Source organism: Nelumbo nucifera, chromosome 1 (assembly GCF_055504915.1).
Source record: "Nelumbo nucifera cultivar China Antique chromosome 1, China Antique-T2T, whole genome shotgun sequence".
In the NCBI taxonomy this organism is placed as follows: Eukaryota; Viridiplantae; Streptophyta; class Magnoliopsida; order Proteales; family Nelumbonaceae; genus Nelumbo; species Nelumbo nucifera.
The window spans coordinates 37661523-37722470 of NC_142649.1; the positions used below are offsets into that span (position 1 = coordinate 37661523).

General features: G+C 41.3%; 1 protein-coding gene across 1 annotated transcript; it reads right to left on the reverse strand.

The window, feature by feature from the left end:
• Nucleotides 1-9707: 9707 nt before the first annotated feature.
• LOC104608310 (putative magnesium transporter NIPA4) lies at nt 9708-44446 on the reverse strand. The gene is made up of 9 exons (XM_010274260.3): nt 43549-44446; nt 34276-34332; nt 19860-19950; nt 19623-19783; nt 19368-19495; nt 19135-19272; nt 10797-10889; nt 10242-10347; nt 9708-10137 (listed from the first exon to the last, which is right to left on the reverse strand). Exons 1-9 carry the CDS (start codon nt 43712-43714, stop codon nt 10031-10033), a joined length of 1047 nt encoding a protein of 348 aa, XP_010272562.1. The 5' UTR covers nt 43715-44446; the 3' UTR covers nt 9708-10030.
• Between the last annotated feature and the right edge of the window lie 16502 nt (nt 44447-60948).

The following is a 60948-nucleotide window of genomic DNA, read 5'->3' on the forward strand; positions in this document are numbered from 1 at the left end:
ACAACTTCCTATCAGTCCCTTCATAAGGAACTGATGTCAAGATCGAATCTTGATTTCTCCCACTGAACTGGAGATCGAACTGGCAGGTGAGGCGGCAACAGGAAGAAGGCGGCAAGAAAGAATTTCGCAGGGTTGCTTAATTCTTCCTTCTGTGATTTCAGCTCTGAAGAGGATGTGAATATGTGTCTTCTAAAGGCTACCGCCCCCTCCTTCTTTTGTAACCTTAAAGGGATCAGCTCCTAATCCCATTAGGAGTTGTTGATCCAAATCATATTTGGATCAGACATCCCTTTAGGTGATAAGGGTAAACCCTTATCTTATCTGCAGATTAGATCAGCCTTCTCCTAATCTCATTAGGAGGTTTCCAGATCTGAATGTTCAGATCTGGACTCTCTGAGTGGATAGGGTTAAGACCCTATCCTATCTGCTAATCCATTCCTAGAATTCACCCCTTATTTAACTGATTAAATTAGCCCAGTTCGAAATGGGCTTTAGGCCCACTAAGGTTATGTGCTTGCTTAGCCTTCCTCACTGTTGCCTAGTGGGGCTTCCTTGTATGGCATGGGACCCAAACATTGATCTACACATCAGCCACATGGGTTCGGCCCAGCCTTTGTTACAAGGCCTGGCCGAATACACTGTTATGGACAGTGCACCCCCTGAAACCTATCGCATGGACTCTATGGGCCAAACACTTACCATAAGTGGTCCCTGGGCCAAACCACCTTGTAACACCCAGGGACTGTGGGCAGATGCAAGATTAGCCCATCAGGTATTTCCCTCAATGGTCTTACACTTAACCTCTCAGCCCATAATGATCAAACACTGCCCGACAAGAGAGGACCTCTCCCTCGGCTGCAAGGAATAGTGTTGCACTCTCTTCTTATATGGATCCCGGGAATTAAAACCTTTTGCAAACATTTTAGAAACCATAATATATATACTTTTATATCTCATATAAAATATATTTTGCAAACCAAATCTCAATGATTGAAATCGGTTGCTGGCAATCTTGGTTTCCATCAAAGAGAGTGCATCCCCGATCATTACCTCTGTCCGACAAAGGGGCTGATCCTGTCACTATGATCACCCACTCAGATGAATTCTCAAACTGTCCCAACATACCTAGGTTTTGACCCCCGCTAAGGATCTCACTGATTGGTACATCAAAGACAACCCAATCCGACACCTAGTACAGTATCATAATCGAGTCTAGGGGTCGGGTGTAACTTTCCAGTTTTGCCCATTAATCTCCAAGGTACAGGGCAATACTGGAAATCTGGTCCGGTTCAAATATTCAATTAATCCTACACTGCATGTGCCTTGGGTCTCACCCTGGCGGCTGAGACAGGCCACCCCAACCAACTTGGTGGCACATCAGTGTCAGCCTTATCAGGATAGGTCTCCCCAGACCGACCCACAGGCTGTGAGCATTCTAAACGGACACGAGTCTCATTAAGTGTCCAGTTTAAGGGTATTACACAGAAACACACCACAGGAACATGAATCAAATATGTACTTTATTCATTTACAATAAACTCATAATGTACATCATTATGATTGAAGCTAAGGGCATACAAAAACTATCTAACAAGAAGTTCATGCCCAAATCACTCCTAAAACTAGCCTCCACTGAAGATGGCCCAGTGTACTCCTAAAGCCGGTTCAGAACGCAGTTTTCAACAAACTGCAATCCAACTGCATGGATCGAACTGGGGAGGTGAGCATGAAATTCCTCTAATTTTTTCTTGCAAAAATCAGAAGAAAATTTATCTATATCAATCCCAAAATATCTATAGTCGAACTTAGGTTTCTTGTAAGACAAAAGAAGAAGAGAGAGAGTAGAATTGAGAGGTGTTTTAGTCCAATTCACCCTCTTCTTTTATCTCTTTATGGAGCACTTCTAATCAAATTAGGGGATTATCCAAATGTAATTTGAACCTAGACTCTTTTAAGAGATAAGCCTTATCCTCTTAAGAGGATAGGTGCTCTATACCCATTTCCAACCTAGATTCGCCCCATGTCACATGACAACTTAAGCTGTCATGTGACAGCTTAATTAATCATATTAATTATGGGCCTTAAGCCCATCAGATATAAGGCTCATGACCCAAAGGTGTTGCATGGCCAAATTAGGCCTGATTTATATGGCATGAGACCCCACAATGACCTCACATAAGTCCACATGGGTTCGGCCTACCCTTTATGAAAAGGCCTGGCCGAATTCACTGCTAAACACAATATACTCCTGAGCATATCAACATGGGCTCAAAATGGGCCCAACATTTACACTTAAATGACCCTTGAATTCAGCCATCCTATGAAGACCCAAGGATAATGAACTTAAGTAAGATAAAGCCCATCAGGTAATCAGCCCTGTAATGGTCTCTTACACTTAACCTCTTGGCCCATAATGATCAAATGCTGCCCGATAGGGAAGAACCTCTCCCCTGGCTGCAAGGTGTAGTGTCACACTCTTTGCTCGGTTGCATCCTGGGAATTAAAACATTTTCTAAACATTTTTGATAATATAATATATATATATATATATATATATATATATATATATATATATATATATATATTATATCTCAAACATAGTTGAAATCCACAACCAACAATTTAGGTTTCCATCAAAGAGAGTGTAAGCCCTATCATTAACTTTGTCCGACAAAGGGTCCGATCCAATCACTATAGTCACCCACTTAAGTGAATTTGCAGACTGCCCCAACATACTCAGGTTTTGACCCTCAATGGATTTCATTGATTAGTATATCAAAGACATCCCAATCCGACACCTAGTGCAGTACCATAATGAAGTCTTGGGGTTATGTGTAACTTTCCAATTTTGCCCATCAATCTCCAAAGTCCAAGACTTAATTAGAAAATGGTCCAGGTTCAATGTTTCAACCAAACCCACACTGCATGTTCTATGGGTCTAACCCTAGCAGCTAAGACAAGCTACCCCAGCTTCTTTGGCAGTACATCAGTGTCAGCCTTGGCAAGATAAACTCCCCAAGTCTATCCAATGGCTGATAACATTCTAAACTAACATGAGTCTCATAAGTGTTCAATTTAAGGGGTAATTTCACAGAAACATACCAATATCAAGATGAAACAATAATGTACTTTTGTTCATTTACAATAAATGTATCTTTACATCAATCTGATCGGAGCTTAAGGGCATACACTGTCTAACAACTCCCAAATAGAGGTTGTGTTAAGAATAGTGTCACCCAAATAAAGGCTATGTTAAGAACAGTGTCGCCCAAACAGAGAAGGCATTTAGCTTGGTGTTGTCGGTGATTGGAGACAAGAATCAAATTCCATCGATCTTCTTCAACCGTCCGTTCTCTTTGTTCTCTCCTGTGTATCCTATGTTCTCTAAATCTTTAACAATAAACATAATCCCTAGATCTAAAATAGAGAAAGTGAAACAAAAATGTCAACAAGAGAAGAAAAATTGAGACCGATCAAGCTAATATTGGGAGTTAGGACTTTTGGAGAATTTTCATATTTTTAAACCTAAAAAATGGGACCAAAAAACATAGATTAACAGTCGAATCGTTGTACGCTTAATGGATCACTGGTTCGATGGTTCAACCGTTCGAGTCATCCAGTTCGCTGACTTGTCAACGATTTTCTAGCAATTCCTAGGTTTCATAAGAACTGGACCCAAAAAGTCGATTGGATGACGATACGACCGTCCGAGCCAATGACGAGTTGAAAATCTTGTTTGAAACCTTTTTCTTTTTTTTTTTTTTAAGCTTGTTCCCACCAACCCAAAATTCTACATTGTTTTTCTTTTTTTTTTGCATTAAGAATGATCTTATACGGATTTACATCAATTTCTATGTTTCTCATGACTCTTCTCACTTGAAATGTGTTCCTTCTCTACTCTAGATATCAATCAACTAGCAACAATAGAAAGGAAAGGAAAAAAATTAAAGAACAATGAAAGGTAAAATTGACTGCAAATGGATAGTTTTGGTATTAATAAAAATTATATAAGTCATGTGATATCACATGCGAAGGGATTGTAAAGGCGCACTAACGATAGGAGAGGATTTTGTCTATTGTTAGAAAACTTAAGGGTTCTTAAGTCATTTTTTAAATAGTAGGGTAAGTTTTTGTCCATTTGCTAAACCATAGGAGTACTTTAAGTATTTAACCCAAAAATATATTTAACATGGTAATGAGTTCAAACAACTACTACCAAAAGGGAAACATAAAACTTGTAACTAAAAACAAAACTGAAGTTAAAATGTAGGGAAAATTTCACTTTCAAACTTGTCAGCCCAAACTTTCAAAAAGTATTAAGTTGGTCAAAAACCAGACATTAAGCATTATATAAAAGGACAAAAATTCCCATTCACCTATCATCTAATTTTCTACAGATTCGTGTCAGATTTCTGACCACCCTCTCCATTTCTGCGATTTTGTAGTTGCAATTATTGGGTCCCTCATCATTGTCGCTGGTGGCACCTTCAAATTTAAGGATGAGGGAGAGAATCTTCCATCTCTTTTATTCTTTTACGCTTCTTTTTTATTACTCTCAACTTTCCAACCCCAGAAATTTCTTTTTCCTTTGTATTTTTCCACAGCAAAAATAAATAAATAAAGATTAGGCTATTAGACAGTGTATGCCCTTAGCTCCAATCAGAATGATATACATTATGACATTTAATGTAAATGAATAAAGTACATATTTGATTCATATTATTATGGTGTGTTTCTGTGTAATACCCTTAAAATGGACACATATGAGACTCGTGTTAGTTTAGAATCTTCACAACCGTTGGATAGATCTGGGGAGATTTTTCCTGCCAAGGCTGACACTGATGTGCTGCCAAGTTGGTTGGGGTGGCTTGTCTCAGCTGCCAGGGTAAAACCTAAGGTACATGCAGTGTGGGTTTTCTTGAAACCCTGAACCGGACCAGAATTCCAGTATTGCCTTGGACCTTGGATATAGATGGGCAAAACCGGAATGTTCCACCTGACCCCTAGACTCGATTATGATACTGCACTAGGTGTCGGATTGGGCTGTCTTTGATTTGCCAATCAGTGAGATCCTTAGAGTGGGTCAAAACCTGGGTATGTTGGGACAGTCCGAGAATTCATCTGAGTGGGTGATCATAGTGACAGGATCCGCCCCTTTGTCAGACAAAGTGAATGATCAGGGATGCACTCTCTCTGATGGAAACCAAAGCTACCGTCATCCGATTTCAACCGTTGAAATTTGTTTTGCAAAATATATTTATAGAGATATACATATATATATATATATATATATATATATATATATATATTATGGTTTCAAAATATTTGCAAAAGGTTTTAATTCCCGGGATCCATGTGAGTAGAGAGTGCAGTAGTGTGAGGAAACGCACCATAAAATTGGGCTCTCCATTTGCTGCTGGATCTGTTGGAATGTTTCATAAGATGATAGGGGTGTCATAGACCGATGTGGGAGGGGCCTATCATAAAATGGAAGATACTCTCACGATACCTTGGCGTTCACGAATATGATGGGTGAGCACTCACTAGACAGAAAGGATTATCCTAAAATGACAATGAACCTTGTCTGACAGAGGCCAAAGGGAAAGCTCATAAGATGAGTGGATATGATCCTTTACAGAAAGGTGGTGGGGTAATGCAGCTGAAACAGTTGGCTCCATGCACCCTATGTGATTTTCCACATTTTCAGAGATATAATTCGCAGTCTCCGTCACTGAGATAGGAGGGAAATCTCAAAGATGAACAAATGGGAATGGAACATAGATTAAAAGCATATCTATGTAGATAACATGAATCAAATAAGGTTGTGGACTAATATTTGCTTTTTATTAGAAATGGCAAACGGACAATTCGCAAAATTGTTGGATGACAACAAACTTAAGGGCCTTAACTACGCTGACTGGTACCGAAACCTTATGTTGGTCCTGACATCAGAAAAACTGGAAAAAGTAGCTAAAAGTCCTACCCCGGAACGTCCGGGTGATAGGGCTTTTGAGGCCCGTAGGAGGGACTACAAGGAATGGGAAGAGAAAATTTCCCTAGCCCGCTGCTACATCATAGCATCCTTAGACAATCCGATACAGCGACAGTTCGATCAGATCGAATTGTCCAAGGATATCGTAGACAGTCTAAGGACGATGTACGAAGAGCATAATCGTTCTAATCGGCAGAAGGTCTTGAAGCATTTAATGACCGCACAAATGTCCAAGAACCAATAGGTTCATGACCATTGTCTTAAGATAATGGGTTATATCAATGAACTCGAGGCTCTTGGATCCGGACTTGACCATGTCACGAAAGTGGATGCCATCCTAAATTCTTTGCCTCCTTTCAATCAGTTCATAATGAACTATAACATGAACAAGCTAAATGTTAGCATCCAGGAACTCAGCAATATGTTGTAGAGGGCCGAGGAACTGATTAAGAAGGATGAGCCCATTGCCATGCTTGTTGAAGCCGGCAAATCGGGCAAGAAGAAGATGAAGGCTAAGAAAAAGCCTCAAAAGAAAGCTACTAAGTCCAAGAGGTAGAGGAAAGACAAAGCATCGGATGCTTGTCACTTTTGCAAGCAGGCTAGCCATTGGAAGAGGAACTGTCCTCAGTACCTAGAATCCAAGAAACAAGGTAATTTTGAATCCTTTGTCATAGAAACCAATTTGTTGGTAACTTCTTCTTCCTGGGGTATTGACTCCGGGGCTTCGACTCATGTGTGTAACTCACTGCAAGGGTTCAGGATAAGCATAAGACTGAGTAACGGAGAAGTAACTCTTTACTTGGGGATTTCTGCAAGTTTTGCAGCTACAACTATAGGAACTGTAGAGTTAATTTTCAGAGAATGAATTATTGTACTAAAAGATTGTCTTTATGTACAGAGTTTGAGAAGAAATCTAATTTCTGTTTCAAAACTGTGTGCGGATGGATATTATATTTTCTTTAGTAATATGTTTACTATTAAAAGAAACAACAGATTCATCACATACGGGGAACTAGAGACAGTCTCTATGTTCTCCATCCTTCTCTGGAAACTAACATAACCGAAATTACGTCGGATGATATCCCCAAGAAAAGAGCCCATGATACAATTAATCCCACGTGCATGTGGCATTACCGACTTGGCCACATTAACATAGATCATATCACGAGGTTGGTAAAGGATGGTCCTTTGGATTTTCTAACTGTAGAAGATCTTCCAACCTATGAACCTTGCCTTCAGGGTAAGATGACGAAATGGCCATTTAACGGTAAGCCTGAAAGATGTACAGGCACGCTTGACCATACTGATGTATGTGGTCCCATGAGTGTTAGGACACGTAACTAGCACGTTTATTTTATAACATTTACCGATGACTACTCACGGTATGGTTACGTGTACCTAATGAGACACAAGTCTGAATCCTTTGAAAAGTTCAAAGAGTTTAGACAAGAGATCGAGAAACAGTTAGGGAGAGAAATTAAGACCCTTCGATCAGATCGAGGTGGCGAGTATCTCTCTGATGAATTCAAGGACTACTTGAAGGTCAATGGGATAGTATCACAGTTAGCTCCTCCTGCTACACCACAACTAAACGGTGTGTCAGAGAGGAGGAATCGGACTTTATTGGATATGGTCCAATCACTTCTCGTACACTCAGAGTTACCCATATCTTTTTGGGGTTACGCATTGGAATATATATTTTCTGGAAATATATATCACATATTTCAGAATATATATTTTTTAGATATAGATTTTTTCAAATATTTCAGTTTTTATGTAAAACTGAAATATCTTTATTTAACAGTTTTAAATATAAAATATATTTAAATTAAAACCGAAATATATATTTAAATAGATTAGGTTTTTCATACAAAATTAAAGTTTTTTGTGCAAATATATCATCATTAACCGAATTTTTTTTCAAAGCTTAAACTTAAACAAAACACAAATAAAATATATCAACTTGTAACATGCATTAAATTAAAAAAATTAAATAAAAAATACTAACCTTTGAATGACTGAAGTTGAGACTTTGAGAATGAGACTTGAGCTTGAGTTGAGAGGATGAGAACTTTGAGAAGATGGGAATTGGGAGAACCAAGTTCAAATGGTGTCTTGAAGTTGAGACTTGAGAACTTGAAATTTTAAATTTTTTATTCGAGTTGAGAGTCAAATTGTATTAGAGAATAGAGATTGTGCTTGAGTTGAGGGGCTAAGGGGGGCGGACCAAGTTAGAATTAGAATAGAAGACAAAAGTTATCAAGAAAGAAGGCTAAAATTTGTATGTTTCAAGAAACTTTCTAAGTTCTAATCTAAGTAAAAAATGACACCTAATTCTAATTGTAATTGCCTTATTAGTTGCCTATTTGGTGTAAAAGACTATAGAAACTAGGATAGAGACAACTTATTTAAGTAAGAACTAGAAGATTAGGTTAGGTTGTAATTAGGAATTAGGATAGAAGCAACTTAGTTAAGTAGGAATTAAGTCGGTTCGGGTCGGGTCGGTTTCGATTTTCACACAAGAAAACCGAAAATGACCTAAACCATCAGTTTATGAATTTGTACAACCCGAAACCGACCGGTGCTTATGAAAACCCGGCCAACTCGGGTTGGGTCGGTCCGGGTTGGGCCTTCTTATGAACAGCCCTAGCAGATTGTAAAAAAGATGGACACAAAGACCATGAATGCATGTCATTAATAGTTAGGGCATGTTTTTCCAACATGAGTGGCCACATTACCAGAACGAGCAACCCAATTTACTGAGCAGTGGGAGAAATTTCTAATAAAAAGTCTACAATCTGCGATCAACATGTGAATCCGCCAAGGAGCGTGAGAACCAAACTCCAACAGACTTGTAGTCACAATTCTAGAATCTCCCTCGAGAATGATGGAAGAGAGCTCCAAATCTAAAACAAACAAAAGGGCTGCATGAACACCTGAGTGATCACAGATCACAACACTTAAACCCCCATCTGAAGACGATAAAACACCATCAAAGTTGATTTTGTACATAAGAGTGGGAGGAGTCATCCAACCTTGAGATGGTAGTATTAAAAATATCCCCATTAATCAACAAAGAACTTCGAATCTCCTCCACTTGGGATTGGGCCTTGAAGATAACTGTCATAGGTTCAAATGCCCGATTTTCCATGATTAAATTACATCTAGATTTTCATATCTGCCACATGAAAATGCTTACAATAGTAAAATATGATAATTGGCTTTCATTAAAAGGAGTCAAATTTAAACCAATCAAATAGCCATCTGGTCAGCGAACAACCAGAAAATAGATGGTGAATGGTTTTGTCACCATATAGGACGCATATGTACAGAACACTGAAATATTCACTCGTGAAGTCGTGATAGCCTAGCCCGGATTGCATGATTTTGCCACAAGTTGGATAGCATGCACTCAAAAGAGGCAATAACAACACTACAACAGCCACAGGGCTGCCAGAGGCCCAGAATGTGCCTGCTGATAACTATGGATTTACATTTACTCAAATTCAATAAAACACCACTATATCGTCGCGTCAAATTGATTCAGAATACTCATCATTTCTTCATTATTGTTGGGGGCTTGGGGCTCAAGCTTAGACCAACAAATCCAACCTTTTGTACATCTCTTTCCTCCATACGTATTCATTTATATTTTGAACTGTTCCTCCAAAAGAATATAAATCATTGTAATATTGTTTACACAAACGACAAGTAATTCATGAATTATGTGAGGAAGTCTATATTTCTTAGCAAATTGAATTTAAAATACACTATCATATAACCAATGTGTTCAAAATTATATTTGCAAATGTCTATAGATGGGGAAGGGGGGAAGAAGCAAAGGACGAGAATACGGCATAATGGTGAAATAGCATCATTTCATTTTGATCCAGAAAAGAAAAGCCCTGCTTGGTTTACTATTTATAGTCAAAAAGAACATGATGGGGTTGATCAAGCAAAGCTACGATGAAATATAGGTTGATGGCAGAGTGGTCCCTCCCTGAAATTGCAATGTAGAGAGATGACTTAAAGAATACATCACGGTGCTCGCAAGGGTTCCTGGCGTCTAAGATGAATGCCTTCAGAATCAAAGCCATCCTCTTCGGTGTACTTACCAAGGCGGAAGGACAAGGATGTCGACAGACCTGTGAAAGGATGAACTTGTTATACCAATCCACTAAAGAAGGGACAAAAAAAAAAAAAAAAGTTAGTACTATAGAATTTATGAACCAGTCACATGAGAATGTACCTTCAGCCATATCCTTCGTCTTGTGAAGAAGAAAAGTGCCAGAAAGTATTGTTACAAATCCACACATTTCTGTCACAATTTGTGTTGGATTTTGCCTATCCCAGTCCTGAATCAAGGTAAATCATATATGATAACCAATGTTCAAAAATGTAAATTATAAGCCTAGATCATTCAAATTAAATTTAAATAACTGGATACAGTCCAAACTGAGTCCTTGCACCTCATAAGTTCTTTTCCATTTCTTTTTCTTTCTTCTGGCTTAGGTAGAATTTCTTTTTGTTGAAATTTTGTTTCCAATTATGTAATGGGATGTAAGCTCAAAGAATCATGTTGGGTGGCCTTTGCTTCTATGGGGTATTTGAACAGACAATTTCGTGGCTGTGGCAACTATTGCTCACCAGAAGAAACTTTAGATGCTTTGCAATGTTCTATGTAAACTCAGTTAATCCATTTGAGCATTTAAAGCATTAGGTCTTTAGAAAATCACAGTAATAATATAACAGCAAATCAAGTAGTAAGAAGTGCCGATGCACATGAACCAGTAGAAAGAATTACCTTAAACATGATCACACTAGCCAAAATGGTTAATGATGTAAACATCACATAGTAAATAGGTGATACAACTGCTGTGTTGAATGTATCAAGAGCCTGCCATTAAATACAAAAGTTGAACATTTTCTCAGTACAGAGTACTCAGAACAAAGGATAAGTTTAGTTGTTTTAAGAATACTCAACAATCAAGGACCATTAGAAAACTCAACAAACAACATGAACTTAATTTTGCATTTAATCCTTCATTAGTTCATCAATAAAAACAACGTCATCAACAAACAACATGCACATGGGACAACCTCCTGAATATGCTTAATCAATTTATCTATGGTCAATGCAAATAAATAAAGGCTAATTGCTGAACCTTGGTAAAGACCCATCATAATTGTAAAATCTGATCTCTCTTACAAGTGTTTCAACCATGGTTCATAATATTGATATTGGTGAACATTTCACCATGTAGAGTTGGTGAAATTTTGGAGATATTTCGCTAATTTTGCTAAAGATAGTTGGAAAATCTAAAAATTAAGATAATTTTCTAAAAACCTTAAATTAGTTAATAAACCTTCAAGATCATTGGAAGAAATACAACTGCACATTTAAGGCTCAAAAAAACATAACAAAGAATTGTATAAATCAAATAGGAAGAAATTAAGCGGTTGCAATAGATATGTTTCTCTTTGTCTCCCTTTTGGTCTTTAGCCATCTCTTCTTTATTTATGTCAATTGCTTTCGATTTTAACTTTTGTAATTTATGTGTTTTTCTGTTGAATTATAATGACTTAGTAAGTGAATCATAAATAGTAAGCCAATCCAACTACTAATTCCTTGTCGGTTCTTTTAGGAAAATATTGTTTAAAAAAATTGGTGATTTTAATTAAATATTGAAAAAATTTTAATAATATTCTAAAATTGTTAAATTTAAATATAGAGTCTATCATTGAAATCTGAAATATCACTGACATAGTGGCAGAATATTGGGGATATTTGGAAGAAAAGAGATTCTCGGAAGATTTCGTATCACCACCTAGAAAATGGGGATATATCGGGGATATTTCACCAAATATTGTCAATATTGCAAACCATGGTTCTAAGATTCAAGAGGATTTTATCATCAACAATCTCCCAAAACCAGGGAGCCTTTGTGGAAGGGAGACAAATAATTGACCAGATTCTTGTGGCAAATGATGTTTGGCAGAAAAGAAGAAACAAGGAGGGAAAGGCTTAATTTGTAAATTAGACCTGGAAAAAACCTATGATATGGTGGATTGGTCCTTTTTTCTGGGTTTACTGCAAAATGTTGGGTTGGGTGGAAGGTGGAGAAAGTGGATTAAAGGTTGTATCAGTTTGGCTCACTTCTCAATACTGATCAATGGTGTGGCTAAAGATTTTTCCACAACAAAGAGGGTTAAGACAAAGAGATCCCATCTTCCCTTACCCTTGTTGTTGAGGTTTTGAGCAGGTTGATTTTAAAGGCAGATCTAAAAATACCATATTAAAGGTTGGTTGGAGGGTAGGAAGAAATCAGGTTGTGGTAACCCATTTGCAGTTTGTAGATGACATAATTATTTTTTGGAAGGACTGCTTGGAATCCAAACTAAGAAATTTGAAGGCTCTAATTGATAATTTTCAGAGAGTCTCAAGCTTAAAAGTCAACTGGGAAAGAGTTGTATGGCAGGAGTAAACTTGGGAGCAGAAGAGATTGGTTTGTTGGCCAGAGTATTAGGATGTGAGGTAAAGAGTTGGCCTCTAGATTACCTTGGCATGCCTTTGGGGGAAACCCAAGAGCGGAGAGTTTTTGGAAACCCATAATAGAAAGATTTTCTAGGAAGCCTTGTGGAAGAGAAGCTACATCTCTAAGGGGGGGAAGAATCACCTTGATTAGATCCACTTTAGCCAATCTACCCACCTATACCTGTCCACCTTTAAATTTCTAGTAAAAATTGCAAGGCAATTGGAAAAAATAATGAGACTTCTTATGGGAACCGGGAGATGAAAAGAAAGATTATTTGGTAAAGTGGAAACAAGTGTGTAAAGGCAAGGACCAAGGAGGACTAGGATTAGGGAATTTGGTAAAGAGGAATAAAGCTCTCCTAGGGAAATGGCTATGGAGATATCATATCCCCTAGAAGGAGAAAGGGTGTGGCACAAGGTCATTGAAAGCATCCATGGTGTAGCAAACAATGGCTGGGATGCAAAACTAGCACCACAGGCAGCTTCAAATTCCCCTTGGAAAGCAATCTTTGAGTACCTCCTTTTCTCCCTTTTATCCGTTGCAATGTGGATTGTGGAAATAAAATCCTTTTTTGGGAAGACCTATGGCTGGGGGAAACACCCCTCAAACAACAGTTCCCTTTACTCTATGCTTTGTCAGAATACAAGACTGAACCTGTTGCTAGGTTTGGCTTACTCTCAGGGCTTGGTTTAAATTGGGATTTTGGCTTTAGAAGGGGTTTGAGGGACTTCGAATGTAACTCCCTAGTTCTTCTGCTCTCAATTTTGGAAAGGGACTTCTTGGATCAAAATTCCGAGAATAGTGGAGTTTGGTCTCCCTCCCCTGATGGTCTCTTCTCTTGTGCCTCCTTCAGCATCCTTACCCATTCGGACCCTTTGGGAGAAAGTTTCCCGGTGAAAGAAACCTGGTCTAAGCCAATCCCTCCCAAAGTGCAAACCTTTTGTTGGGAAGTGTTCCTTGGAAAGATCCAATACCTTTGATTTGCTACAAAAAAGAAGGCCAACTAAGTGCCTATCTCCTCATGTTTGTATCCTCTGTCTGGCTAGTGGTGAGACCCTTCCTCATTTACTGATTTCTTGCTCTTTTGTGTCTTGCATTTGGGATTACTTTTTCTCACTCTTTGATTGCAGATGGGACCCCCCACAAGATGTAGTTAGCTTATTCAGCAAAAATTTTCTGCAGCAACACAAAAAAAGGGCAAAATGCTTGTAGAAGGCAACAAGGGCAGCTATAATTTGGACCATTTTGGAAGAAAGGAATCAGAGGATTTTCAATGAGAAGAGCAGATCTGGAGAGGAAGTAATTGAAACAATAAAAATCAGATCTGCCCACTGGGTAAAAGCTGGGTAAAAGCTGTTGATATCTTCAAAGACATTTCAACATTATATTTTTTTTTTTTTGAGAAAAGATAATCAATACATTTCAACAAATGATATAGTAAGGAAATGGAAGAAAGTGATCCAAATGGAAACACATAAAGGCTGCCCAGTTGACTATCTTGTATGGCGTGAGACCCAAACATTAATCTACACATCAGCCACATGGGTTCAGCCAAGTCTTTGTTACAAGGCATAGCCGAATTCACTGCAGGAGACAGTGAACCCCTGAGTCCATCACCATGGGTTCTCAACCCATAATGATTCACTTCCCAACAAGAGAGGACCTCTCCCTCGGCTGCAAGGTGCAGTGCTGCACTCTACTCACATGAATCCCGGGAATTAAAACCTTTTGCAAACATTTTGAAACCATAATATATATGTATATCTTTATATAAATATATTTTGCAAAACAAATTTCAACGGTTGAAATCAACTGCCGGCAATTTAGGTTTCCATCAGAGAGAGTGAATCCCCGATCATTCACTTTGTCCGACAAAGGGGCTGATCCTGTCACTATGATCACCCACTCAAATGAATTCCCGAACTGTCCCAACATACCCAGGTTTTGACCCCCTATAAGGATCTCACTGATTGGCATATTAAAGACAGCCCAATCCGACACCTAGTGCAGTATCATAATCGAGTCTAGGGGTCAGGTGTAACATTCCAGTTTTGCCCATCTATATCTAAGGTCCAGAGCAATACTAGAATTTTGGTCTGGTTCAGGGTTTCAAGAAAACCCACACTACATGTACCTCAGGTCTACCCTGGCAGCCGAGACAAGCCACCCCAACCAACTTAGCAGCACATCAGTTTTAGCCTTGGCAGGATAAATCTCCCCAGATCTATCCAACGGCTGTGAAGATTCTAAACTAACACGAGTCTCATAAGTGTCCAGTTTAAGGGTATTACACAGAAACACACCACAATGACATGAATCAATTATGTACTTTAATCATTTACAATAAATGTCAAAAAGGTACATCAATCTGATTGGAGCTAAGGGCATAACTGTCTAACATGATCTCCCTAGCATAAACTCAAATTCATTCTCTACTATTCTTATTTCATGTCATAACCTTTGCTCAATTACTCTCTCCCAAAGTTTCATAGTGTGGCTCATAAGTTTAACCTCTGATGGTTATTACAACTATGTATATTGCCTTTGTTCTTAAATATAGCCACTATATACTCTTTCTTCATTCATCAGGCATCTATTTTTCTTTCATTATCTTATTAAATAGCTTACTTAGCCATAATAAGCCTACTTCTCCCATACCCTTCCACATTTCTATTGGAATATCAATGGTTATTGATGATGCGTGATCTGACAACTCCCTGCTAGAGGACAGCTTGGATGTCGGGCTAGTGAGGTCGCCTAATCGAGCTGCAAGAAAAGGTCAGAGTGCCCAGGCTGCTTTACCCAGGGTGGGCACTCCAATGCTTAAGTCAGCGAACTGGAGATTTTGGAGAGAGCTAAAGAGCGAAAGAGTTAGAGAGCTGCAAGACCTAAATTGCGCATACCTCTTGAAGTTGGAAATGAGGAAGACGTGGCTGACCGGTCCGAAGTCCTCGAAGGTAGTTTCACATGAAAACTAGGCTTTTGTGCCTTCCTCCGGCATATTCAGTATGGAAGCTGACTTCCGGAGGACTTGGGAATGGTGGGACACCCACGGGGGAAGTTGGCGAGCACGTCTCGTAGGTTGCCACCTAGACCTCAGTCAAGTCGGCAAGTCCTCGAGGGAGGTCGCTCATGCCGAGGTCCCTTGGACCGGTAACGACGAGGTACCACAGGTCGGCCCTAGACGAGGTGCTGCTAGCCACCCTTAGGGGTGGCCACGAGCCGAGCTCTTCACGAGCTACTCGAGCTTGACTCATGAAAAGCTCAGTTCGGCTCGATTTCAGCCGAGCTCGAGCCCAATTTACAGGCTCGTTTATTGGTCGAGCAGAGCTCAAGCTTAATAAAGCTTGGCTCGTGAGGCTCATGAGCTGAGCTCAAATAGCTACATACATACATACATATAATAATAATAATAATAATAGTAGTAATAATATAAATTTATAGAAAATAATATATATAATAAAAATATTATATATATAATATTTTTATTTTTTATATATAATAATAACTAATTATTATAATTCTTAATTTTTTAATATCAAATAAAATATATTTTTTTATATAATTTTTTTATTTTTATAAAACATTTTTCTCAAGACGAGCTCGAGCTTATGAGCTTTTGACTCGAGCCGAGATTGAGCTCAAGCCTCTTACTACCTTAGCGAGCCGAGCTCAAATATCTAACTATTTGGCTCGGCTCGGATCGAATCCACCCCTAGCCGCCCTACCAAGATGTCCAAGCTGTGTATGAGGTTCCCTTGACTGATTCTGGGGTGCGTCTCCTTGACTTGGCGAGATATGCGTCTATCCGCGTGGCACTGGGGTGTCAAGCAGCAAATATTGCCTTGTATCACTAGGTCAGCAAAGAGCCAAATCACCCCTCATCAGTTGCCCCCCATACTCGAGCCGAGGCCAGTTCGACGAAGTGTAGCTTGTTTGAAGATGAGGCCCAAGGTGACCTGATTTTTGTACACCGAGCCTGCGAGCTCGGTGAAACTTGAGTTTATTGCGACATGTTCTCTATTTCACTGGTTGTATGAAATCCTCTTGAATGGAAATTTTGAAGTCTTCCCTTCTCCATTTCTCTTTTTTATCAGGCCAGCGGTGAGATACCAACGTTCTTTGAGACCGATTTGAGTGGGGTGTCGACCTGCTTAGATCAGTCTACCTATTGCCGACATGTTTCAAGGTTGGGGCTTGAGGGGGCCTTAAGCTAAAAGTGGTATAGCTTCCCAATGGAGTTCGGCTTGACCAGGTTGTCGAAGCGGATGGTCATTCTGTAGTTGCTTTTCTACTCAATGCACCTTCTATCATTCAATTTCAAATAGACGTGTATAGGTCGGAATTACACTCACCCAGCGAGCTTATCAGTCATGTTGTGGTGCGGGTGCACTTGAAGCATCTGGGAGTTGGGCACGAAGTGCGGCTGCATCTATTTTGTCGCGAGAGAGTGACCCTCTCAGGCTTGCATTTGCGGGTCAATGCCGCACATGTGTTGCACCTACTCCTAGAACTACCGGCCATCTACTCCTACTAGAGCCATGTGGGGCTCACCTTTAGGGGGTGGCTCTACTGTTTGCGAGTCGCCTATCTTCAAGGGAACCATGTAAGGTTCGACCCGTGAGGACAGCTCCACAGTCAGCCAGCTGCCAACTCTCACGGGAGCCATGGAGGGCTCAATCAGCAGTGAGGCTTTGCAGTTAGGGCTGAGAGACTATCTGGGCCAAATCGCTAAAGCTTGCTCGGGCTGGTCATCCAAATTCTTCCCCCCTTGTGATAGTATCATCGATACATCTGTTGTTGTCAGCGTTGGACAATAGGTTGGTGCCACGGCTACACTGTGCCAGCCCTCAGAAACGATGGTCGTCTACACCTACGATAGCCACAAGGAGCCCAACCTATGGGGGTGGCTCTACCAACTGTAGGTCGCCAACTCGCACGGGAGCCTTGAAAGGCTCGACCTGCAAGGGCGACTGCACAATCCATTGGCTGCCAACTCCCACGTTAGTCGCGAAGGGATGGACCTGTAGATGCAACCTCACGAACAGAACTAACGAGGCTCGTCCAAGCTAATTACCGTTATGTGCAAATTTGAAATGAAAGTTGAGAACCTGGCTTTTAAGTAGTGGTTCCCACAAGCGGCGCCAATGGATGATGCGCGATCTGGCAGTTCCCTGCTGGAAGGTGACTCGGATGTCGAGCTGGCAAGTTCTCCAAGTCAACCTAAAAAAGGACAGTATCAGTGTACCCGAGCTGCTTTACCCAGGGTGGGTACTCAGATGCTTAAGTCAGCGAATTGGAGATTTTCGAGAGAGCTAAAGATCGAAATAGTTAGAGAGTTGCGAGAGCTAAATTGCGCATACCTCTTGAACTTGGAAATGAGACCTTTATATAGGTATTGTTTGGCGTGAGCTCCACGCACTGCGTCTGAGATCTCCGGGATGACATGCCTAGCCGATCCGAAGTCCTCAAAGGTAGTTTCACATGCAGACTAGGCTTTTGTGCCTTCCTCCAGAAAATTTGGTATGGGAGCCGCTTCCAGACCCAGGAATGGTGGGACGCCCACAGAGGAAGTCGATGAGAACGTCTCGCAGATCGCTACCTAGACCTCAGTTAGGCCGGCAAGTCCTCGAGGGAGGTCGCTCCTCACGCCAAGGTCCCTTGGACCAATACCGACAGGTACCATAGGTCGACAAGTCCTCGAGGGAGGTCGCTTCTCATGTCGAGGTCCATTGGACCAGTAACGACAAGGTACCGCAGGTTGGCCCTGGATGAGGTGCTGGTAGCCGCCCAGTCGAGGTGCTCGAGCATTGTATGAGGTGCCCTAAACTGATTTCGGGGTGTGTCTCCTTGACTTGGCGAGATACATGTCTATCCGTGTGGCGCTGAGGTGCGGCAAAGACTAATGCTACATGTCGCTAGGTTAGCAAAGGGCCAAATCACCCCTCATCAGTTATAATGCCTTTCCCTTCATCTTGTTTAGTGCCACTTTCAGTTTAGTAGTTCTGATTTTACAAAGGTACATGTTATTTTTAACACTTGTTCATTTAAGAAATTTTCAAAATGGTTTTTCCATCTTATTTTAATTTTCTCTCATCATTTTACCAAGACTTTTTGATCTTCCTCTTTAATGCACCTAACATGGTTGAAATCTCTGTCCATTTCAAAATGATTTTGTTATTTTCTTTGAATAACCAATAAAATTTCTTTCTATTTACTATCTAAAAAAATCAGACCTAGTATGAGCCCAAAAAATTTTGAAAGCACCATACTCTCCAGCCATAAAGGATACTAGCATTCATAATAACATCTGTGTTTGGTCTCTAATAATCAAAATTCATAAAATGAACATGCATGAAACAACCAAAAATAAGCCAACACCACACGCATTCCTTGTAAACACCAATAAAAAGAAATTAATAAAAAAACAAAATGAAATCATAAATCACAAGCAACCATGGCTGCTGAAATAGGAAAACATATATCTCATAATAAGCAATTAAAATCACAACACACATTCTTATCAATGAGAAAGCAAATATACCTTGTTTAAGTAGCAAAAATGAGGGAAAGGCAAAACAAAACAAAACAAAAAACAAATACTACCTTGTTTAAGTAGTTCATCTGAGTAATTACACAAGAAATTACAACTATGGTGAAGGCCCATGTTTGGGGATATATTAACTGATTCATTCCCGAGAATGTTAACTTCAAAGCAATTCCCAGTGCCTTGACACTCATTACCTGTTGGAGAATAACAAATTCTGAGAAAAAAATACTAATTTCAAACCAGAAAGTATAAGAAAACAATAACAAAAGGACCATTTCCAAATGCATACCGATAGAGAGCCTATAAGCGAACAAACCCCAATATAGACCATTATATGTGTCTGACCATACTCTGGTATAAAATGGAATATAAGAATAAAAACTGTTGTCATCACCAAGGCAGCATATAAAAGAAAAGCTGCATAAGACATAAAAAAGAAAAGAATAAGGTCAATATGCCAAACATCTTATTGGAGCAAACGAAAAAACATTAGAAAGACACAAATATGGGGCAAATCACATAAATATCAAATTGTGTCCAATACCTGGCTCAGTAGCAAGATCCCAGACTTCCTTCACAGACTCAATCTCACGTTCTTGAGGAGCATGTAGAACAATTGTTGTTGATCCCACAACACATAATACACAACCAAGAATTCCAAAAATATGCAGTTTCTCCCGTAAAATAATATGTGCAAGTGCAGCACTGAAAATTAGAATAATTATTTAGAACCAAAAATCAGAGAAACAAAGATACTATATGACACAAATTTGCTACATACCTGATAATAACACTGAGTGCACCAAGAGGAGTAACTAGAATAGCTGGCGCAAATGCATAAGCTGCAAAATTAGCAATTTCACCAGCAATCACTGTTGCAATAGCAGGCACCTCATTAGCATTCACATCAGCATGCCTCAAGATTCATAGACTACATGTAATTCATATTGGCAAGGCAATAAGTCCACTCAGAAACAACACCCGCTGATTGGAACAGTTTACAGACAATAACAACATTATTCATGAAGAAGACAAAATGTCCTCATATTCTAACAGTTGACTATTTGTTCAATCACATCTGTAAAGGTAATCATAGTAATTAAGGCACATATAGCCCACTCAATCACCCATCACCTAGGCAGTACACAATGTGAATCAATAAATGCATGCCTATAACCAAGTTGATCACCTAATGAATGAACTGTGCATGTTGAGTTGATAGACTCCAGCTTGGGCCTGTTTTGTCTATATTTTTATTTATTGGGCTATCTATGGTAGCAGACTGGCAGGGCACTTTTTATAATCTGTTACTACTGCCACTGAACTAGGGACAGTATTGTAATTCCACAATCTTTATAAAACTCTCATATAAAAGCTAATGAGGCAGCAGCTAGTAGCCCACATTTCGTCCTCTTTCAAACCATCAATCTCTTTACTCTTGTTAGTCTCCTCTCTTCTCAATTCATATTGCTTTTCTTCTTTTTCTAATCAAATAAATCAACCAACTACAAGTTGATAGGTAACAAACAGAATTTTATTATTTTCATGAACAATTTGATTACAAAGTTAGGTATAGTTCCTCAATACATTTGATTTTTCAAAGCCCCTGTTTTTGCCAACCCGACAGCTAGTTGATTAGCTGATCTTGGAACCCACCAAAATTGAACTCCAATTTTTTTTTATGAATTCCAATTTCAGAAATACCACTTATCATCATCGACTTAAATTAACTCCAATGACAACATCATGATCTCCCTCATCATACACCTGTCTTTCCATGAGCCCGCTTTGTTGTTCTTCGCCCATGCCATGATAACATTTGAGCCACCTTTGGCTTGTATGTCCTTGATGTAGAGAGATTTTTCCAACCTTGAGGAAGATAAGGAATTACAAGAAGGGAACCAGAGGAATGAGAAAGAAGAGCATGAAGGGACAGGATTTGGGAAGAAACCAATGGATGAAGTGGCAAGAGAATTGGGCCTGAAAATTAAAGAGGTAGAAAACGTGAAAGTTTATGGCAAAAAGAATGGGAAAAAGGAGGACTGTCAAAGAAAGGAGAAGTTGACAGAAGTCGAAAGATTAAAATCAGATGTGACTGCAGATTTAGAGTTCAATGCCAGGGGGAGAGACAGAAAGGTGCCAAGTAAGGGATGACAGATTAGGGGTGGTTTTAGAAATGTTACTATGAAGATAATAAGCTGGGATGTTAGAGGGTTGGGTATGGCTAGGAAAAGAAGGGTGATAAAAGATTTGATCAGAAAAGAAAATCCAGACATAGTGTTGCTCCAGGAAACAAAAGTAGCAGATTGGGATAGAAGGTGGGTGAGAAGTGTATGGAGCTCTAGAGGATTAGGCTGGTCTTTTTCACCTCCATGGGGGGCATCAGGGGGTATAGTGACAATGTGGAGACAAGAGGTAGTAGACCACTGGAAGAGCTAATAGGTTGCTTCTCGATTTCATTGAAATTTAAGAGGGTGGGAGAAGAGTCCGTGTTTTAAAAGCACAAGGCACAAAAAATGCGCAAGGGCCAATTTGCGCCTGAGGTGCGAGGCGCGCGCCTTTTTAAAAAAAGGTGCATACAAAAAAGCTAAATAATTCAAAAAAAATGCCAAAAAAATTTTAAAAAAATGCAAAAAATTCAAAAAAATATTAAACATTATGTTAATAAAAAATATAAACATAAATTTTAAAATAAATGTTTTAAAAAACCAATTATCTAAAATTAAAATACATAAAAATAACATGTAAAGCTTATTCAAAAGAAAACTTATAAATAAAAGCAAACATATAAAGCATTTTCAAGCATGTAAAATCTCTTTTTTCCTTAATTGCATTACTTCAAGTAGCTAATGTGATGAAAAACATATTGCATTCTTGATTCTATGAGTTGCCTTTGTACCACACCCCTCGAGGCAAGCCCAAACAAGTCTATGTTAAGGTTTGAAATTCTTATTTCTCACAAGAAAAATAATGATTTTATGACTTTAATTGCCTTTTAAGAAGATATTTTATTACAATGAATGAATGAACAACATTAGCAAATAGGGGGTTCTCGGAGCAAGGCGCAAAAATACGAAAAAAAAAAATCTAAAAAAACAAAAAAGTTCAAAAAAATGCAAAAAGATCAAAAATATTAAACATGATATTAATAAGAAATATAAACTTAATTTTTAAAATTAATGGTTTTAAAAAACCTATTATCTAAAATTAAAATACATAAACATAACATGTAAAGCATATTCAAATGAAAATTTAAAAATAAAATCAAACATATAAAACATTTTCAAGCATGTAAAGCCCACAATCTCTTTTTTTCTTCAATTACATTACTTCAAGTAGCTAATGTGATGTAAAACATATTACATTCCAAATTCTACAAGTCGCCATTGTGCCACGCCCCTCGAGGCAAGCCCAAATAAATCCATGTTAGGGTCCTATATTCTTAGTTCTCACACAAAAAAAAAATAATGATTTTATAATTTTAATTGCTTTTTAAGAAGATATTTTAGTAGGATGAATGAACGAACAACATTACCAAATAAGCGCATGCCTGGGCAAAGGCGCAAGGCAAACTGTTGCGCCTAGAACCTAGGCGAGGTGCCTACCCTAAAATGTGCCTCACCTATGCGCCTAGGCATGCCTCAAGCGTGCCTTTTAAATCACTGCGTAGGGTCGATTCCCAAAGGACCCTATCCCAATAATACAACTCTCGATGGCAGCCTTGTTGAATTACAAAGTAACTTTACAGCTCATCCACTGTTTACCATGACAAGGCAGCTGACTTTTTTGTTTCTCACCTTCTTTTGATTTGAAAAGGGTTAGTATAAAGGGTTCTAAATAATGTGGTGTAATAAGTACCATAGTTGTCAAGGCACCTAGGCGATGGAATTTGAAAATATAAAATAAAGATCCCTACCCTTCTTAGGCTACTGTATTAGTTTTTATACTAACCAACATACAATTATATTGGTTATTAGCAATAAATTCATTCAAATAAAACATAAAATTCCATCATATATACATCATACTTGTTCAGGCCAACAAAAAAGGAGGAATGTAGCAAAAAAAAGCAAGAAAAATAAGAGGGCGAAGCCCCTATTTGTACCCAAAAAAATATTTTTTAAAAAAGAAAAAAAGAAAAAAACATAGGAGTTAGAGGACATGGAACAAAAAAGAGAAATAGGAATAAGAGATGTGGACTGTGTTTAAGGTGTCAGAAGCCCTACTTCAAGCTAACAAAAAGGGAGAATGCTGCGAAAAAGGAGAGAAAAATAAAGGGATAGAGACCCTATTTCGTCCAAAAAAATGCATTATTAAAAAATAGTGCAAAAAATATAGGAAAGTTTTAGAAAGTTGGGGCGCAGCCCCTGTTAAAGAAGAAGGGGGTGGAGCCCCTGTTTCGTTTCCAAAAGTATTTAAAAAAAAAAATAGAAAATAAAATACTGGAGTACCAAGGTGATTTGAGGAAGGAGGGATGAGGAGGAGGTTGAAGAGGCGGAGCCCCTATTTCATCCCCAAAAAATAGGAAAAAAAAAGGACCACAGAACAACTGAAGTTTAAGAAGAAGAAGAAACTTACCGAGAGGTCTTGGATGACTTGGACCGAGTCCTTGGTTTCTCTACTCAATCTCGGTTTAGAATGCAAACCTAAAAAAGCTTTCGTAGCTTTAGTAAAAAAAGATTTTATCTTTATAAAAAAAAGTTGTAACATACAACAAGATGCATTCTGATAAAATAAAATGATACAATATATATAGAGGTGTTCAAAAATATAATGTGTACATGTGTGAGCACCTAATACAAAAAACACTTGGTGTTGAGCAAGGCGACTTCTAAAAATCACCTAGTCGTCTAGGCGTCACCTTGACAACTATGATAATTACCTTGGACCTTTCACATACATACATGAAGAGAAATAGTGTACAGATAGTTCATTAATTAATAGACTGTCATCCATCTAATCATACAGGTAGCCTAGAAACATGCTAAGAAAAGGCAGTTTCTACACAATGCTTGCCAAAATCACCACATGCGATAGACTTTCCAAACTACCCAAAAATATGCAATAAAAGTACAGTACAAATGTGATGAGATGCTTATGACTCCTTCCATCCCTAATGGCCCTTCACTCCTATCAAACCAAAATTTTAACCACTTTGCGAATGGTACTTACCCCCAGCAATAGTGTTCGCTAGTGAGTTCCTAAAAACAATAGTGTCCCTTTTCTTCTTGTCAAAGAGAGGGCTAATCTCTTCCTGCAAACACTCAACGTTTACCGTTTGTGTTGGGGTATAGTCTCCATTTACGCATAGGGCCAATAGAGGATGCATACTCATCAGATATCCCAAATTCCCCACACGCCCTAACAAAGGTGTGGGTTCTGCAACACCAATGAGCCAGCAACGGCTCCATATACTCTATTCCCCCCTCCCTCCTCCCTCCTTTTAGCGATACCACTAATGAACCAGCAACGGCTCCAACACCAATGAGCCAGCAACACCAACGAGCCTGCAAGCATCGCAGGCTAGAATGTTGCACTGGACTCTTTTCTTTCAGTTCAACAGATTTCTTCCAAAAATGCTCAACATCTATTTGTCCCACAAACAATTCAAATGCATGCATTGGGGCTGATGTAGAGACAACCTCACTTTCATCTATACGTTTTTCTTCCTTGTTAATGACCACCAGAGATTAGGAAGAAGAAGAAATGCAGAGAATACAACAAACAGTATGACGAAACAAAATGAAGAGAGTTCGAAGTGAAGGAGTTTTCCAGAAGGTAAACAGGTGGAAAACTGAGTTGAAGGTTGAGACCAAGAGAATCCTGTTCGATCTTGGAAGGGCTGGAGGTAGAAACCTGTTGAAAATCAGAGAAGAAAGGAGGGCGATGGTCCTCCTAAGTGACAAAGCTGTGCTGTGGTTGAAAAGCTTTATTGATGGAGTAACCTACTCTATCAGGAAAGAAGGCTGGAGGAATTCCCTAGAAGTGCACAGGAAGAGATTTAAAGTTGAGCTGAGAAGAAATGAGAGAGTATTTTTCATTGCTATCACAGAATTTTTTGACAATAGGAGACAGATGGTATGTATTCCGGAAGGGAAGGAGGTATAGGGGTGGCTGGCTGTTGCAGACAAGTTACAACAATATCCGTTACATGTTGATAGTGGCTTAAACAAGGTACAAGACGCAAACACAAAGGAGCCTAGTGAGCACAACCATTCGAACCAACTGGTAGTTGACAGAAATGATGTGGAGCAGGAAACTACAAACCAGAGCACTTCCCTTTGCGGAGAAGCTATTGTTAGTTCGATGGGGGTTAAAAGACTTTCGATTGAGGCGGAGAAGAGAATGGTGTTAACAGCTAACAAAGAAGTGAAGGATTGGAGAAAATTGCTGGACACAGTGGTGTGCAACTTAGGAACAAAATCCGATGTAGCATTGAAGCCTTTCTCCGACAGGAAGGCAATCATTGATGTAAGTGATGGAGAATGGGACTTCACCACGTTCGACTCTGAAGAGGGCGCTTTGGAATGAGTTGGAACACACCACCGGAAGCTTCATGCTCAAGTTGATAGGACTTCCATTTCATCTTTGGAACGAGTCGAACCTGGAGAAAATAGTGAGGTTGCTGGGAGGAGCCTTGGAGGAGATTAATCTTCAAGATTTATACGCTGCTGAGGTTAAGATTGCAGGGGTGAAACCAGAGTTGCTGCCCAGATCAGTTGAAGTGTTATCTGATGGTATCGTGTCTGGCTGATTTCTGAAGTGGAAGCAGCTCTTTGGGGAAGAAGAACCAAGGTCGAAGATGCTGATGTGGCAGGCTGGTATACATGTGGCATACAATCGGTGGTGAGAAGTATTGGCAAGCAGAGAAATCCTAATGGGGAAGCTGAAAAGTCGGCGAAGTAAAACCAAAAGTTAAGTAATCTAATTAAGGTAAAGAATTCAAAAAATTTCAAATTAATAGGAGCGAAAGAGGCCCCGACTTCCTACGCTGGCGTGGCTAAGAGTGGATGTGGGTCGATTAAATATAAGCCGAGAACTGCTTGCTCTGAACCGACTGGGAGTAGGCGCAGTTTAACTCTTGGTGTGAAGACCGACCTACGTGATATTTTAAGTGATCACGTGGATCGGGGGAAGAGGCTTGCGCCTGTAGACGGTAGCTTCTGTCTATCTTCTTCTCCAACGAAGGTAGCTGGGGCTAGTTTCTTACAGTCATGAAGGACTGAACATGGCTCAAGGGGCCCTTTGCAATGGGCATCTCGCACAGATGTGGATTCTGATAGTGCTATCCATTCCTATTCAGACCGGCCAAACCCAAGGTATGCACGAGCTAGTGTGGTTGAGAGGGAGGTAGCGGATGAAGATTGGGTGGCCTGCAGTTTGGAGGAGGTTGAAGGGGAAGAAGAGTTTGAAGATTCATTCAGCCTAGGAAGTGTAGGGGAAAGGAACTTCCAGATAGAAGAAATTGAAGCCACATTAAATCTGGAGTGGCTCTTTACAGAAGAAGCAGAAAACCGAAATAGTGATGGTGTGAAGGCTCAACCTGATAGAGAAGTGGAGGCCAACGTAGTTGAGCACAGACAAACCCACGGGGATTGAAACTTTCGCTTGCAACCAGAAGTTCCACTGCCAAAACCAGAATGCTAGGCAGGTTATATGTAAGAAAGTTTCTGAGGCTTCTCAGCAGCAAAATAGAATTATTTCTGTAAGGGGTAAACAGAAGGGTGAAGGAAGTAATCTTTGTGTTGTACAAGAGAAGGGAAAGTTGTCTATTCAAAACCAAGCCAAGGAAACAGATAACATTCACAATCCAAAACAGGGAATGACAGATAATATTACCAGTCCTTGCAATCCCCCTCGGAATCAGCAAAACTCAGGCATCTGTGTCCGTTTATTTTGTGTTACTAATGATTGCTCTTTGTCTGTTGTGCCAGATTCCCTTCCCATTCCGGTGGACGAAGCCCATGTTGGAGAAGAAGGAACAAAAGAGAATAGTAGAAGTGGAGAGGATCTTGACAAGGGTGAAGGGGAAGAGGAGATAATGGAAAGAAATGTAAGACTGGGAAATCTTAAAGAGTCTATTGGATGAGTTCGAGGAAAATAACATACAGAAGGAGATGGCAGATGGGTTAAGTGTAGGAAATGAGAATAAGGGTGTAGGAAGGCGTGAGGGAACAAGTAAGGAAGGAGGGTCCAATAAGTTAAGTGTAAGGGAGGTGAATAGTGAGGATTCTGTGGTAGCCTTTGTGGGGAAACTTGGGTGTAACTTGAAAGATCCAAATGATCTCAAAATTTTCTTGCAAAAGTAGGAGGAAGGTAAGGTGAGGAAGAGGAAACTGAGTGAGGCTGAAAGATTGATGAGGGATATTGGAGGAGACAAGAATCTGGGTGTCAAAGGGGAAAGAAGGAAGGGGATTAAGTAATGATTTACTGGAATTGGGGGGAAAAAAAGAAGAACAAAATGAGAATTGTCAACTGGAATGTTAGAGGGTTGGGAAGTGCTAGGAAGAGAGCAGTAATTAAAGAGGCAATTAAAAAGATAAACCCAAATATAGTTATGTTACAGGAGTTTAAGAGAGCAGATTTTGATGTTAGGTGGGTTAGGAAAATTTGGAGAACTAGGGGGATCAGTTTGGCTATCGCACCCTTCTTGGGGCTCTGCAGGGGGTAGTAACATTATGGAAGAATGAGGTTTGCATAGGACTGGAGGAGTTGATAGGCCAATTTTCCATATCTTTGAAATTTAGGCAGGTGGTTTTGAGTGGGTGTTAACAAATGTTTACGGGCCTAATGATTATAGAGAGAGGAGGAATCTAGGGGAAGAGTTGGGGGATATAAGGGGCTTGTGGGAAGGACCTTGGTATCTAGGAGGTGATTTTAATGTAGTTAGGTTTTCAGAAGAAACAAATAACCCTAAACAGAGGGTGACTACAAGCATGAGGAAATTTAATCAATTTGTGGAGGTTCTTGAACTCAAAGAGATTCCTCTAGCACGTAGTAACTATACATGGTCTAACCTACAAGTAGGGTAATTTGACTTCTAGAGCATTTCCAAGGGTAACTTCAGACCATTGGCCTATTGTGATTGGTGAGGAAGAGTTGGGAAATATAGGGCCTGCCCCGTTCAGATATGAAAATGTGTGGCTACACCACCCAGATTTTATTAATAAAGTCAAGGACTGGTGGCTAGAGAGTGATCCTATAGTAGAATGGAATGGGATGAGGTTCCATAAAAAGCTACAATTCTTGAAGGGTAAAATTAAGGAATGGAATATCTTAGAATTTGGGAGGTTAGAAGAAAGGAAGCAAGATGTGATTGCACAACTGGAAGATTTCGATGTGAAGGAGGGGAGGGGTTGTATTACACAGGAGGACAAAGAACAAAGGTGGAAATTGTGAAAACAATTGGAGGATGACTTGTTCAAGGAGGAAATTAGCTGGAAACAAAAGTCAAGGTGTAAATGGTTGAAGGAGGGGGATAGGAATACTAAATTTTTTCATGCTATGGCAAGTGGGAGAAGGAAAAATTTTATCTCAAGTTTGGAAGTGGAGGGGACCACTTTATCTAATCAGGGTGAGATTGCTAGGGCTTTTGCAAACCATTTCAAAACCATCTATAGAAGACCTTTAAGTAATAGGGTGTGGATTGAGGGGATGGAATGGCCAAACCTAAGTTTAGAAGATAGGGAGTGGTTGGAGAGAAATTTTGAGGTGGAGAAAGTAAAGGAGACAATATTCTCTATGGATAGGTCAAAGGCACCAAGCCCAGATGGTTTTATGATGGCATTTTATCAAGATTGTTGGGAGATTTTGAAAGAGAATTTAATGCTGGTCTTTGATGAGTTCCACAGAAGAGGAATGATTAATCCGGTGTTGAATTCCACCTTCATTGCTTTGGTTCCCAAGATGAGAGAAGCAACACATCCAAGGGACTATAGACCAATCAGTCTAGTAAATAGTATGTATAAAATCATTGCGAGGGTTTTGTCCCTTAGGATTAGACAGGTGCTCAATACCATTGTATCAAATAACCAAGGATCTTTTGTGAGGGGAAGGCAGATAACTGATCAAATACTTATAGCAAATGAGAGTGTGGAGGATTTCAAGAAATCAAGGGAAAAGGGTGTGGTTCGTAAGTTTGATTTGGAAAAAGCTTATGATTTGTAGACTGGTCCTTTCTACTAGAGGTGATGGTCAACTTTGGGTTTGGAGATAGATGGTGCAGGTGGGTTATGGGGTGTACTAAGACTTGCCACTACTCTATTTTGGTGAACGGAACGGTGGTGGACTTCTTTCTGGCATTGAGGGGAATAAGACAAGGAGACCCCCTTTCTCCTTTCTTGTTCACCTTGGTTGTTGAAGTCTTCGGGAGACTGATCTCTAGGGAAAATTCTAGGAGTCTAATCAAAGGGTGGAGAGTATGCAGGGAGAATATACCACTCACACATTTGCAGTTTGCAAATGATACGATTCTCTTTTGTGAGGGAGGGGACATGAATTGGATTAGGAATCTGAAACTTACAATACAACTTTTTGAGCAAATGTCGAATCTCAAAGTAAACTTTGATAAAAGTTGTGTTGTAGGTGTGAATATGAGGGAAAGTGAGATCCTTGCGTGTGCAAACATTTTGGAATGTGAAGTGTTGAATTGGCCTCTAATTTACCTTGGTCTTCCCCTAGGAGATAATCCTCAAAAAGGAAGTTTTTGGACTCCAGTTGTTGAGAGGTTTGAAAAGAGACTTGCATCTTGGAAGAAAAATTATCTATCTCTTGGAGGAAGAATCACCCTATTTAGGTCTACTTTAGCTAACTTGCCCAATTATTACCTTTCGATCTTTAAGGTGCCTGCAGGGGTGGCTAGCAAGTTGGAAAAGCTAATGAGGGATTTCCCATGGGAGCCAGGGAAGGAGAAAAAGGACAATAGGGTTAAGTGGGAGGTGGTGTGTAGGAGTAAGCAGGATGGAGGTCTAGGCATAGGTAATATAAGGAACTTGGCTTTACTAGGGAAATGGCTGTGGAGATTTTCATTGGAAAAAGAAAAACTGTAGGCTAAGATAATCTGTAGTATTCACGGGTTGCAGAGAATGGATGGAACTCTAGGATTTTGGCTATGACTAAAAGAGCATCACCTTGGAAATCAATCCAAGCTATTCTACCTCTTTTTTCTCCTTAGATCAGGTATGACTTGCACTCGGGTAACCTCATTAAGTTTTGGGAACATGTTTGGGTTGGGGAGTATCCTTTGAAAGACCAATTTCCAGCCCTTTTTGCAATCTCCACCTTCAAAAATGAACCAGTTGCCACATTCCGTGTTCCCTCAAATTCAAATTCTGGGTTTGGTTAGAACTTGGGTTTGAGAAGAGCTCTCAGGGACACAAAATTGGAAAGTACTTCAACTCTCTTGTCCATTCTTGATGGGGTTTTCTTGGAGCTTACAAAAACAGATAATAGGATTTGGACTTTGTCTCCTTCCAGATCCTTTACTTGTGCCTCCTTTAAAGCCCTAATACAACCGGAAATTCCTATTGGCTTGTCATTCCATGTCAAGGAAGTGTGGTGTCAACCTATACCTCCAAGGGTTGAGAGTTTCTATTGGGAAGCTTTCCTGGAAAGAGTTAACACAGGTGATTTACTTTAAAGAAAAAGACCCAATGGTTGTTTATCTCCACACTGGTGTGTTCTTTGCAAAGTTGCTAGTGAGTCTAGTTACCACTTACTAATATCCTGTGTTTTGGCAAAAAATATTTAGGAATGATTTGCTTCTTTGTTTGGGTGCAGGTGGATCTCCCCAACGAATGTGCAAAGCTTGTTTACCTCTTCTTCTTTTAACTGCCCAACAAAAAGGTCAAGGATCATGTGGAGATGTGTGAGAGTTGTTGTTTGTTGGACAATATGGGAAGAAAGAAATTCAAGGATTTTTTCAGAAAAGGAGAGAGGGTTGGAAACTATGCTAGGAGTGATCCATATAAGGGTAATACACTGGTTGAAAACAACGGATGAGTTCATAGATTTTTCAACGGATGATATGTTAAGAAAATGGAAAGAAATTGCAAGTCCAGTCTCAATTAAGAAGACCTCGAATCCCACATGGAACCCTCCACCTCCCGGTTTTATCAAACTAAATTTTGATGGTAGTAGCATGGGGAATCTAGGGCCCTCAGGTATAGGGGGTGTTAAAAGATGAGATAGGTAATGTAATAGCTATGTTCTCTGGCCCAATTGGAGTGGGAGACTCTTTGAGGACTGAGGTGTTAGCAGCTTTGGAAGGGATATAAAGGGCTAAAGACCTAAATGTCAAGAAACTGATTATAGAGGGAGATTCTGTGGTTGTAGTGAATTGGCTAAAAGAAGACACTTATAAGCTTTGGAGACAGTAATGGAAAGAGAAAATTCAAATGGCTGATCATGAATATGGAAATTCAGTGTACTTGGGTAAAGAGAAATGCAAACTCTTTTGCTGATGGATTAGTTAGGCAAGGGGTGAGTAGGGTTTCTGGGTTCTGGGCTCAGTTGTAATTGTTTTTTATTATCAGCTTGGGTGCCTATCCAACTTTTGGGGAGTTAAGATGCCTTAGCTCCTCTTCTTGTAAGTTTATTCATATTTAATGAAATCTGTTGTTATTGATCAAGGAAAAAAGCAATAAAGATGACGAAGATTAAGGGATTGAAGGCTCTTCAAATTGAATGAGTAGTTTCTTAACCCCTAAGTTATTTAAATAGACCCAACACACGCGTGCAACGTCACATGTCACACCAACACAATAACCACACCTACAAAAATCGCAATCTACAGTTTCCATTTTTGAAAATTTACAAAGTAGACCCCTGCTTTTCATAATAACTCCAACAGTTGTTTAATGCTCACGTAATCAACAAGCCAATAACAACATCACTTAATCATTTCATTGCATTAATGGCTCCTTTTAATGCCTTTCATTAATCAAAATATTCCATCAATAATATCAAACATCGTATTAGAATATCTATGGCTCTCTTACACACGGGGGGGCTTCCCATCGCATACCTAACGCAGCTAACTCACCCACATCGAAACTACAAAACCCATTCCTTCCTTAGTGATATAATTACTTCTATCAAAAAGCAGGGGATCTACATTAGGATAAGCAAACAATGAAATGACCAGACCCATCTTTTCCAGCACAACAATAGACTATGCTTACTAACAGAACTACTTCTATCAATAAGCAAGGGGGCTAATGTAAATACATGGATTTAAAGGCCAAATCAATTACAAGCTGGTCTCCTCCACCCGAAGGCTCAATTAAGTTGAACTTTGATGGAAGCAGCATGGGTAATCCAGGATTATCCGGAGTGGGGGGTGCTTTGAGAAATGAGAAGGGAGAGATTTTGTTGCTCTACTCAGATCCTTTGGGAATTGGGAATTCCATCAGGGCAGAACTTTTAGCTGTTGTACAAGGGGTCCAATTTGCAAACCAGCTGGGGGTACAACAACTAATAATCGAGGGGGATTCCAAAGTGGTGGTGGGTTGGTTGAAAAATTCTGAAGAGGCTATGTGGCGATACAAGAATGAAATGAAGAAATTTAGTTGGTTGACAAGGAATATGTTGGTCAGTGTACAGTGGGTGGGGAGATAAGCAAATACCTTGTCAGATGTGTTAGCTAAGCAAGGGGTAAATAGGGAAGAATTATTTTGGGCTCAGTTGTGATTCTTGTTTTTCTTTCCTAGTTTATTTGTAAGTTTCAAGGAGGGGCTGCAGCTCGCGCCTCTCACTGGGATGATGTATGAACTCACTCTAATTTGTTTCTGAATCAATAAACTTATTATTATTCATAAAAAAAAAATGTAAATACATGGATTTAGAATCCATGGGAACTGCAATGGGAGTCATGCAAATGGATCACCACGATCTGACCACACTGCAATCTAGGCCCCAAGTTCATCACATCACAATCCCGCTTTTCAAAAATTGCAAAATCACAACTTGCGCTCAATTCTACGACATGACATAACACTTTACCATCAAATCGCAAGCTCAATAGTCCTGGCACGAAAACCTCATTGCTGCAACTTTTCCCCACGATTTGACCCTGTATAGCAAGGGTCTACCGTGCTGCAATGGCATCCTGCCTTGGCATCACAGCGCAACACCACAACTTTGTTGTACTCATCCCATGACTCCATGCCAAAGCCCTATTACCCATCATGAAAAAGAAATTCCTACAACATAATGAGGCTAGCATCTAGAAGGGAGAAATAGCTACACTAATGCCCATGTGTGGGCCCTGATGAGAAGGGCAGGAACCCAAATCCCGGGATCTCCACATGGACACACTCCAAGTGTCTTGCCTATTTTAGATCCAACAAACTTCCCCACTTTGGAAAGTTCGCCTCACTTGTGCATTTATGTCTATAAATAGGAGACGTCTGAGACTATCCTCACCTTTGTCTTCAAGAATCCTTGCGTAAGCTCTGCCACTCTAGAACCCTAATTGTCCCAGGCCTAGAACCATCAGTCTATTCTCCCTCACCAGAGCCATCTACCGTCTTTCAAGTAGACCTTGTTACAGCCTTACTCTCCCTGCTTACACCCTTTACTACAAATTCCAAACCTAAATGTGCCAAGTATTAAGAAGTACCAAGCAAAGCATAGTCATCCAAATTCAAGACTGCCTCCATTAACTCTCATTAGCCCTTAAAAAATAAAGGCAAGGGGGGGTGGGGGTTAATATGCTCCAATGATCAACAAAACTAGCATTATTCAACAAAGGTTTAAAATCAAAAGGATTTGGACCATGGTTCATCCCTCGCCATTGATGAGCAAGACAAAAGAGATACCAGAGGGATGTTAACATGTTTCTTGATTCCTATTTCTTGTTTTTATTTTATTTTTTTTCTTTTTCATATTTATGTGTTTTCTTCTTTGAGAACCCACTGAAGAATTGGCCATCTAACCTCAAACATGTAGTGGTCGTTATTAGGCACAAGTAGACAATATAACAAAGCAGAACAACCTAACCAAGCATGAACTCCATACATATAACACATTTCAAGCAGCAATTTACATCTAGTAATCTATAAATAACTAATAAAATTATTTTCACCGTGACTATTAGCTATTAGAGGGCCCATTGCTATTTGTAATTTTTTAAAAAAAGAAAACAATGAATTACATTAATTTGCAATTCATTTGCAAAAATAATGAAGTATACTTACTTGTCATCATGCCTGCCCACCAAAGTGGCTCATTTAAGTAAGAATAGCCTCCAACTCCTGTGAACAAACAAGCAAATATTCATTTTGAATGAGATCATGTGCCACACAATGATAGCCAAAAATTTGCCCTAAATTGCATAGTAGATACGCATGCAGTCAAGAGAACATATAGCGAAGGGAAAGGAGGAAATTATTTCTCTCTCTCTGAGAATCTGAGTGGTCAGCTTCGAGGTGAAAAATCCTCTAAAAAATGAGAACATATGGCATAGACATAGTTAAAATATTACATGCACTAGTTCATAGTAATAAAAAATGTTCAAAGACCTGATAGTACTTAAGTATTGCCTAAAACAAGGTATTACGTAAAACAAAGTAAACAATGCCAAACTTGTAGCCTGTGGAAAGGTCATTCTGCAAACAAACATGGGAGAAAAAAAGATGGTTTTGCTTTAATATTAATTTAGTTTTTCATAATAAAATCAAATTTATTATAAGGGAAAGAAAACACAAGAAAGGTGACCAAAAGCCACCCGAAAGAAGAAAAAGCAACCCCAAACTCAAGATACAACCCAATAATAAACGCTCAACAACCATAACCAAAATAAAAAATAACAAACATCAAAGCCCCAACAATCAATCAAAACAAACAAATGAACAATAGACACCAAAAAAGACAATCCTCGATTACTTCATGTTGCCAACAGGTTGAAAATTATCTCTTTTGTTTCTCTTGCTAGCATTTTTAACTTTCTTCAACTTCTTGACAGGCCCAACCCCAAATAAACCCCCTTTCAATCTATTAAAATCTTTCAAGACCTAAACAAACTGATGAAATTTCCGAATTCTAACCAACACCACAGCTAGCATTGATCCTCTCTAATTCCAACACCACATTCTTCTTAAAGGTCGAATCCTTATCCAAATTTTCTCACTACCCTTTGGAGATTTACCAAACTATTGTATTCCTTGTGAAAATTTATGCATTTACTGTGGTTAAATACTGACTTCTTTATTTTTTTATTCCTTCTTTGGTGTTAAAAGTGTTGGAACTGCACAAGGACTAAGACTTTCTCGAATGAAACCTTTAGACAGCAACTCTTCAACTTGCCTTTTAAGTTCAACATTTTCTATTGGGTTCATGAAATATGCAGGCAAGTTGGGAAGTTGGGAGCCTGGAACAAAATCAATAGCATGCTGGATGTTGCACATTGGTGGCAACTCATTAGGAAGTTCTTCCGGTGCTACATCTGAAAAAAAAAAATCTGACAATTTGTGTACTTCTGGAGGTGCATCTATAAGTGGTACAGGTGTTGTTTTCTCCACTTATTTGGCTACTACAGCATAGATGACCCATGCCTCTTTGCTCTCTACCTCAAACTCCTTGGTGATCATGTGTAGGGCCTTCTTTGATTCAGCAGCATGCTTGGATGCGTTTTCACCATAATTCTTAATTTGTTCAGTTGACATTGGCCTTAAAATAACCTGCTGATTATTGAACATGAAGTCATAGGTGTTCAGGTTTCCATAATGGTATACATCCCAATCATATAGCCAAGGTCATCCAACAGCAGAGGGTCAATCAGCCCAGGATTGGCGATAAAATTCCCAAATCTACTCATCCCCGCACCAACTCTCCCCTCCCTGCCTCCCTTCATCTCTCTTATCCTCCTAACCACATTGAAATCCCCCCCCCCCACTACCCAAGGGCCACCTCCCCCCCCCCAAAGACCGTCTAACCTCCTCCAGCTCCTCTCAGAACTCCTCCTCCTCCCTCCTACCTTCCTCATTCGAGCCATAGACATTAGTGACTCCCCAACTCCACTCACCTCCCTATGCTGATTTGAGACAGACCGACACGGAAAATTCTCCCACCTTCTCCCCTACCTTCAAGAACACATTTGGGTCCCAGATTACAACCAAGCCCCCCTGAAAGTCCTACTGCATTCAATTCCAACCATTCCCCAACACCTGAACCCCAGCTTTCAGACTTCTCCCGTAACCCAAACTCCTCCAGTTTAGTTTCTTGAAGGCAGACCACATCCGGCTTAAGCCTTCTAATCAACTCTCTCACCACCATCCTTCTCCTATCCTCCCTCAATACCCTAACATTCCAGGAGAGGATTTTCATCCTTTTAGTCTTCCTTTCTTAATTACCTTTCTTTTTCCTTTTTTTTTCTCTTTTCTTTTCTCTCTTTTTTTTCTTTTCAGGACTACCACAGAATCTTCACCCTATATTTCTCCCTTGCCCTACGCTTCGCCTCCTTCCACCTCTATTTTCTTCTCCCTTTCTGCCCTTCTCCTCCTCTCCAAATTTTCGAAGGCTTTCCTCACAAATCTTTCCCCTCCCCAGAAAAACAGGCCAAAGGTTTTACCCACCTCCATCTCCCTCTCCACAAGCTTGTTAATGTCCACCTTTCTCTTACCCCCTTTATCACCCAGCAACAATGGACTCCTCCCTCCCTCGTCCTTCTCAACCCCTTCCACTTCCTTACCCTCAGACCTTTTCCCCTCCTCCTCCTTCCCTCCCCCTTTCACCCCCTCTTCTAAACTAGTCAGCCTCACCTAGTTGGACGCAGACCCTGCCGCAGTATTGGACTCTGATACTAACGCAAGGTTTTCTTCAGCTTTCTTTGTTCTCCTCGACATTGAACCTAGAACCTCCTTCTGTCTACTTCAACTAAAACTCCCTCCTCTTGCTCTGCAGTAGAACTTCTTCTTCTTTCCTCCTCCGAACTTGGAGATTACCCAAACCCTGTCAACTTTCGATTTGCGTTTCCCAATTTCCCTGCTTCAACCGTCTACCTTCCTCTTCCAAATTTTCTTTCCACTTTTACCCCTCCTTCCTTCTCAACCTCGCCATTGTGTGCTCTCCTCCCTCCATCATCCGTCGGTAGCTTCTAGACCCACTCCACCTCAAAGTTGTTACACGGGATAACAGGTTGACCCATGGGATCATCCCAACAATAGTGTAGAGCATACCTATCTTCACCTTCCACCATCACCCTGAGCTGATATTGTTCCCCAGCGAACTTGAGCCACATCAAATTTGGGATACAAGATGTGTCTTCCACCTCCACTAGGATCTTCACCAAGTCCATCTTATCCCAAGTTTGATTTTTCTGGTTGTAAGTGAGGAATCTTCCACACTTCTTTCCAATCTCTTGGAACGTCAGTACACACCACGCATGCAGGGGAATCCCATCTCCCACAATCCAGTAGGCGGTTCTGGAGTTTCCAGAATCAATCGCCCCTACCGGTGGATACCATCTCCCTAGGCGGAGCTCTACCTCCCCAATCTTCGATTGTTCGACTTCTAGCGCACCCAATCCGCTGCTTTCATACTGTGGAACATGAAGAGAATTAGACTGTCTCCTAGATTTCTGACACCCATCACTCTCTCTTGACCCCATTCCAAAATCGCCCAAGCTTCCACTCTCCCGGCATCTATCTCCCTTCCCACGAACCTCCCCACTAGACTGGCTTCGAAGATGTTCATTCTCTCCTTCATCTTTCCTACCTTCCTAACATCCACTCACACCTTCCCCCTCTCCTCCATGTTGGAAGGCTAGGCTTTCAACTCAGTCAAAGAGAAGGGAAAGCCAGGCTAGGCTTTCATGTGCAAGCTATTACTCAATATCACATGCAAGAAAATATTGAAATTGTGAAATGGCTTACCAAAATTAAAACCACCATGGTAAGACCTAGGAAAGGTTATAACAAAGTTTCCAAGCTCCTTGTAATGTTTTAATGAGTAACGTAAAAGAAGGAAAAGGGACACCCATATCAACAACGTAAAAGAAGGTTTGGACGAAGAAAAAGAACGAGATATGAGCGAGGAGGCTTTTCCTATTGGAGGCAAAAAGAAAAACCCTATAGATTTTAGAGCACTAGGTGGGAAGGTTTCTATTGAAAAAAAAAACACTTAGTTGGACTTTTGAAAGTAAAGAAGGGGCTCACACTGAAGGGGGAGGAGGTAGAGATAAAGAAGTAGGACGAGTTGGTGGGTTAAAGACTTACAACAAGAGAAGAGGTTACCATACTAGACCTCTAAAAGATGGAGAGGCAGTTTGGGGGAGTGATGAAGAAGAAGATGAGGACTATGACTCAAGTGGAGAGGAGATTTTGATAGATGAGATCCATGAAGTTAAAAAGCAAGTTAATGTGGAAAAGATCATAAATACAGCAGTTGGGGTGAACAAAGCCTTGGGTTTACTGGCTTTAGGGGGTGATGCTTTTACTAGAAAGATGTTTGAGGATCTGGAAGTAAGGTATCCTTTGCCCTCAAGGGAGTTAGATTTCAGATCTGAAGTTTTTAGCTCTAGTTTTGAACAGAGAACTGATAAAATTACAAGAGCCACCACTGATGAGGTTAAAATCTTGGAAGAAGATCAATTGTTTAAGAAGAATTCAGTTATGGAATTGGAAAGAATTAATGAGACTAGAGATTTGTTGGAATTTAGGAAGGACAGTTTGGCAATTAGAAGGTTCAAACATCAGAGAAAGCATTGCCAAATTATGATGTCAAGTATTTTTGCTAGACAAAAAGGATGGCTCTTTGGGATTGATCCAAGTAAAAAAATGTTGAAACACAAGAAGGGTCATAAGAGAAAGTAGAGGCTTCTGTTTTTGTTGTTCTTCAGGTGGAGGGAGATTTTTCTGGGTTGTTTTGATTGTGCTGTTGTAAGAGGTTATGAAGAGCTCTGTTTTGCTGGTCAGTTTTTTGCTTTTCAGGTTTGGGTCTCTGGGTCCAAGGCAGAGAGTTTTTTCTAATTATGGTTTTGTGCTTAGTGATCTTTTTGAGGTGTCTTAATCAGTATTTTAAAAGCACAAGGCGCAAAAAAAAGCACAAGGGCCAATTTGCACCTGAGGCGCAAACAAGACGAGATGCGCACCTCTTTGAAGCAAGGCACAAAATTACAAAAAAAAAAACTAAAAAATAAAAACAAATGTCAGAAATTTCAAAAAATGCAAAAAAAATCAAAAAAATATTAAACATAATGATAATAAAAAATATAAACCTAAATTTTAAAATAAATGTTTTAAAAAACCTATTATCTAAAATTAAAATACATAAACATAACATGTAAAGCATATTCAAATGAAAACTTCAAAATAAAAGTAAACATATAAAGCATATTCAAATGAAAACTTCAAAATAAAAGCAAACATATAAAGCATTTTCAAGCATGTAAAACCCACAATCTCTTTTTATCCTCAATTGCATTACTTCAAGTAGCTAATGTGATGTAAAACATATTGCATTCTTGATTCTATGAGTCGCCTTTGTACCACGCCCCTCAAGGCAAGCCCGATAAGTCCATGTTAGGGACATAAATTCTTATTTCTCACATAAAAAATAATGATTTTATAACTTTAATTGCCTTTTAAGAAGATATTTCATTGGAATGAATGAATGAACATTAGCAATAGGGGGTTCTCGGAGCTTCAGTGAGCAAGCGAAGCGAGCGAACCGGAGCGGAGTAGAACCCCCTATTTCGTAATGTTGTTTATTCATTCATCCTAATAAAATATCTTCTTAAAAAGCAATTAAAACTATAAAATCATTATTTTTTGTGTGAGAACTAAGGATTTAAGACCCTAACATGGGCTTGTTTGGGCTTGCCTCAAGGGGCATGAGTGAGGGTCCAGGGACGGAGCCCCCGGCCTAGCCGTTAGGGTAAAAAAAAAGGCAAAAGTGCAGAATTTTAAAAAGACGCACGCCTAGGCGCACCATCCATGTGCCTTTTGAAAGGGGTGCTCCTAGGACCTGGGCGAGGCGCATACCCTAAAATGCGCCTCGCCTGTGCGCCTAGGCACGCCTTTTAAATCAGCAGTTGGGGTTTTGGTTATATCCTCTTTTTTTCTTCTCTCTGACTCTCTCCAGTGACTTCCAGTCACCTTTCTTATATCTTTTCTTTTATTTTAATAATTTTTTATTACCAAAAAAAAAGAGACTATTAATTATGGGGATAAGAATACATATAGCTTTCTAAAACATAATAAAAAAAAAAATAACTCTTAAGCCAATGCAACTTGATTCCTTTGCACTACCCTCTTCACCTCAAATAAATCAGTTCAGGACAACATAGTAAAGGCCCATGAGGAACTTGCAAGCAGTGAAGAAGCACTTAAAGAAGGCAAGGTTTGAGCTTCATGTATTATGCAAAGATTTGGAGACCTTTTCTAATCAGCAACCACAGAGAAAGTTTCATTAACAATTAAAAAAGAAGATACAACAAGGAGTTGTGAACAAGTAAGTCCAATACAAGGCAAGCCACCCAACCCATATTACAATTGTGCCCAATAGATAAACTATCTTTGAACCCCTTGCTTAGCTAAGTTATCTGTCATGCTATTTGCAGATCTTCTAACTGAACGTACTTGGATATTCATGTCTTGATAGCCACAAGAATCTTCTAAAATCATTCCTCAGCTACCAAGTCACCCCCTCTCCTTTTTTCAACCATCCACAATTACTTTTGAAACCCCTTCAATAATCAGTCTATCAATATTCCCAATTCTTTGGCCTTCTCTACCCCGTAAACTGCTGCCAAAAATCCTGCTTTGACCAAATCACAATGCTCAATTGGGCTTGAAAATAAAGCACAAATAATGCCTCCCAAATCCCTAATAACTCCTCCCATACCCGAGGAACCCAGATTACCCATACTACAACCATCTAAGTTCAACTTCTTCTGACCAACCATTGGGGGTGACCAAACCTCTAGAGATTTTTGTTTCCTAGATGAAGAGCCAACAATTGCCCCCCAATTCCAGAAAAAGTCCTCCACTCTAAAGTTTGAAAAAAGTTTCAAGGTTTTTACCTAATGAGCAACTTTAAGAGTAATACAATCAATTAGCACCTCCAAGCTTCTCTCCTTTTCCTCGAAGATTCTTGCATTACTTTCTTCCCACACTCTCCAACATACCACTACCCTTGTACACCTCCACAAAATCCATCCTCTTTTTCTGTGCTTCTTAAAATAGAAGGGCTGAACAGTCCATCCAAATTGGCAGGAGGGTTCCACCTAACAAATATTTGAAGATCTTGGAAACAATAGCATAGAAAAGTTCTTTGATAAACAGATTGCAAAAGAAGATGGCACTATTGAAAATACCTTCAACATATCCACTAAGGAGGAATCATTTAAAGACAGCTCCAACTTAGATGAGAATGCGGAAGAGATATCTATTAGTTTTCAGATTAGATATGAAGAAGAATGGAGAAGAAGAAGATTGAGAGGAATGGGTTGAAGCACTGTTCACAACCCCTAATCTTATCATTTATATTAGGGTTACAAGAAAGAATACAACAACAAATCTTCCCCTGATTAGTAGGCAGGAAGAAAGAAGGAAATTACATATTAGAACATGAGTTGGATTAGTAGGAAGGGAGGAGATATCACTTACACACTTGCAATTTGCAGATGATACAATCTTATTCTGTGAAGGTGGGAACATGAGTTGGATTAGGAAGATGAAATTGGTTATACAACTTTTTGAGCAAATTGCCAATCTTAAGGTGAACTTTGAGAAAAGTTGTATAGTAGGAGTGAATGTGGAGGGAAGGGAGATTAGTGAGTATGCAGGTACTCTAGGGTGTACAATCTCATATTAGATTGTGCATTACTTAGGCCTTCCCCTAGGAGATAACCCCAAGAAAGGAAGTTTCTGGATTCTGGTGGTGGAAAGATTTGAGAAAAGACTTGCTTCTTGGAAGAAGAATTCTCTCTCTTTAGGAGGAAGGACCACACCGAATAGGTCTACCCTAGCTAATCTACCCATCTATTTTATGTCAATGTTCAAGATCCCTGTAGAGGTCTCCAACAAACTAGAAAAGCTAATGAGGGATTTTTTGTGGGAGCCAGAAGAGGAAAAGAGGGACCATAGGGAGGGTTGGGAGGTGGTAACTAGAAACAAGAAGCAAGGAGGTCTTGGGATTGGGAATATTAGGAAAAGAAATATGGCTTTATTGGGAAGTGGATGAGGAGGTTCCCTCTAAAGAATGATAAGTTGTGGGCTAAGATAGTGCTAGCATTCATGGGACAATGGTTGGGATCCTAGAATTCTGGCAGGGACTATAAGTGCTTCTCCATGGAAACCCATCCATGACCTTCTATCAGTTTTCTCCCCTTGGATCAAGTATGATTTGAATTCAGGAAACCTCATTAAATTTTGGGAACAAACTTGGGTGGGGGATTCTCCTTTGATGAACCAGTTCCCTTTACAGATTTCATCACCCAGGCGCCTGGGCGTCCCATGGTCACCTAGCCTCACCTAGCCGCCTTGACAACTATGTTAGATGAGATAGCTCAAGGGGGAAAGAAAAGGTACATAACACAAAAGCAAACCAACGAATCCACTACAGGATCAAATGTGATTTCAAGAGAATCCCTGCGTGTACAAGTAAATGTAATGCACCCACTAATCCTAACCATTCATGATAACATTTGATCAAATGTGACTTCTTTTGTTGGAATAAAAAAAATTCAACAATCTAACCATTCATGATCAAACGTGTCCTGCCTGCAGCCATTTTATGCACAGTTTGGACTGAAAGAAACAGAAGAATCTTTCAAAATAAGACTTCTAATATAGATTGCTTGATTGCCTTTGCTTTCGGCAAGCTCATCTCTTGGGTGGCTGCGGCCAAGGGCCTCCAAGCTTCTATTCTTTGTTCTCGGTTGAGATCTAGGGACTTCCTTGAGTTATGATGTACTGTAGGTGGTTGTGTGTGTTTGGCTCCTGTCATTGGGGGCCTTGGTTGTAATCTGTTTTTTCAGTGTTTCTTGAAAAAAAAATTCATGATAGATAACAGTATACTCTTTAATATTCCCCAACCTAATCAACCAGGATCTATTACATGACCCTTCATGCAAAACCGTCGAATCGATCTCCTCAAGCTGCTATCATCAATACAAATGCAAACTAACCAAAATTAATTTCATAAGAATATCCAAATGATAGAATTTTATGATATATGCTCTAGAAAGCTAAGCTTTCCTTTTTTTGGTTCACTACTTTAGAAAGCTAAGGTTGCAGACAATTATAATTATAATGCCGTGCTACAACATCAAATGAATTCATTATAGTTCAACAAAATCACCAAAAACATCTAAGATCTCAACAATTGGACAAAAAGACCACTAAATAAACATAGCGCAGATCAATCGTAATTCCCAAATTACATCAATCACACCTCCAAAGACTTGAAAAAAAAAAGAGCCACTCGAATCCAGAGAACCAAAAAAAAATGATTTCTCTACGATTTACCTGCCCTAATTCCAGACGCTCCCGCCTTCTTTAACCCCTTCTTCTTAATAATGAAGCTAGCACCGATGAAGAAACTCGACGACAGTGCCAGAACCAGACCCTTGATGTTGTCCGAGGACATGCCCTTGTAAGAGTCCATCCAGCTGCGAGACGTTTCTGCCGCCATGACTGAAACCCTAGCACTCTTTCAGTCACAAAATCTTGGCTGTCCATTTCGCTAGATCCATGGCTACATTGATTCATGGGGTTAACTCCCCTCATCCTCTGCCATTGTCGTCTTCCAAAGCTCAGAAACAATGAACAGAGAAAGAAGCAACAAGAAGAGGGATGTTGGAGAAAATAGACGGTCGAGATGGAAAGTATTCTCCGATACGCTTCTCGAAGATATAACGGCGTCGGAGATAACAGAGAGAAGTTGCAGAGAAGAATGATAGCTTTGGAGATCGAAATCCAAGGAGGGAGATAGGAGCAACTGAAATCGGCGCTTCGTTAATCATTTAAAACCAGTTTTGTTTGAAATACGCTCAGTGCGTAGTACGCATATCTCCCTCTTCCATTGTCATGAGTCATGACACCCGGATGGTTGTGCTTTTGGCAGCCTACAAGCGTACACACGTACAACGTACTGCTGCGTCGGTCTGCTGCTGTCCACGTTCTCGTCGGAACAGCAAGTCTCAGCGGAACTCGATTCAGTACTCATAAAATTGTCATCACAGACTTATTGTCCTCACACGGTCATCACAGCCTTTTGCGACCGTACATGGATAATATCTCATAGGGGAAAGTACGGACAGGTCCAATTTAGAATTCTAAATTCGAGCCCAAAGCATAATCCGAAAACATATATAAGTCTACAAAAGTTGGGACAAATTCCTATGTAGGAATTATTATCTTGAATGATTTGGTGTCAAAGCCAACATTGCTTCAATGTCAATCTCTCATTTTCTTTTGAAAAAACAAAGGCTAAAATGCCCTTATTACAAAATATGACTCATTCAAAGAAGAAATTGTATGAAGAAAATGCAATCTCATCTTGGTAAATGTTTATCAAGTTGACATATATAGCCCATATATGCCAAATGGCTATTAAGGAGATGGTGTATACACTAATCAATACTATTATATCACTGTCCATAAGTTAATTATGATAAAACAATACTATATATTTGTGATAGTTTTCGCATATTCTCAAATTTAAAATTAACCCCTTAATCCCATCTTCGTAAAAATTTATTAAGTTAACACATATAAGTTCATATTTTCTAAATGGCCATTAAGGAGATGGTACAGACAATAACAAATGCTATTATGTCATTGTCCTTGAGTTGATTGCAATGAAACATGATGGTGCGCGATCTGAGTACTCCTACCTAGTAGAGGTTGCGCTCCTAACTGGCACCGGACAAGATACCTGCGAGGAAGAAGGTGAAGGATTCCCAGGGAGCTCTCCCGGTGGGAACACTCCGATGCTTAAGTCAGAACTTGGTGCAAAGCTGAGAAAGAGAGTTGCAGAGAAATAAGCTAAGAGTGGAGATGCGCAATTTTGCAATTACCTTTGTTCTTTGGGGGCCGAAGCTCTTATATAGTGGTGGCCTGTCAAATCAGGCATAACCGCCTCTGATTCTCTGTCGCAGCCGTTACTTGCTAGGGCTGCACAGGTAACTGTTGTAGAGTACGGCCCTGCCAAGCGGGGGACACCTCTCAAGGTTGGTAGGCACAACGCCGTCTGGCGAGAGACGTGGGTGCAGGGCTCCAAGTTTGGCAGGTATGGTTGTCAGACAGGAGATCTTCTTGTGATACGCCGAACTGTTTTTCCACGAGCTGCCTTGCACCGAGCTACCCTGTGTCAAGCTGCAGGTGCCGCATCGAGGTGCTTCTACCCGAGGTGGCCTACTTATGTTTGAGCGGGAATAAATTTATTCTTAGGAGGCTCCCGAGCTCACCCTGAAGTGCCTTGAGCTCAGGAGATTCCTATCTTGGGAGAACCTTAGCTCGGGAGATTCCTATCTTGGGAGAACCTTAACTCGGGACGCTTCCTTGGAAGAATCATAGCTCAGGGTGTTCCCTTATTGAGGAGGAGCTCGGGGGCTCCTTACTAAGGAGGAGCTCGGGGGCTTCTTTACTTGGGAGGAGCTCGGGATAATCAGAGTGTCATTTGGTACCGAGTTGCCACGCTGGATCTTGGCAGACTGGTCGTGCTGAGTTGTCACTTATGCTGAGTCACGTCCACATGTCCTCTTATGATGAGGTCGGGTCAAATCACCCTCCATCAATTGCCCCCCACTCCCCAAGCCAGGGGTCCTGACCTGGTGTGGGGAGTTCACAACGTGACAGGTGGATTTGACCTGAAGTCTAGGCTGCCTCGTGAAAATTCATCGGTCAAACCAGTTCGTTGTTCAGCTCAATCAAGGATAACGCGGGTCATGTACAGTTCACGCGTGGACATCATGCGATATATAGACTCCGCGGACGTCAAAAAATGTGCTAAACTGATTTCACCTTGGGGGTCGCGCAGCCGGTTTTCTTGAGAGCCGTTAGATCGTCTTGATCTCAACTGTTGAATCTCGGACATACCGGCTATAAATAGGGGGACCCCCGTCATTTTCTCCGCCATAAGTTCACTAGCACTTGACATGAGGTCGCGTCTAAGGTCTTCAGCTCGGGTTCTCTAGTTTGTCTCTTTTCCCGGCTCGGTTACTTTTTCTTTGGTGAGTCTCCCTAGCGACTTCTTTCAGTTCATTTCCAGTCTTTTCAGTTTCGTAGTTAGCTTCCCTCAGTTCAATTCAGTTTGTAGCTATGTCAGACCATAGCTTCGACAGTCTCTTAGACGAACCCGAGGTAGGTGCCCCGGCTCAAGTAGATAGTCTCTTACATGAGCCCGAGGTGGGTACCTAGGATCAAGTAGGTGCCTCCGAGGCACATTTCACCTACGATATGCGGAAGACCTCGGGTAACCCGACATCCACCTCTAATTGAGGTCGGATACCATATACGTTTGGTCCTTCTACCATGACAATAGACAGGCTTAGGAGCCTGATAGCCCGGTACAACCTTCCTAGGGAGTACACCTACCTTCTTCCTGCGAGCGACTTCCCTTGGGAACACAATCATGATGAGATCGTGATTTTTGGGGAACAGCTCGCGGTCGGATTCTGCCTTCCACTGCACCCCCTAATTGTTGAAGTGTTAAATCATTTCGATGTAACCATAGATCAACTCCACCCGAACTCTGTCCAGAACGTGGTCGGTACAATTTCTCTCTGCTTCGGTTACACCCTTCCTCTTGACCTTGACATTTTCTCTTCTATCTTATCGATAAAGAAGAATGCATCTAGTGTTCTCCCTGAGCACAGACGGACCTACTACCTGTCCCCCCGCCTAGGCTTCAAGTTGTTACATAAGCTTCCTAGTAAAGTCCCAGCCTGGAAACGGGACTACTTTGTAGATCGTAACTCTACGGGGTGGCCCTTCCCTACTCACTGGAGGGTGGCCATTCAAGACTCTGGCATTAGGCTGGACCGAGATACAAGCGAGATACTTCAGTCTTGGGCGGAGCTTGGCTTCGACTACAAGGACTACCTCACCGAGAACAAGCTCATCGAGGCCGGTCTGAGTCCCGGTAGGTCACCTTGTGTAGAGTTAGTATTTTTCTTTAGTAGTCAGTTTCTACTTCTTGGTAGCATTACTGACGTTGAACTTTGTTGCAGGTCCTATGGGCGATTTAGTGCAGAAAAACTCTTCGGAAAGATGAAGGGGAGAAATAAGCGAGCTGCAAAGAGAGCTTGCATTGAATCTCTACAAGCTCCTACCCCGAAGCCCGAACAGCCTGCTATAGCTCTGGTGATTGACCTAGAGGGATCAGAGAACCTCCCACCTTGGGAGCCCGAGGCAATTGCGGAGCCTATTCCTGAGACTACAGAGCCTGCTCCCAAGACCACTGCAGAGCCCGCTCTCGTGCCCGTCACTTCCTCAGGGAGCGAAGGAACAGCTCGGAGCATCTTGAACCCGCAACACAGCCTTCGGAAGAGCAAAGAGGTTGTGTACGCCGAGGAGGTCTCCGAATGGGCCGAGCTATCTTTTTCTCATTTCGGAGCTCGGGCAGCTACCCACTCTATGGTGGTAAGTTCCGTTTACTTCAAACTTCTGCAATTGTTTCCTTACTGGTGCTAACTGTTATTCTCCTGACATGTAAACTCTACCGTGCATGCCTTGACTCTCCAATCTGAGAGGTACCTGAAGCGAGCTCGGGCTGCCGAAAACTCAGCCCGCGTAGCCCACTCCGATTTGAAGCTAACTTGCGGCCAAATCCACCAGCTAGAGGTCGATGTGCTAGCTCGGAAAGAGTTAGTTACGTCGCTGATGTCAGAGAAGGAGGAGTGGCAGCGCGAGAAGGAAGAGTGGCTACTCGAGAAGGAGGAATTGTTGCGCAAGGTGGAGAACCTCGAGGCAGATAAGGGGACTCTAAAGCGCCAAGTAGAGAACCTCGAAGCCGATGTCAAGGAGTGAACTGACATCCTTCTTGGCGCTATGGAGGAGGCCAAGGTCAAGGCCGTCCAAGACCACATCATGTCGGAGGAGTTCGACGGGGTGATGGTGGATGCCTACCGCAAAGGCTTCAAGCTCAGTCGGTGGTTGATAAAGCGCGAGTTCCCATAGCTTGATGTGAGCGCCATCACCACTTCGCGAATCACGGGAGAGGTAGCCTATCAAGCCGCCGAAGACCCGGACTCTAAAGAGGAGGACGACGAAGACATCGAGGAGGCCGGTGTTGCTGCCGACTAGGTCGACACTTTTGCGGAGGCCCCAGGCGAGTTCCCCAAGTAGTTTGAACAGTCCTTCTACTTTGAGCCTGCGAGCTCAGTTTTTCCTTCTCCTTTTGTAAAACCTTTTTGTAATGAAAATAACTTTTTGCCAAGTGTTGTGCAATTTACTTTATTAGCCGAAGTAATTATTTTACCCCGAACTGTTGAGCTATCGAGCTAAGTACCCGAAGTTGAGGTTTCTCAACTGTTGTTACCCCGAAATGTCTCCCAGTACTTAGTAGGGGTAACTTTACGATATACACCGAGGTGAGCAACATAGTAGGATATAAGCCCGAACTGTCTGCACCCGGGCTACTTAAGTTGACATCGATTGTCCCTAACGGGTTCAACCTGCTATATGCCGGGGTGGGCTATGCATCATAAGGTTCACGCTCGAGCTGCCTACACCTTAGGCATTACCAGTACTTAGCCTACACCGATGAGGCAACTAGGTCTTATACGGTGCCGAGGTATTTCGTTAGCTCGGTGCTTTATCCCTTAGGCTGGGGGAGCGACTTATAGTCTACTCTCCTAGAGTTCGCCCATGCCGAAGTGGCGACTGAGCGCCGAGGTCCTTAGCTCGGTGTTTTGGCCCTTAGGCTGGGGGAGCGACTTAATAGTCCACTCCTCTGGAGTTCGCCCATGCCGAAGAGGCGACTGGGTGCCAAGGTCCTTAGCTCGGCTTTTTGGCCCTTAGGTTGGGGGAGTGACTTAATAGTCCACTCCTCTGGAGTTCGGTAATTATAGGTAATACTGCCTCAGGTTGACAATATTCCATGCTCGAGGTACCTGCTTCCCTTCTAGGGTTTTGAGCTCATACTTGGTAGGGTCCTTCCCAATTTGGCCCGAGCTTACCAACACTGGGATCAGGTACCATGACTTTACGAAGGACCAGGTCTCCGACGCAAAGGTTCCGCTTCTTGACCCTGGCGTTATAGTACCGAGTGGATCAATCCAGCTCGGCTCTGCTTGTACGACAGGACCGACCTCCTCTGTCCCCCTGAGAATGCTAGGCCGAGACAAGTTCTCTATGTACGCGGTTCTCATGGTATTATCATTTGTGCTGGCTAACCGGGACAGGGCATCGGCCTCTGCGTTCTCAGATCTTGGGATTTGCTTGATGAAGTGGGACTGGAAGTCGAGCAGAGCCTCTCTTACTTTGGCTAAGTAGGCGACCATGGTTGGCTCGTGAGCTTCATATTCACTTGTGACTTGGTTGACGACGACCTGGGAGTCACTGCAGATGACGATGTGCTTGGCTTTCACTTCATTTGCTCGTGCCAACCCAGCAATTAACGCCACGTACTCCGCTTCATTGTTGGACGTAGTGAACTCAAAGCATAGCGTATACTCTAGTTTCACACCGCTTGGCCCGTACAGAACGATTCCAACCCTGCTGCCTTGCTGATTTGATGAGCCGTCCACGTAAAGGATCCAGGGATCCTCATCCCAATTCGGGATCCAGGGAAGTCGCGCTGGTTGTTCCCTCGCGGTGTTCGGGCTTGTACTGGATGTCATACTCGCTGAGCTCGATGGCCCACTTCGTCAACCTACCAGAGACCTTAGGCTTGAGTAAGACTTGCCTCAGAGGCTTATTGGTAAGAACAACGATAGTATGGGCTTGGAAGTATGGACGAAGCTAGACTTGCCTCTGAGGCTTATTGGTAACAACAACGATAGTATGGGCTTTGAAGTATGGACGAAGCTTTTGATCTGCAACAACTAAAGCATACGCCAACTTTTCGATCTCTCGATACCTCGTCTCTGCCCCCTGCAACACTTTGCTAACATAGTAGATAGGCCGTTGGACCCGATCTACCTCTTTTATTAGTTCCGAGCTGACTACCTCGTCACTCGCTGAGAGGTATAGCTCCAAAGTATCTCCCACCTCGAGTCGGGTCAAGGTTGGGATGCGGGCGAGGTACTTTTTGAGCTCATCGAAAGCGAGCTGACAGTCTTCGGTCCATTCGAAGCATTTGCTTTTAATTTCCTTGAAGAAAGGCAAGCAGCGATCTGCCGATCTGGACATGAAGCGGCTTAGGGCGGCTATGCGGCCATTCAACATCTGAACCTCCTTCGATTTCTGCGGTGGTCTCATATCTAAGATTGCCTTAATTTTTTCAGGGTTAGCCTCAATGCCACGTTGGTTGAGGATGTAACCTAGGAATTTACCCGAGGTGACACCGAAAACGCACTTGTTCGGATTTAATTTCATATTAAATTTATGCAAGATTTCAAAGACAGAATGTAAGTCTTTGGAATGTAGCCCCGATATTTTTCAGCTCAAAGGGCATGACCTTGTAGCAGTACAGGCCTAGCTCGGTTAGGAAGGCTGTTTTTTCTTCGTCAGCAGGGTCCATTCTGATCTGGTTGTAGCCCGAATAGGCATCCAAGAAGCTCAGCAACTCATGCCCTGAGGTCGTGTCCACCAAATGGTCGATCCTGAGGAGTGGGAAGCAATCCTTCGGGCAGGCCCGGTTCAGGTCGGTATAATCGACGCACATGCGCCATTTACTGTTAGCCTTTTTTACCAGAACAGGGTTGGCCACCCAGCTCGGGTAATGGACTTCCTTGAAAAAACCGGCTACGAGGAGCTTCCCGACCTCCTCGTCAACTGCTCTCCAACGCTCCGGGGCTAGGTTGCGTTTCTTCTGTCTAACGGGCCTAACTACAGGATCAGTGTGCAGTTTGTGAGTGATGATGCTAGGGTCTATGCCGGGCATCTCTGTCGCGGACCATGCAAAAACATCTAAATTTCTAACTAAGAAACTTACCAGTTGAGATCGTAGAGGCTCCTTGATTGAAGCGCCGATCTGGAGTGTCCGAGCTGGGTCCTCTGTTGAATTTGGCACGGAAACAGTCTCTTTCGTAGGTGCATCTCGCTCTTCACAATGCTCCACAAGTCTTTCCAACTCGAGTTGATCGCCTCATGCTACCCCAACTCCGAAGTCCGTGGGGAACTTCATCGCCAAATAATAGGTGGAGACCACCGCACGTAGAGCATGGGTGATGGGCCGACCTATTATGGCTTTGTATGGGGAGGGAGTTGCGACCACCAAAAAGTTGTGGTTGAGTCTCACTATGCTAGGCCAAGTGCCGACCTCCATAGGTACAGTGATTCTCCCCAAGGGCCTGACTTCCTCTCCGCTGAAGCCCACCACGGTAGTACTTGCGGGCTCGAGGTCGCTCTCTTGGAGCTAAAGCTTGTCGAACGCGGCTTTGAAGAGGGTGTCTGCCGAGTTGCCGGAGTTGACGAGGACGCGCTTCACCTCGAAATCATTGATCCTTATCTTCATGACGAGCGCGTCATCGTGGGGGTAGAGGACTCCGCACGCGTCATCCACGGTGAAGAAGATCAGTTCCTCTGTCTTTGGCCACTTCAGGGGGTTCTGCTCTTCCCTTCCGATCTCACGAGCTGAGACCCGAGCTGCGGCTGAGGTGCAGCCTGCGACAATCGATCCTCCAGTGATCATGTGTATGGTCCCCCAAACGGGCCTCTCTTCATGGGGAAGCTTCTACAGCTGCTCGCCTTGTCTGCTACTGGAATCGGGAGCATCTCTACCTTGCTCCCCCTACCGTCCTATTTTATTGTCATTTTGTACAAAATTTCTTAAATATCCGCGATGGATGAGCATCTCTACCTTACAACTTTCGGTACTATGACCGTGATCTTTATGAAAATTACAATACAAATTTTTATTTCTAAGACTCGGGTCCCCTCTCAACCGAGGTGGCCACTTCACGTACAGGGCGTCCTTGATCGCCATGAGGATCTCGGCCCGCTTTGCGTTCAGAGGTGTATAGTCGGTCCTTTCTGCTGGAGGAGCTCAGAAAGGCTGACCTGGCCTTCCTCCTCGAGCTGGGTCTTTCTTCTTCTTGCTGTCCCCATGGGTCGAGGACCCAGATTCTCTTTTCCTCTCTTTAGGCAAACATTCATTCTTCTGGTTAATCTCATCCTCCATCTCCGCGGCTTACAGTCTTATGCCGGTTGATAACTACATGCCACTTGAACTCCTTGTGCGTTATGCCTCTCTTGGCTGCTATGAGCCGCATTGCGGGGTCCAGGTCGGGTATCTATAGACAAGCGTCATTAAACCGCTTGATGTAGCTACGGATAGACTCCCCTTCCCTCTGGACTATGCCGAGGAGACTTTCTTGGGTTCTCAGGCATCGTTTGTTGGTGACGAAGTGGGAGGTGAAGACCTGCACGAACTGTGCCCAACTTTTTATTGTCCTGGGTGCGAGGTTCCTGTACCACGTGCGGGCTACTCCTTTGAAGGTGGTAAAGAAGGCTACGCACATGTAGGACTCGCTTGCCCATGCCAAGTGCATCTGCGACTGAAAGACATCCACGTGATCATTCGGGTCGAACGACCCGTCATACTTGTCCAGGGAAGGTACTTTGAAGTCCTTGGGCATTGGAACGGCCAAGAGTTCAGGAGACAGAAGGGATGGAACAGAGAGGAGCGGAGTGGTTTTCACTTCACCCGACGTCACAGGTGGTGTGTCGCAGTTCGGCGAGCTCGGCGATGTCTCCGATGCTTCTTTGCGGGCTCTGCATTGGCGCTGCTCGCTTCTGTGTTGTTAGGAACGGTTCTTGCAGGGATTGGCTCGGACTGCTGACGATGACTGTGGATCGGTCCTTGTTTGGAGTCCGCGGCAAGGACCTTGAATCGGTTCTCAACGAGCGGAGCCACGAACTCGGAAAGCTGAGGTAATGCGGGTTTGGGAGGCTGAGAGTTCCCAACCTGACCACGCGCGAAGAGCTAGGTGTGACCGGATTCTCCCTCCTGCCGCGGGATGAGATCTGGCTCTTGGGAGGATTCTGGGCCTGGAAGGTCTCTCCCCGGCGAGAGGGGCGTTCATTCCAGCGGCGAGGCTTAGTCTGCTGCAAGGCCGGATGCCGTGGTGGAATCGGCGGCTGGTTCAGAGGCAACAGGGGGAACTGCTGCTAGTAGACATGGTGTAGAGCTTGTTGCTGGTACAACTGAAGCTGTTGGACTTGTTGCACTTGAGCTTGTATGGCTCGTATGCAATGCATCAGATCTTCAAGTTGGTTTGGTCTAGCTACTGGGGGAAGAGAGGGCTCAATGAAAGAGGTGCCTACCACGGAGGGGAGCGGAGCGCTCACCGATGCCACGATCTGAGGCACGTTCAGCGTCGGGACCCCATCCACAGAGAGAGGAAGGGTGAACTGTCCGACACACACTGTAGGGAGCTGAGGTTCAAGGGAAGTGTTTGTGCCTGAGTTGCGCCCAACGTTCTTGGAGGAAGCCATGGATACTAAAGTTGCAGAGTTTGGTGGAAGAAGGCTTTTCGAAGCGGTTCCCATAGACGGTGCCAATTGATGGTGCGCGATCTCAGCATTCCTAGCTGGAAGAGGCTGCGCTCCTAGCTGGCGCCGGACAAGATACCTGCGAGGAAGAAGGTGAAGGATTCCCGGGGAGCTCTCCCGGCGGGAACACTCCGATACTTAAGTCAGAACTTGGTGGAGAGCTGAGAAAGAGAGTGGCAGAGAAATAAGCTAAGAGTGGAGATGCGCAATTTTGCAATTACCTTTGTTCTTTGGGGACCAAAGCTCTTATATAGCGGTGGCTTGTCAAATTAGGCATAACCGCCTCTGATTCTCTACCGCAGTCGTTACTTGCCAGGGCTGTGCAGGTAACTGTTGTAGAGTACGACCTTGCCAAGCGGGGGACACCTCTCAGGGTTGGCAGGCACGACGCCGCCTGGCAAGAGACGTGGGTGCAGGGCTCCAGGTTTGGCAGGTACGGTTGTCAGATAGGAGGTGGCCTACTTAGGTTTGAGGAAGAATAAATTTATTCTTAGGAGGCTCTCGAGCTTACCCCAAAGTGCCTTGAGCTCGGCAGATTCATGTCTTGGGAGAACCTTAGCTCGAAACGCTTCCTTGGAAGAATCTTAGCTCGGGGTGTTCCCTTCTTGAGGAGGAGCTCAGGGGCTCCTTACTGAGGAGGAGCTTGGGGGCTCCTTACTGAGGAGGAGCTTGGGGGCTCCTTTACTTGGGAGGAGCTCGGGATAATCGGAGTGTCATCTGGTACCGAGTTGTCACGCTGGATCTTGGCGGACTGGTCGTGCTGAGTTGTCAGTTATGTTGAGTCATGTCCACGTGTCCTCTTATGATGAGGTCGGGTCAAATCACCCTCCATCAAAACATATTATCAAAATGAGGATGGCCATGTTCTCCCCGATGAACTTAACCAATACCTTAGACCCATCTTAATAAAATTTTACCAAGCTAGCAATTAGGGTATATAATGCCGTTATAGGAGGATAACAAAAATATAACACCACCATACCTAGTATATCTTTCTTCCATTTCCAAACAATATTACATATCTATAATGTTTTTTGCATGTCTTTAGATTTAAAATTAGCATGCTAATTCCATTAAATTTTTACCAAGTGACAATGGTCCTTGAATAATTAATATTTTTATGTCATTGTCCTTGAATAAATTGTCATGAAACGTACTATCCAAGTGACAATGGTCATATCCTTCCCAATGAATTTAGCCAACATATTGAATCCATATTAGTAAATTTTTACCAGGATAATATTAAATTCATATACAATCATTATGTGAGAGCAATCAAAGTGTAATAACACAATTATGTCTAATATATTTTTTGACTTATTATTAAACAAAAATAAACATTTGTTATGACTGCCACATATCCCTGCACTTCTAATTAATCCCATAGTTCCAACTTTGTAAAGTTTTATTAAGTTGCCAAATATAGTTTGTTGCTGCCAAATGGAATGTAAAGAGAAGTTAGCAAATGGGGCATTCAAGGCTAATGTGAATAGACAATAACCATTGCTTTATATGATAAAAACAAACTATTATATTTCAAAAAGAAATTAAAATAAAAAAATTACTAATACCAATGGGCTTAACTAATACCATAGATCTATCTTTGTAAATGTCTACTTGATTGGCAATTTGGGCATTCAAGACTTCAAGACCAATGTTATGAAGTAATCAATATGCAACTTATAACATGAAAGTCATCCCATAATAAAAATCAAGTAAATCTCTTCTATTTTGCTAAATTGGTAAATTTGTACTAAGATAGAAAGAATACCTGGTTTGAGATAGGGGTGCAAGTTGGGTGGGTTGGGCCTGGTTTATGGTCAACCCGAGCCCGACCCTAAAATTTGGGCTTAAGGCTTGAACCTAATAGGGCTATAATCGGATCGGACTTGGATCTGATATAGATTTTGCTACATCCAATCCGATTACTGATAACATACATCTGAATCCTAATGGGCTCAGATTGGATATGGCTTTAATTTGACTTTGCTTTAAATTTTCTAAAATAACAGAAAGAGTAAAAAATTACTTATTTTTTAACCATTATATATAATTTATTAATATAAATATAACACACTAAATTTATTATATATAAATTCACATATAATATAATTTATAAAATATATTTTTTATTTTAAATATAATTATATAAAACTTATATATTAAAATTAATAAATATTATATTATAATCGGATTGGGTAGGGTCAAATCTGAATGCGATCTGATTATTAATCAAATGTAGATTGTAACATATCAATTCGATCCGATTACATATATACACCATCCAAATCCAAGATAATTGGATCAGATGTCGGATCGGGCCTCGAGTTTTTGGGTTTCGTTGATAGGCCTAGAACCTGAGGTCAAGCCTGATCTTTCCAACCCATGCCGAGCCTACATTATAATTTGATGCACTCGGGCCCAGGCTCGAGTTGCTCAATGAACCCACTCTAAAATTATATATAGATATTTATTTATGAAAATATTTATGTATGTATATGTATATGTATATATATCATATGTATGCAAAATTTACATAGTATGTATGTATGTATGAATGTGTATAGTTAAGTTGGGCTTAGGCCACGTTCAGGTTACCTTATGGGATAGTCCCGGGCCCGACTTGAAAAATAAAAAATTTGACTTATTGAGCCTGAGACCAGCTTGAGGACCGAAAATCCATACCTAGCCTGTGTAAAATTTTGGGCTGGAACCTCCTAAGCTGCACCGCTAGTTTGAGATAGCTTATGAGCTCACGTTATAGAAACACAAGAGGGAGAGAATGCAATGATTGGAAAAAGAAGAATTTTGAAGAATTCAAAATTCTTAATGGCCATTTGGCATATATGGGCTATATGTGCCAACCTAGTACACATTTACCAGGATGAGATTGCATTTTCTTCGAACATTTTCTTCATCGAATGAATTATGTTTTGTAATATGGGCATTTTAGTCTTTGTCTTTTCAAAGAAAAATGGGAGGCTAACATTGGAGCAATGTTAGCCTGACACAAAATTAGTCAAGACTATAATTCCTACATGGTATGGAAATCTGTCATAATTTTTCAAAAAATGGAGTTATATATGCTTTTGGATTCTGCTATAGCTAGGCTGGAATTCGGAATTCAGAATTTGGCATGTCCGTACTTTTCCCATATTTTTATGGGGAATTTATCGCTTATGTGAAGGCATAAAAATTACAAGAAAGTACACTGCAGTCAAATGCAGAATTATGAAATTACAACCCCCATAGTCTACTAGTAGCCCCCCTATAAACCACATCCTTCTCGTGGATTTGGCATCAATCTATGATCAGATTTATCCCACCTGTACGGTGGGGCTAAAAATTTTGAGGTGGGTTGAATAGTCATTCTCCCTAAAAATTAACTCCCAAAACCACGATACTCATTTAAAAAATACGGTTTTTTATTCTTTGGAATTTCAAATCTCCATTCACTCCATTGGCCCACATTCATGTCACCCTAATGTTGTAACACTATTTATGAACTACCCAAAATGCCCCTTTTACCCTATGACTTTTCCATTGTTAGAAAATATCCAAAATACCCCTCAACTACCCCAAGCGGTAAGCAGTAAATTCCCCTGTTTGTAATTTTTCTCTCTGCTCCCTATTCACTTTCGTTCCAGCCTCCAACTAAACGAATGTCCTTTTTCCCTTGCATCGGCATTCTACCTATCAGCATTTTTACTAGTGTCACCTGTAAACCTTTGCTTCTTGCACGGACACCGACAGAAGACTGACAACAAGGCGAACTTTCTATTCTTCCCTGGACTACACTCAAACAAGATATTTCAACTAAATTGACTACATGAAGTTCGTATTGCAATGTTAAAAAAAGGGCAATCTCATGCTACCTATTGCTTGTTGTTGGAAGAGATAACTAATGCTGAAATTTCTTTGGATTACGAAGAATAGTTCTTACCGACCTAATATTTTTTATCGAAGAAATTAGTTTTCCATCTCTTGTTTTTTGTCTAAAATCTTGCGTCTACTCATTCAAATCCCACCCATTCCTAGTCCATATTTTTTATGTTCAGTAATTTGTATGTATGTATTTTTGTTGTTTGACAAATGTTTTGTAGATTTATAATTTCGTGAAGGTAAATATTTTGAAACCAATGGAATCGATGGGAATTTGCACCAAATATTCACCAAAATGTTTCAATGACTTTATTTCAAAGTTGTTGTTAAGGAGAGAGCACATAAATTCAATTTAGGTGGTGAGTATGTACCATTTGCCAATTGGGACATTGCACTAATCTTGGGATCGAGGTTAGAAGGACGTCCCATGATCACGGACATGTACTCATCTACTCCAAAGTTCATTAGTTGTTTGTTTGGAGTTAGAGTTAATTCATCCGCACAACTGTTGCTGAGCACAGTGGAGGATAAGCTTCTTACTATAGTGCACGAGGAATCAAATGAATCAATAAAAGATGTGGTGAAGTTGATTCTCTTGCACCTTTTCGGGTCAATTTTGTTTCCATAGGGCGGCCCCGGGTGAGCCTTGTTTGAGCCAATTTTGTCAATGATTTGGCACACATATCAGAATATTCATGGGCATGGTGTGTGCATCAATTCATCGTACATGCCTTAATCGTGTTGTCAGAGGTGCGGACGAGCCTATCGATGACGGTTAATGGTCTTATTCAGGCACTTTGTTTGGTTGTGTTGCTGATTTATTGGTGTGTACCTGTACCTCAAGCCTTTCTTGATCATCATGTTTTGTTTTGAGTGTAATGGAACAAAATATTCTTCAAGTACTATTGGAAACACTATCTGTAATTCTATTGCAGGCATGGTTGTACGAGCATAGTACAACATTTAGGCAATCAAACCCCACTGCTAGGACACAGTTGCTTAACTGGCCCAACATTTACACTAAATGGATCTTGGATCCAGCCATCTTATGAAAATCCAAGAACTGTGGGCAGATGCAAGATTAGCCCATCAGGTATTACCCTCAATGGTCTTACACTGTGGGCAGTGCACAACATGACATACATGATGCTCCCTACGGCTGAGGCATAGGGAATCTCTTTCATGCCCTCAATCTCCTCGGGAGTCTTGGGACACATACCCATGGAGAGAGTGACTCCGTGCCTGAAAGGAATATTTTCTTTGTTGGAGTTCTCCATACTGTATCTCTTGACTATTTTGTCAATGTAAATAGATTGGGATAATCCTATTATCCTCTTCGATCTATCTCTATAGAGTCGAAGTCCCAAGATATAGGTGGCTTCTCCAATATCTTTCATGGAGAATTGTTGTGAAAGCCATAGTTTCACCATAGTTAATATTACTACATCATTCCCAATGAGTAGAATGTCATCTACATACAGAACCAAGAACGTTACCTTATCTCCACTAGTGTTCCTGTAAACACAAGGTTCATCCGGATTTTGCTCAAAGTCAAACTATTTGACAGTAGAGTCAAACCGGATGTTCCAACTCCTAGAAGTTTGCTTTAGTCCACATATGGATCGGTTAAGTTTGCATACCATGTGTTCCTGACCTATAACAATGAATCCTTGCGGTTGCTGCATATAGATATGTTCAGTAAGATTTCCATTCAGGAACATGGTTTTGACATCCATTTTTCAAATTTGGTAGTTATGGTATGTTGCTACAGCTAGCAAGATCCTAATAGACTTTAGCATAGCCACCGACGAAAAGGTCTCTTCATAGTTGATTCCCTCTTGATACTGTATCCTTTCGCCACAAGACGAGCTTTATAGGTCTCAATGTTACCATCTAGGCCCTATTCCTCTTGTAAATCCACTTGCAACCAATTGCTTTCACCCCAGGGGGTGGGTATACAAGAGTCCAGACCTTGTTAGTCTTCATCGAGTCCATCTCGACTTTCATGGCATCTACTCACTTCAGGGAATCTATGTCTAACATAGCTTCCGCATAAGTCGTGAGATCCTCACTTGTCGTGACTTTCACCAAGTAACTTTCTTGGTCATAACCGTAATGAACTAGAGGCCTAGATACCCGGGTAGACCTTCTAGGTCGAGTATCTGGAGCTTATGGGACATCTCCCACTACTCTTGGGCTCTCCTCATCAAGAACAACTTCTTGCTGAAGATTCTCCAGGATGCAATTTTCTTCCAAGAAATAGGCATTTCGACTGTAAAACACCTTTTGTTCTTTCGGATTATAAAATAGGTAACCTACAGAGCCTTTTGTAACCTATAAATAGGCAACGACTGGTCTTAGATTCCAATTTGCCTGCACTTGTTCTTTTAACGTGTGCAGGACAACCCCAAATCTTCAAGTGTCTCACACTTTGTTTCTTATCGGTCAAAAGCTCATAGGGAGTCTTCAGAATGGATTTGGTTGGAACCCGGTTCAGCACGTAAATCACAGTCTCCAATGCGTATCCCCAAAAGGATGTAGGTAATTCTGAGTGGATGAGAAGTGATCGGACCATATCCAATAGGGTCCGGTTCCTCCTCTCCGACACATCATTTAACTGTGGTGTAGCAGGAGGGGGTAATTGTGATACTATCCCATTGTCCTTTAAGTAGTCCCTGATTCGTTAGAGAGATACTCACCACCTCGATCTGATCAAAGGGCTTTAATTTCTCTTCCTAATTGTTTCTCAACTTCTTGTTTGAACTCCTTGAACTTTTCAAAGGATTTAGACTTATATCTCATTAGGTACATGTAACCATACCGAGAATAATCATCGGTAAAGTTTATGAAATAAACGTGTTGATTACATGTCCTAACATTCAAGGGACCACATACATCAGTATGTATCAGGTCAAGTGTGCCTGTAGATCTTTCAGGCTTACCGGTAAATGGTCATTTCGTCATCTTACCCTAAAGACAAAGTTCACAAGTTGGAAGATCTTCTACAGTTAGAAAATCCAATGGACCATCCTTTATCAACCTTGTGATACGATCTATGTTAATATGGCCAAGTCGGTAATGCCACTGGTGAAAAAATGGTAGGATCCATCGTATGGATGCCAAAAAGGTTGTGGAATGGGTGGGCGAATTTCAAAAATTTCCTACCTTTCTTCCAACTGGGAATCACATTCCCATATTTTAGAATCAAAATTCAAAGATCCTATTTGAACCAAACCAGACCAGATCTGAACCAAATCAAGGGAAGGGTTATACTTGATACGGAGAATCAAAATCTCCCAACGTCGGTGTTCACGCCCAAATAAAGATCCAAGATCTGCTCCCGCTGAAGATAACGCAGCGATGGGGCAGAACCAACAGTGT

Bases quoted from the DNA above. Each gene is read 5' to 3' on its own strand.
- LOC104608310 (XM_010274260.3), bottom strand. From the start codon at position 43,714: ATGGCGGCAGAAACGTCTCGCAGCTGGATGGACTCTTACAAGGGCATG. The intron at 34,333-43,548 runs GTAAATCGTAGA...GTTTGTTCACAG, and splicing joins AGCGTCTGGAATTAGGGCAG to GAGTTGGAGGCTATTCTTAC. The intron at 10,348-10,796 runs GTAATTCTTTCT...ACCTTGATTCAG, and splicing joins CTAGTGTGATCATGTTTAAG to GACTGGGATAGGCAAAATCC.